This window comes from Periplaneta americana, chromosome 15 (assembly GCF_040183065.1).
Source record: "Periplaneta americana isolate PAMFEO1 chromosome 15, P.americana_PAMFEO1_priV1, whole genome shotgun sequence".
Classification (NCBI taxonomy): domain Eukaryota; kingdom Metazoa; phylum Arthropoda; class Insecta; order Blattodea; family Blattidae; genus Periplaneta; species Periplaneta americana.
Genome location: NC_091131.1, coordinates 2,335,873 through 2,407,961, shown reverse-complemented (window position 1 = coordinate 2,407,961; position 72,089 = coordinate 2,335,873).

Here is a 72,089-nt window from a genome sequence, read left to right as displayed (position 1 = left end):
TCAATTTAACTTCATTCTCTATATTGTACGCTAATGTGTTATAGACAGTATAATATACACTGCATAATGAATACGTCCGCATGGACAGCTCAGTTCGTGAGTAAAAACACTCATTGTTAATACTATACTGTATTTTGATTAAACAAAAACCTAATGAAAATTATCAAACTCAAAAGCGTAATATTTCCTAGTTTACGTAAATGGATGAACTACTTTCCTTCCCTCCTATACCTAGTAAAGTGATTTGTTTGTATTTTACGCCAGTATCATCGAATCCAGTCGTGGAAGGGGGTAGTAAACGGTGTTTCCGGTTCTTAACTGTTGATTGAAAGGTATAGCCAGGTTAATATTATAAATGTTAGTAAATATAAAATGATGTCCCTGTATATACTAATCCATAATCCGGTAGGTGGACTCCGAATCAGGGTTGCCAGGTGACTTGTATTGTAGGCAAGGTTGCCAGACGTCCTGGATTGTTCTCGATTTTAATGGTGTATTTTGTGTTCTGGATTGAGTTTTACAGTATTTGTCGTTGAGTGTCAAAAGATTGAAAAAAACAGAATTCTTTGTTCTTTTCTGTAGAAATTACTTTTAAAATTCCTCATTCATTTTTCAAGACCCTGTCCAACCTATGTTCATTGTCATCATCAAGATCACCTGATGTCTTCTATTGAATTGTATTGAAATAAAAACGATAATATTACAGTGTGTATTGGGTATTCTACAGTATCTATATTCTTCACTCTCTTTGGAAATTCACTTATTGTGGTAGGATTTAAAAAATGTATCATGAATTTTTCTCTATAGATCAGGCTGTAACATGACTTTTTTAAGACTTTACCAATAATTCAAAGGAAATTTCATAATCTAGAAAAAATGTAATAGTGCATTATGCAACGAGCCTATAATGGTAGTAATTAAGTCGCGAGTTTGTTTATGAAACGAGCGCAAGCGAGTTTCATAATTTTCATACGAGCGTCTTAATTACCATTATAGTCAAGTTTCATACGACTTTTTATGCTCGACCATACTTCTAACTTGAAATTATTCAGAAGTATTCATTTTATTATTACGTGACTGAAGAGCGGAAGTGACCTTGTGCATAGCTCGTAAATTGTGAGATGTGCGCAGACGCGAAAGTATTGATTTTTTCCGAGGAACAGATGTCCGCATTGACCTTGATATAATCTAGAGAGTAAACTAAATATTAACATTGATATAACATTGAAATTAAATTAGACGTTGAAAAACGAGATGACAAATTGAATTTATTTGATATTATTTACAATTAACGCTAATTATTATAGTAAGAGAACATATCCGAGAATAATCGATACTTGCGGTTTTATAATGGTACAATCAGTACAATGGAGATTTCTTATTGGCTGAACAACTGAATTATAATGAATAGGTGTACTTTAATGAGGTGCATTAAAGGGCTACTACCAGGTGTATAATTACTATATTTCGGCATGGTCGAGCATAAAAAATTAAAAGTTTTGACCCTATATAATTACTTGAAATACATAAAACAAATGAAATCAGTCATATTGAAACTTGAATTAATTCAAATGTGTGGCCACGTTAAGGTATGCACTATCATCACTATCCTGGAGTTCTGATGAAACAATCTGGCAACCCTAATTGTACGGGGTGTCCTGTATTTGAGTGAAAAACTTGTCCCGTATTAAACCCAAATGGAACACAAAACTCCGTTATTTACAAATAAGAAAAATATTATGGTTTATTTAACGATGCTCGCAACGTCGCCGGTGTGCCGCAATTTTGTCCCGCAGGAGTTCTTTTACATGCCAGTAAATCTACTGTCATGAGCCTGTCGCATTTGAACATGTCGCATTTGAGCACACTTAAATGCCATCGACCTGTGCCGGGATTGAGGCCGCAACCTCGAGCACAGAAGGCCAGCGCTATACCGACTATTCTACCCAGACTGACTTTAGAATCAAAATGTCGTAGACTGTCAACGGTTTTTTAAATTTTATTTTAATCAATACTTTTATTGTTTGTACGGATGTCATGTGATACAAATAAAATAAACAGTCACGATTTAATCAATATCTATATATGTAGAAACGTCACAACAAAACAAATTTGAACCTCTACTGCTGATACAGCAGTGTTACTTTACTGTGTGACGTAAGTGTTTCAAACCAAATTGAGTATTTCTTGTCCGCATGAAACTAATTAAATATTTCGCGATATATCTACGGGGTTAAATGACGGGCTGTACTTCATGCCAAATTAATAAAATAAAACCCTCCGCGCATATGGATCCCTTTAACTAAGAAACCAACAAGTGACCGGGGGTACAGTTACATATTTAATGTTAATGTTTGTCAGTTGTCAACACGTCAGATCTCAGCATGAGACAATATAGCATAATACCGATAACGGTACAAGAAACATGAGTGCTACGACAAAGTCTACTTGCCACAAGAGCAATGTTTGTACTGTAACGTTCGTTACCAATAAAATTGAAACATATTCTCGACAAAGAACACTAAATGGACAGAGTTTAATAATAATACAGTGAAATTAAGAAACATATGAATGACGGCAAATTAACGACCTTTGTTCAAGTCCGGAAAACACAATCAAAGTGCATGCATGACGACTCACCAACTCGACTGTTGCTCTCCTCCCTGGAAAGGAAAGAAACGGATTCATGAGTGACAACTAACTACAATATAAAACATATATAGGTGCCTATTGTTGCTGGTGATGTAATAATCATGTTATTTCTACTGATATAAGTGCCTATTGTTGCTGGTGATGTTATAATCATATTGTTACTACTGATATAGGTGCCTATTGTTGCTGGTGATGTTATAATCATGTTGTTACTACTGATATAGGTGCCTATTGTTGCTGGTGATGTTATAATCATATTGTTACTACTGATATAGGTGCCTATTGTTGCTGGTGATGCTATAATCATGTTGTTACTACTGATATAGGTGCCTATTGTTGCTGGTGATGTTATAATCATGTTGTTACTACTGATATAGGTGCCTATTGTTGCTGGTGATGTTATAATCATGTTGTTACTACTGATATAGGTGCCTATTGTTGCTGGTGATGTTATAATCATGTTGTTACTACTGATGTAGGTGCCTATTGTTGCTGGTGATGTTATAATCATGTTGTTACTACTGATATAGGTGCCTATTGTTGCTGGTGATGTTATAATCATGTTGTTACTACTGATATAGGTGCCTATTGTTGCTGGTGATGTTATAATCATGTTGTTACTACTGATGTAGGTGCCTATTGTTGCTGGTGATGTTATAATCATGTTGTTACTACTGATGTAGGTGCCTATTGTTGCTGGTGATGTTATAATCATGTTGTTACTACTGATATAGGTGCCTATTGTTGCTGGTGATGTTATAATCATGTTGTTACTACTGATATAGGTGCCTATTGTTGCTGGTGATGTTATAATCATGTTGTTACTACTGATGTAGGTGCCTATTGTTGCTGGTGATGTTATAATCATGTTATTACTACTGATATAGGTGCCTATTGTTGCTGGTGATGTTATAATCATGTTGTTACTACTGATATAGGTGCCTATTGTTGCTGGTGATGTTATAATCATGTTGTTACTACTGATGTAGGTGCCTATTGTTGCTGGTGATGTTATAATCATGTTGTTACTACTGATGTAGGTGCCTATTGTTGCTGGTGATGTTATAATCATGTTGTTACTACTGATATAGGTGCCTATTGTTGCTGGTGATGTTATAATCATGTTGTTACTAATGATGTAGGTGCCTATTGTTGCTGGTGATGTTATAATCATGTTGTTACTACTGATGTAGGTGCCTATTGTTGCTGGTGATGTTATAATCATGTTGTTACTACTGATGTAGGTGCCTATTGTTGCTGGTGATGTTATAATCATGTTGTTACTACTGATATAGGTGCCTATTGTTGCTGGTGATGTTATAATCATGTTGTTACTACTGATATAGGTGCCTATTGTTGCTGGTGATGTTATAATCATGTTGTTACTACTGATGTAGGTGCCTATTGTTGCTGGTGATGTTATAATCATGTTGTTACTACTGATGTAGGTGCCTATTGTTGCTGGTGATGTTATAATCATGTTGTTACTACTGATGTAGGTGCCTATTGTTGCTGGTGATGTTATAATCATGTTGTTACTGCTGATATAGGTGTCTATTGTTGCTGGTGATGTTATAATCATGTTGTTACTACTGATGTAGGTGCCTATTGTTGCTGGTGATGTTATAATCATGTTATTACTACTGATATAGGTGCCTATTGTTGCTGGTGATGTTATAATCATGTTGTTACTACTGATGTAGGTGCCTATTGTTGCTGGTGATGTTATAATCATGTTGTTACTACTGATGTAGGTGCCTATTGTTGCTGGTGATGTTATAATCATGTTGTTACTACTGATATAGGTGCCTATTGTTGCTGGTGATGTTATAATCATGTTGTTACTACTGATGTAGGTGCCTATTGTTGCTGGTGATGTTATAATCATGTTGTTACTACTGATGTAGGTGCCTATTGTTGCTGGTGATGTTATAATCATGTTGTTACTACTGATGTAGGTGCCTATTGTTGCTGGTGATGTTATAATCATGTTGTTACTACTGATATAGGTGCCTATCGTTGCTGGTGACGTTATCAGTGATATAGTTGCGTATTGTTGTTTACCATGGTATTGGTCACTGCTCTGTGTTGTGCTTGTGGTAGTGATATTGCTGTGCTGTCTCTGCTGCTGCCGATTTCCCAATACTGAACCCGAGGCGGTACACGAAGTGGAAACTTCAGCCACCAACACCTCAGCGAGTAACTTGCAATAATCCTGATCTGGGTCAATCCAGTTTACATCCCCCTGTCCCTGTGTCCTCCGGGCTTCCTCATGGCGTTAATGTGCGCAGCGTAATGCAGTGCTGCATACTGATAGGGGCGCAGGCCGGGTGTCGAGCTGGTTTGCGATGCTCGCGTGTTTCTCGAGGTGCTCTGGCTTCACTATTGCCTTTGCACTATTTGGTAACAGTTCAAAATAATCCTGGGAATTTATCTCAGAACCTTCATATACTGCGGTTTGATGGTAACTACCTTAAAAGCATTCCTGTTGACAAAGAGAATTCCATATCTATATAAAAGTCAATGTGGCTATGTATGTATGTATGTATGTATGTATGTATGTATGTATGTACTCTATATAAATCTACACGCTTTGGTCGATATTTGTCAAAGTTTGCACATTTAACCTTCATAACCAGGAGAAGAACATAAGCTGCATTAAAATCGGACAAATGGACGTTGAATTAATTAGAAAGTTAAAAAAATAAAAATAAATACGATCAAACATTCATGTATAATATTAAAATGCAATCTTGTGCAGTCAATTGTTCTTTATTATTGTCTGTTGTATTCAACATCGACTTCCATGAGGCCATGAAAAAATAACAAGAAATTAAATAACATTGTTGATACATGATGAAGACCAATATGTAGACAATTTACGCAATAAATATTATCTTTACGCAGTCCAGAACCATATTATGAGTTTCTCAAGACAGTTAGAGGTAGTGAGCAGACTGTGTTTTACCAACAGCATTCTTGAATTCCTCGAAACCGTAAGGACTGCCAACAAATAATTTAATGCTGCCATCATGAACTGCGACCATCTTAGGGAATGTACTGCCCTTCACAGAGTCTGGAACGGGACGAATGGACAAATATATTGGGAGCCTAGGGCCCAATTGTATAAAACTCCCTGACTAAAGATCAACTTTGATTGAAGATCGAAAAGTGAACCGAGTTCACACACTTCTTCTATTGTATAAAACTTTTCTGCGATCAAATTACCTTGGTTCAAATGCAATCTAGTTCACGTGAAAAGGATTTGGCAACATCGCATAAACAGGTGAAATACGTGATGCGCGGACAGGTTTGTTCAGTGTTGCCAATCTAGCGACTTTAACTCTTTTTTCAACAACAATTTCTTTTAACTTTTATATGGCTTAAATAGGGATTTAGTGACCTTTTTAGCACCCCATAGTGACAAAATTTAACCTTTCTTTGTTGATAATGAGAAATCTAACGACTTTACAACTACTTTTTGGCGACTTTCCGTACACACTGTTGGAGACACTGGCTTTTTGTGCAATGTAAATAATGGCGGACAATAAGAAGAAGGTTGACTGTTCTCCGAGTTGTTATCATGTTATGGTGTTTGATACTGCTAAACATAATAAAGCTTTATAAAACGACAATTTTCGTTTAGTAATACAGTTAATTGAAAATTTATTAATGTACCTATCATATCCATTAATAATTAATGGTTGTTATAAACATAATATAATTACTTATAGGTTATGTTATTTGATACTGCTGAACACGATAGAGCCTTATAAAATATAAGATTGTGTATTAAGGCAAAAAATTGAAAGAAATATATATAAATGTACCTATCATATCTATTAATATTAATAATAATGGATTTTTTATTTGCACAATCTGTCACTCGTATATTTCAAACAGAAAAGAAATAACTGAACTTGGATCATCTAACTTAATCGGAGAAATTTCTTCAGTCAAAGTTGACTTTAGTTTGAGACAAATTAATCTCAGATTAGACTTTATACAACACAAAATTCCAAGTTCAGCAGAAACAAGGATCAATTTAACCTCTGATCTAAGATTAAATGGTTTATACAATCGGGCCTAGGGGTACTATGCATAGACATTTCGCTAGCCCGCGCTACGAGCGTGCTAAACTAGCCCCGGCTATCGACTGATTACTTGTACAGGATTCATATCATATCACATCGCTAACACTGGTTTATGAATACGAAAGACGTTAGTTCGCTGATTATCCGCCGGAAGCCCGCGCTAAGAATGTCTATGAATACGGCCCTAGAAGACTAATGGTGAGTTGCAATAGTCTGGAGCATAGGCTTAATAATAATAATAATAATAATAACAATAATAATAATAATAATAATAATAATAATACACCAGAATAAATAAAAACATACGTATATATTAAAAACAATTGAACGTAAGGCACATAATGAAATGTTTTGTTTTCGATACCTGATCTACAGCTGTTTAATTTGAGTTAACCCTGGCAGGCATTTGGCTAAGAGGTTAATTAATTCATGTAATTGACTCTAAGGAAAGATTCATCTTTTAGGGATGAGGAAAGCTTAGTAAAGACAATTAGTTTTGGTTGTCTATAGTTGGATTTCCGAGATTTCTGAAAATTCTAATAACCAGTTTAATTAAAAATAGAAGCAAAAATGAAAACCCGGACAATTCCGGGTGATTTAAGCTAGTATTTATATATTTATGTGTGCCCGGCCCATTTCTACATGGAAAGACTTCAGACTCGCAGCAATTTTGTTGTCTCTGAGCAGCAATGAATTCGTGTCCGGTTGTTAACAGAGAAGTAGTTCGTTTCTTTTCCGGGGATCGAACTGAGCAAGACCCACTGCTGTCAGGAAGGTCCGGTTCCGCCTGATGAATGTTTTATTATATTTCTCCGAGATTGTTACGCAATCGATCAATCAGTGAGTGAGTCAATCAATCAATACCGCAGGTACAGCCGGGAATTGCTCGTATCCAGCTAGAAGACCACCTGGGCCCGATAGGAGGAACAGGGTGTTCCACAAGCTGCAGACCAAGTAGCTTATTCATCTGGGATGTTACGCGGAAGAAGGAGAAATGCGAAGGTGAAAACCAGAGGATTAACAGAAAGAGGAAAAAGAATGAGATGCGAAAGAAAGAGGCCGAGAGCAGAAAGGAGTCAAAACAAACAAGATAAGCAGAGATGAGAAGGAAAGAAAGAGAAGTTTGAGAGAAGAGAGTAGGACAAAGAAGATGGGAAGAAAAGAAAGGAAGATGAGACGGACGTCATGGAAGGGATAACAGTTGAGGAGCACGAGAGATGCAAAGGAAATGAAAGGCGAAAATGAAGTCAGAAGTAGGGGACGAAAAGAAGCAGTTGCCCACTTACACTGACGGCCTGCATAACGTGCGAGTCTGGACAACCCTGGTATAAATTAAAATAATCCCCGGTAAGCTGCAGCATGTTTCATTGTTCCCACACGAGAGAGCGCTAGTGTTCTCCTTGAGAAGATAGCACCGGCAACATCAAAACAACCGAGAGGAATATTCATGAGGACCAGCGGCCCGGGTTCGACAGTGACGTGGCGACAATGCCAGTGACGGATGTCTGACGTCACAACCCGGAAAAGACATTCGGGTGAATGCGGGCTCTGATCGCTTCGTTTCAACTTAATGTTTTACCAGGCAGGTGAATAAAACCTTAGTGACAGCGTACGAGAAGACATTAATGCTAGTGTTGCGACTTCTAGCACCATAATCCGCAATAATGATACAGTGAAACTTCCCTTAACGGACACTTCCCAATAGCGGACTCCTCTCAATAGCGGACATTTTAAAATTCCCCTGCAAAATAACATTGGCCCTTATGATAAAATTCTTCCAAATAGCGGACATTCTCAATAACGGACGCGAACACTGAAATGTATCTCCCAACAACAATTAAAACTTCCAAATAACGGACAGCGTGAAAGAAAAAAAGGAAAAGACGGTTGTAAATTAAACGGAATTCTTTGCAACAATCATTATCGTGCATTTGAACGTTCTTGTACTTTATTGAAGGTAAGCAGCACAGTTGTTAGTTGTGATACTGTACGTGAGCAGTCCGTACTTTCTCAGTTTGTCAAGTTGAGTGTTCGGAAGTACAGTCACATTAAAAATGTCACAAAAATGTAAACGTTTGTCACTAAAAGAGAAAGTGGATATTGTAAAGCATTGTGGGAAGGAGAAATTAAGTATTCGTGAGCTGGCCACACAGTTTAATGTGGGAAGAACTCAGGTTAGTGATGTTTATTTCACTTACAAACATTTACTGGTACGATTTCTCTCTCGATGAATACTGTAAACAATCTCACTGTCTACTGTACTGTACTGTAAAATATAGTGTTGAATATGTATGAGAAATTTTAATGTACTGTATACATACTAACGATTTTCTAAACAGCGGACACTTCTCAATAACGGACATTCAATTTTTCCCCGGCGGTGTCCGCTATTGGGAAGTTTCACTGTATTGATATCGGTGATATATAGATATGTAATATGTAATGCTATGTGTCACAAAGGTTATGGTGAGGTTTCAGAGGATTCTATTTTTTGAATGGATAGAGTTGTAAATATAATATTGGTGCTAGATGAAAATAAAACTCTCTACGTTTTTCATATGTATAGAATTTACAAGTTAATTAAGATTTGTTAATATTTGGAATGAGTTCTTTGTTTTTTTTAGGCTAAATTGTTTTCCACGAATAATTACCACTCTAGTGAAGAGGTCCCTTCCTGTAGCCTTTACACAGGCTTTTCTTCAATAATAATATTGCACTTCCTCCATATTTTAAACATTAAACAATTTTAATATTGCAAATATACAAAATTATAGTCCTGACTTTTCTGAAAGACACTGAGATCGTGCTCAGGGAAGCATTCAGTACATAATACACTTTTACTACGGCAAACTACTTCTGACCAATAAAAGGGTAAGTAACAACGTATTTCAACTAATCACGACTGCTTATCCTACCATTTTTATCACCTCTCTAACATTTGTTGTTTATTATCTCCCTAGCATTTGTTTCTTTGTTCGCCAACATTGTACTTTCAATAATTCTATCTTTTAAAATGATTCATGTTTTTCCGTCATCCTTAATTAAAACTTTTCTATCATTTATCTTGTTTATATTATTTGGGTTATGTTGTAGCTTCTGCTGTATCAGGGACTGTTTAATATATATTGATAATTGAAGTGGAATGCAACTGTTTTAATAAAAATGAAACTGAATCAACAAAGCCTTCTTGACTACCAATCGTCCATAGAGTTCAGTGAAGATTTTGTAGTTGGCACAACTGGTAACAAAACAGCTCTCATAACACGCTACTGCCATCTAGTGGAATATTTGTACTGATGAAATGGTACAAGAATACATTTCTAAGACAGTTTAGTATTTCAGTAAGTCAATTAATATTTTATGCTCGACCATGCCGAAATGTAGTAATTATACACCTGGTAGCAGACCTTTAATGCATGTCATTAAAGTACACCTACTCATTAAAGGTCAGGTCTTTCAGCCAATGACAACTCAGGTTACAACTGTTCAGACAATGAAAGGTCAGCTTTCTACCTTATAAAACTGCAAGTACAGATTATTCTCGGATATGCAATCGAAAGTCACGGAGGCTGGAAATCCAATACTGTCGCAGAAGGTTATGTTCTGTTACTATAATAATTAGCGTTAATTGTAAATAATATTCAAATAAATTCAATTTGTCATCTCGTTTTTCAATGTCTAATTTTATTTCAATGTTATCTCTGTAGGTTCTTATGGCCTAGCAAGGTCAATGTGCACATCTGTTCCTCGGAAAAAATCAATACTTTCGCGTCTGCGCACATCTCACAACATACGGGACATTGCTCCAGGTCAGATACAATAAAATTAATAATATCAAGCTAGAAATATGGTCGAGCATAAAAAGTCGTATGAAACTCGCCTATAATGGTAATTAAGAAGCTCGTATGAAAATTATGAAACTGGCTTGCGCTCGTTTCATAAATATCCATACTCACTTCTTAATTACCTTCATTATAGGCTCGTTGCATAATGTACTATTATTGTATTAGAGTAACTTACTTTATTTCTTCTCATTTTTATATACTTTCTTCTAATCATGTAATAATCAATTAAATCGCACTCGAGTTTTGATTGTCTATAGGTAAATCAAAACATCTAGTGAGACTGCATGGACAAATTGCAAGAAATAACATCTTCAAAATTAAAGTTCACTCATAACACAGTGCTCACAGACATTTTAAAATTAAAACTGTTTCAGTTAACTAGATGAGGATATTTCTTTATTAATTTGTTATAACTTCTATGGCCGGTGTTACTACTTTGATTGTATGCAGTGCTCGTTAAACACTTGGGTTCAAACAAACGTATTGTATCCATGCCTTTGGTTTTGTGTTTGTGAGTATATGATTTGAAGTATGTGTGATTTTTATGTAAAAATAATACATTATGCAACGAGCCTATAATGGTAGTAATTTTCGTACGAGCGTTTTAATTACCATTATAGTCAAGTTTCATACGACTTTTTATGCTCGACCATATTCCTAACTTGAAATTATTCATACCTAAGTATTCATGTTATTCTTATCTGACTGAGGAGCGGAACTGACCTTGTGCAATACCTCGTAAATTGTGAGATGTACGCAGACGCGAAAGTATTGATTTTTTCCGAGAAACAAATGTCGACATTGACCTTGATATAATCTAGAGAGTAAAATAAACATTAATCTTGATATAGCCTTGAAATTAAATTAGACATTGAAAAACGAGATGACAAATTGAATTTATTTGAATATTATTTACAATTAACGCTAATTATTATAGTAACAGAACTGACTTTATTTCAAATATAGGTGATTTATTGTGCAATTGGTGAAATGAATTTGCGGGAATGTGCTTTGTGAAAGGCTGGAAGATGACGGTGAATTCAAGTTAATTTGTGTGTTGTTTTTTTCGATTGAGTTTAATATTGTATTTGAGATTTCAATTTTATTTTGGATCGATTCTTCAACATAACCTTCTCCGACTGTATTGGATTTCCAGCCTCCGAGAATAATCGATACTTGCGCTTTCATATTGCTACAATGGTATTTTTTGATTGGTGGAACACCTGAACTCTAATGAATAGGTGTACTTTAATGAGGTCCATTAAAGGGCTGCTACCAAGTGTATAATTACTACATTTCGGCACAGTCGAGCATAAAAAATAATAATACATTGATATAAATTTGATGTATTTTCAGAATTTTAAATTCAATAAACATTTCATCGGTGGAATAATGAATAGGCCTTTTTAGATATATTCTAATTAATCTTATCTGTAATAAATCTGGTGGAATAAGGTTAGTCTTACAAGCACTACCCCATCCTAATATTCAATACTGAGTTACAGACTGAAATAAGTCTGAATTATTGATTACAGCACATGGATACGGAGGCTAGTGATATCAAAGTAGCTCTATCAGTTGGTCTAGCAGTATTGAGCTGTGTTGCAGCTCGTGTTCCGCTGGTAAATTGACTTTGTGAAAATCAGAACATGACTGCGAGCCCAGGTAATGGCGGGCACTGACAGAAGATTGATGAAATGATCAGCGTCATGGGGCGGGGGATGAAACAACCACCACCCCTCAAAGGAATACATTTTTAATAACTATATCGGACCAGTGACGTGCGTCAAAGGGAATTTCAGCGGCTGTTTTGAAAACATGTGTCGGTAAATGCGACCAAAAAATGTAACGCTGATGTTATCACAAAGTGGGAGTGTATGCCCCGAACTAATTGCTACTCCTGCAATCAAGAATACCATTTTTGGGATCAATTCTTAGCGTATACAAGGAATTCCTAAAATAATCGCAATATCACATATGACAAAGTACTATTGTTTAATAGTCGCCCCCACGGTTAAGGGTATATGTACGTGAACGACTACAAATATTATCAGAAAATATAGGCTCTTTTTTCCAAAATTTTATAAGGAAATGTCCACACCTGTGGAGTAACGGTCAGCGCGTCTGGCCGCGAAACCAGATGGCCCGGGTTCGAATCCCGGTCGGGGCAAGTTATCTGGTTGAGGTTTTTTCCGGGTTTTTCCCTCAACCCAATACGAGCAAATGCTGGGTATCTTTCGGTGCTGGACCCCGGACTCATTTCACCGGCATTATCACCTTCATATCATTCAGACGCTAAATAACCTAGATGTTGATAGAGCGTCGTAAAATAACCAAAGAAAATAAATAAAATATAAGGAAATGACCTCATTATTAGACAAAAATTACGAGGTATCACAACAAGACTTATTAGAACTTAAATATCTGATAAAAGTATAAAAAGTTTACTAATAATATTTTTTTGAATTCACTCTTTACTTTAAATTAAATTTTCTAAAATTTGAAAATTTTCACACATTATTTCATAACTTCACAACCATTAGAGATAGAATTCTGAAATTTTGTACACTGATTTAATATGCATTTATGCAAAAGGTAGACTACAATAATGACCATTTCTTTGAAAATAGAAAAATTAGGTCACAAAACATTATATGGATTGTAATATATTTTATATAGGAAAAATTAAAAATTAATTGTATTAAACTAAACAACTCTACATGTCTGAGAGTAGTATAATTTTCAGAAATAAGTGTTTATTACATGCAAGAAAAATATTAAAGATGTCAGAGAGACCATAACAATGTTATGGTTACAAATGATGTAACTGCAGAATTTTTTGTTTGTTTTTTTTTTTTCATACTGTGATAAAATTGGTGAAAAATATTATTAGTAACCTTTTTATACTCTTATCAGATATTTAAGTTCTAATAAGTCTTGATGCGGTACCTTGTAATTTTTGTCCAATTGTGAGTTCATTTTCTTATAAAATTTTAGAAATTTAGAGCATGCATTTTCTGATAATATTTGTGGTAGTTCACGCACATATACCCTTAAGTGCTCTCCTCTAGATCTAAAGATTGCCGGTTCAAACCCGGCTGGATCGATGGACTTTTCAGGAAGCAAGTCTTCCTGGATAACATATGAACAAAATTTCTCCTCTCTCACATCCTAGTAATACCTTAGTTACGCACTACGTGGCGTTTGAGTGTCCCTCTGCCCCTGTCGGCAAATAAGTGTAACTAAATTCCTTGTAGGTGTTGAAACGTCCGTCAGGGGTATCTATATTCCAACATTGGAACGATCGGTTAAACACCTACATTGTTTAACAGTCTGCTACGTACTAGGGGGAAGTACTGAAATTTGATTTTTCCGCTAATTGATGTACAATTTTTATTTTCTGTATGTAGAAATACCAAAGCTGCAACAACTTAAATTCGAGATTACTTAAAAAACTTTTAGGTCAAACTTAAAAAATGTACTAGGATACAGTAATTCACTAAAATTGACACATCTAAGATATTTTAAAAGATAAAGTGAAGATTTCTATGAAGTTTTACTCCTAAAAGCAAGTTATTTAAAATGTTTATGCTCGACCAAGCCGAAATGTAGTAATTATACACCTGGTAGCAGCCCTTTAATGGACCTCATTAAAGTACACCTATTCATTAAAGTTCAGGTGTTCCACCAATCAGAAAATACCATTGTAGCAATATGAAAGCGCAAGTGTCGATTATTCTCGGATATGCAATCGAAAGACAACTGTTTTCGCGACAATTTTAGTAGACGCTGGCGGCGACATCACAACATTGAAACGTCACGGAGGCTGGAAATCAAATACTGTCGCAGAAGGTTATGTTGAAGAATCCATCCAAAATAAAATTGAAATCTCAAATACAATATTAAACTCAGTCGAAGAAAACAACACACAAATTAACATCAATTCACAGTCATCTTCCATCCTTTCACAACGCACATTCCCGCAAATTCATTTCACCAATTGCACAATAAATAACCTATATTTGAAATAAAGTCAGTTCTGTTACTATAATAATTAGCGTTAATTGTAAATAATATTCAAATAAATTCAATTTGTCATCTTGTTTTTCAATGTCTAACTCAATTTCAAGGTTATATCAAGATTAATGTTTATTTTACTCTCTAGATTATATCAAGGTCAATGTCGACATTTGTTTCTCGGAAAAAAATAATACTTTCGCGTCTGCGCACATCTCACAATTTACGAGATATTGCACAAGGTCACTTCCGATCTTCAGTCAGATAAGAACAACATGAATACTTATGAATAATTTCAAGTTAGAAATATGGTCGAGCATAAAAAGTCGTATGAAACTTGACTATAATGGTAATTAAGACGCTCGTATGAAAATTATGAAACTCACTTGCGCTCGTTTCATAAACATACTCGCGTCTTAATTACTACCATTATACGCTCGTTGCATAATGTACTAGTATGCATAGTTTTAATATTGACTTTCAAAATTTTAAGATACACAATTATATTTTTCAGAAGGAAATTTAGAAATACTTTTATAGAAATGTCAATTTTTTTTTTCAAATGTAACGAAATAGCATTATCTCCTGGCTTAGTTGTCTCATGAATGATGCCTTAATATCTCCGAACAGTTGGCTAAACAACAACAACAATTAGTGTAATGAGAACGCGATGATTTCCTTGTCTCTCCACATTCCGCGTTGAACCCGAAGGAGCAACTCATATGGTTCCCCAGTTCACATCTTGTGTTCTAGGAAATGCATACAATTGAGGGTGACGTCACGCAGGCCAGGAATAAGCGTCTTGTGCACAGTTAAGCTGCACATATTGCTGTTCCGGCTGCATATTAAAAAGTAGAGCAGTTCGATTCTATACACAATATTGTGGAATTAATGCTGACCATATCAAAGCCGTGCACGTCATCAGCGAAGGGGAGAATTTATACATTGATATTTGCAACCCTTTCCGGCAATATTGGTGGCTCCATCCCATGGCAGGGGAAGAGCTGCGTATGTCCTTGTTAATCATTACCAGCTCATAATTTTATGATCAAGGTATTGTTGTTACTCATAAAGTAATTTTGGACTATTTCGAAGAGAGTTGCTTGAAATTCGTCCATTATTGATGAATATACAGGGACATCATTTTATTTTCACTAACATTTTTAATATTAACCTGGCTATACCGTTAGAGAACCGGAAATACAGTTTGCTATCCCCTTCCACGACTGAAGTTCGATGATACTGGCGTAATATACAAACAAATCACTTTACTAGGTATAGGAGGGAAGAAAAGTAGTTCATCCATTTACGTAAACTAGGAAATATCGCGATTTTGAGTTCGATAATTTTCAATAGGTTTTTGTTTAATCAAAATACAGTACAGTATTAACAATGAGTGTTTTTACTCACGAACTGAGCTTTCCATGCGGACGTATTCATTATGCGGTGTATATTATAATGTCTACAGCACATTAGCGTACACTATAGAGAATTAAGTTAAATTAAAAAATAATCGTAATATGGATATTTCTCAAACACCCTTAACCTATGTTCCTCTCTCAGAGTGAGAGTCCAAGTTTCACAACCATACACAACAACCGGTAATATAACTGTTTTATAAATTCTAACTTTCAGATTTTTGGACAGCAGACTGGATGATAAGAGCTTCTCAACCGAATAATAACACGCATTTCCCATATTTATTCTGCGTTTAATTTCCTCCCGAGTGTCATTTATATTTGTTACTGTTGCTCCAAGGTATTTGAATTTTTCCACCTCTTCGAAGGATAAATCTCCAATTTTTATATTTCCATTTCGTACAATATTCTGGTCACGAGACATAATCATATACTTCGTCTTTTCGGGATTTACTTCCAAACCGATCGCTTTACTCGCTTCAAGTAAAATTTCCGTGTTTTCCCTAATCGTTTGATAAATCGTTTAATATGTTACTTAATTGAAATTGTATTTAAATAATTAAATTGCGATCATTTTGGTCCAGAGACCACTCATTTGTGCAATGTATTCCTTTAACATGTTTCTTAATTGTCATTACATGCAACTATAGTTTAATGATGATTGACATATCATTTAGTTTTATTGTGTATACTTTATATTACTTGCTATATGGTTCCATTGAATTATGATAATAACTTAATTTTAACCCTTGTGTTCTACGTCTTCAGTAAATGGCGCTTGGCCCACTATGGTTCTGAAACCGTCAAATAACTTAAATAGTGATACAGCATAAACAGTGATATGTAATTATATTTCTTTCTTTCGAAAATGTAAGAATTCCAATGTACCATTGCCATGGAATGAATAAATGTGTTTCTTCTTCCTACTCAAAAATTTTATATTTTGCACATGGGAATTACGGCAGGAACAACAACGCTACAATCTGGGGCGGCGGTGAAAACGTATTGTATTATTATTTTAAAAGTCTATCAGACCTATCGGAAATCATTTTTAAAGAAACTTTTGATAGGTAACATTTTTCACAAAAAAAAACAACAATAATAAGCGAGATATTTCGATTTAATTCAGGCCCCGTTAAATGAAGTATTTTGAATGCCATATAGCCTAAAATCTAAATTACAACGAACTTAATTTACATTTGAATTTTCATCGAAATCCGTTTAGCCATTATCGCGTGAAAAGGTAACAAACATCCAGACAGACAGACATACAAACAAAAATTTCAAAAAAGCGATTTTCGGTCTCAGGATGAATAATTATACATGTTAACACCAATTATTTTTGGAAAAGGGAAAATTACCAGAAAATTTTCGGCTACATATTTATTATTATATTATATTATATAAAAAGTGCGTTGATAACGGACGTACTCAGATAAGAAAGTTTTTAATTTGTTGTGGGGGCTCTTGAATCTCAGAAGCAACAACTTTTACAACAGCGCAACATAATCTGCTTGGCTCATTACCCAATTTTTTTTTTGCATTGCATTTATTGCATATATAGTCTATTTTATATATTTTAACACGATTCAATTGAGCATAGTTAAAATTTGAATTATAAAATAATGGATTGCTAAGCTAACGTACTATTACTGCGTACTAAATCAATACACTCTCGTTGTTCGTTAATTCTCTGAGATTAAAATGAGTGTGTACATAAATATTATTTTAAGAAATACAGAAAACGAATGTACAAAAAAGCCTATCAAATTTTCTGTGCATAGGAATAGTTTAATAGCTATCGATTGTTGCTGTCCAAGGCCCCTTTTTCGATTGTTGTTGCCCAAGGCCCCTTATAGACGAAGTCATTTGTTATTTCATTGCACCGTCTTAGATGGCGTTATTTTAATTTTAAAACTCATTTATCTCATTAAATATCAGTCCTATCAAAATTTTGTAAGGGATAAAACTTATTTATATACTGATTTATGTATTTACTTACTTGTTTATTTATATACTTTTTATATATTAATTCACTGATTTATTTATTTACTTACTGATTTAATTATTCATTTATATAGTATTTTATATATTCATTTACTGATTTATTTATTTACTGATTTACTTATTCATTTATACACTTTTTATATATCCATTTACTGATTTATTTATTTAAATATATACATATTTATAATTATTTATATACTGATTTATTTATTTATTTATTCATTTATGTACTTTTTATAAAGTCATTTACTGATTTATTTATTTATTTACTGATTTACTTATTCATTTATATATTTTTTATATATGCATTTACTGATTGATTTATTTAATTAAATACATATTTATTTATTTACTTATTTATTTATATAATTATTTATATGTTCATTTACTGATTTATTTATTTATTCATTTACTTATGTATTTACTTAAATATTTATTCATTTACTTATCTACTTATTTATTCATTTAATTATTGGTCTGTTGGAAAGATAAAATTAACTCTTATTGTGTTGTATTAACTTATATGTATTTCGTTTACAGCTATGTATTAATTTTCTATTGAATGGAAGGGAAGTCGAATGGCTGTAACTCTGCCAGTCAAAATAGAGCATTAAATTAAAACAGAAAAACGACATGGTCGGTTTTACCACAAATCAGAAAACAAAAGTTCATCAAAAGTTTTATCGTCAATAGATTGAATAAATTGAAGCTTAGAGTGATATTTTTCATACAATATCAAAACCGCTTTCACTTTAAAGTGGAAGTAAACAAAATCACGTGATAGCTAGTGCATTTCTCCGCAACGTGCCGCTTTCTATTGGCCTTCACATCTTCAAGCAGGCTTAAATTGTCCCGCCTATTTTCAAATATGACATAAAGTTGAATCGCTGTTATAATGACAGCAACTTGTTCCGCATTGTTAGATGGACTTGCATAAGAAACCGTTTCTATGCACATCTTCCCTAGTAACGAACTGTGTGCATCACATTAATTAATACTAAACAGTTGAATCGCTGTTATAATGACAGCAACTTGTTCCGCATTGTTAGATGGACTTGCATAAGAAACCGTTTCTATGCACATCTTCCCTAGTAACGAACTGTGTGCATCACATTAATTAATACTAAACAGTTGAATCGCTGTTATAATGACAGCAACTTGTTCCGCATTGTTAGATGGACTTGCATAAGAAACCGTTTCTATGCACATCTTCCCTAGTAACGAACTGTGTGCATCACATTAATTAATACTAAACAGTTGAATCGCTGTTATAACGACAGCAACTTGTTCCGCATTGTTAGAAGGACTTGCATAAGAATCCGTTGCTATGCACATCTTCCCTAGTAACGAACTGTGTGCATCACATTAATTAATACTAAACAGTTGAATCGCTGTTATAACGACAGCAACTTGTTCCGCATTGTTAGATGGACTTGCATAAGAATCCGTTGCTATGCACATCTTCCCTAGTAACGAACTGTGTGCATCACATTAATTAATACTAAACAGTTGAATCGCTGTTATAACGACAGCAACTTGTTCCGCATTGTTAGATGGACTTGCATAAGAATCCGTTGCTATGCACATCTCCCCTAGTAACGAACTGTGTGCATCACATTAATTAATACTAAACAGTTGAATCGCTGTTATAACGACAGCAACTTGTTCCGCATTGTTAGATGGACTTGCATAAGAATCCGTTGCTATGCACATCTTCTCTAGTAACGAACTGTGTGCATCACATTAATTAATACTAAACAGTTGAATCGCTGTTGTGATAAAAACTCGTTCTTGAATATATCATGTGGTAGCTGTTCGGAAGGAAGTTTTGGTGTCATCATTTTCTTTTCCAACGAAACAACCTGTCTCATTTTGAATTTATATTTACGTTTATGTTTATTTATGACACAACATTAAAAAGGTAAGTACTGTTTTACAGTGAAAACTCCAAGTCATAAAATTCTGTCACCGTTTTGAAATCGGTCGTCATCATAATCAATATATTTCTAAACGGTCATCACAATGCTTTAAGAGCAGGCAGGCCTCCTGGGCACGGCGATCAGTCTTGTTATCGATATGGCCGTCATTCCAATAGTCTGCACAAATAATTGTTCAGCGGTCGACATACATCATGCTGCAGTGACGATAAACACAACATATAGCGGGGCAGTCTGTTGCTTAGGTCCTTTTTGCGCAAAGTGGCAATAGTAACGAGTTCAAACACTGAGGGCGCAGCTGAACGCGTGATTAATAGATCAGCGTGGCAACTGGTTCGGTCATTTATCGTTATTTGGCGAAAATATGAGGAGGGGGGAACATGCAAGGAGAGGAAATGCGACCGGGAGCGAAGCTATAGTGCGCGTTAACAGGGCTGACTCTAAGGTTCAATTGTAATTAATAATGCACATAAAATGAACTTAACAGCGATTTCCTTATGTCAGTTTTAGTATTATCATGATTCCGTATCCTAGGAACCACATATAGTTAACATAGATTGTGCTAACGCCACATAACAAGACTGACTCTAAGGTTCAGTTGTAATTAATAATGCACATAAAATGAACTTAACAGCGATTTCCTGATGTTAGTTTTAGTATTATCACGATTTCGTATCCTAGCAACCACATATAGTTAACATAGATTGTGTTAACGCCACATAACAAGACTGACTCTAAGGTTCAATTGTAATTAATAATGCACATAAAATGAACTTAACAGCGATTTGCTTATGTCAGTTTTAGTATTATCACGATTTCGTATCCTAGCAACCACATATAGTTAACATAGATTGAGTTAACGCCACATAACTAGACTGACTCTAAGGTTCAGTTGTAATTAATAATGCACATAAAATGAACTTAACAGCGATTTCCTTATGTCAGTTTTAGTATTATCACGATTTCGTATCCTAGCAACCACATATAGTTAACATAGATTGTGTTAACGCCACATAACAAGACTGACTCTAAGGTTCAGTTGTAATTAATAATGCACATAAAATGAACTTAACAGCGATTTCCTTATGTCAGTTTCAGTATTATCATGATTTCGTATCCTAGCAACCACATATAGTTAACATAGCATTATAGCAACACTTCTTGTATTCATCTTCCTTAGGGGTGAGTAATGTGACATTGGCCTTAGACGTTAACATGAAAGTTTGCAAACTTCAAACTTTCAGACTTTCTTGCTTATGCTTACGTGATTTGCAAACAGTACACAATCGTGGAGCGCTGAAGTATACGACAGAATATGAGGAAATGACGTCGTTATGTTTCCATGGTTACCAAGTATCTTTGCTCTTATGTTTATGTTCCCATCGTGAATGTTCTTGATTTTACGGTAACGTTTACATTTTTAAGTTAACGCTTACGTTATGTTCAATTTTCATTGTGAATGGGCCTTAAGCTAGTAGTATGAGATGGAGTGGTGCCTGCTATGTGTTATTTGTAACTTAGGAGGCAAAAATCTTATTTATGCTCTATTTGCAGCGATTCTTGACGATATGTCTCAGGAGGAAGAACAGTAATTGTTGTATACATGTCAAGTCTGATTAGTGAAATACGTTACCAGTCTGGGACGTTTGCAATGGAGGGAAAAAGAAACTGACCACATTACCACATTATCTTCTGGCTTAGCTGCCTCATGAGTAATGCGTTATTGGTGTGACGAGGTTCTTCGAGTTGTTCACTGAAGATACATGCAGTGATGTAATAATAAATGTGCTATATGCAACGCTCTAATGTGGACAAGAGCAGGACCCACTCAAAGTTATGTTTATTGTTGTTTATGATTCTGTAGGCGAATTCATCACTCATTCTGTTTCAATGTATATTTTCGGAACACTTTTGACGACCAGCAATGCGTCGGAAGCGCCGAAATCTCTTTGAGACCCATATCATCATTATGCTTCACGATGTCACGTGGCTGCCAAGTGGTAGAAATGGAAAATTCTAGACCAGCGTTTCTCAAACTATGGTCCGCGGACCACCTGTGGTCCTCGAGTTCTGTCCTCGTGGTCCTTAAAAAAAATAGAAGAAAAAATAAAATTCAAACGAATTGCGTACCACACTATAGCTGAAAATCTCAGAGTTTGGAAATGACACATGGCAATCGCCTTTCACTTTTTCTCCCGGTACTGATATTTTATGAAATTTCTTACCCTATCCGTCTACCTACTTCCCACTCAACTCTCAACAACAAAAGAGAGATTTAAAGCACTATGAACGTGGTGTTTCTCGCCATCTTTTCTCTGCATATCTGGTGCCGAGTCTATAAACCAGCCACGGACCACCCGAATTTATAACAGAGGACCAAAGTACCAACATTTTCATGTATTGATGACTTTCTTAATAGTTTTTCCGACACCCAGTGTGCACATTGAAATGTGCATGTACTGTACATCGTACACCAATAATAGACGTGCCAAATTGCATCTTTACTTGTTGAAAATCGGGGCTGTTTCCGTATTAATTTTTTCATTTGTTTTTCCAGATGACGATATAAGAAATTTTAGACACCGCCTATTTTAAAATCTGACAGGTTTACTTTTTACACTTGCGTGTTTCGTCTCTGAGTGCCGTTTCAATTTCGCGGGTTTCATACACTCGTTTGAAAGCACTTCGTAACAAACAACGCACCGAGGGTTTGTTTCACTGTCATTGCGACACCAAGTAAATCCAAGTTCCAAATAACTCTTGTCATATCTACGAAAGTATTTTTTCTTTGAATAGCTACCACTAGGACTAGATATTTCTTTAATGGCACTATAATTAATATATTTCTTCACACACAGCATCTGAACTATTAGCACTACTTAAATGAGGCGTATCATCATGTTCCTTTCTTTTCAAAGATCCGGATCGAAGCCAGTCTTCCATTATTTATAATGGACACTATTTAACAGAGACATGGACAACTACTAGCGTGTACCACATAAGAAGGATTTCAAACAACTAACTGCTAACAGGCAAGCGATGAATCAACAATGCATATAATTTGTTATGAGTTACTTGTGACTGGCTGCAAGAAATATAATTACCAAAATATTATAATTAATTAATTCTATTTAAAAAAAAAATGTTAAATTTTCTTTCGAAGGGAACAAGAGTAAGGTGGTCCGCGGAACAGTTCTGACTTGAAAAAATGGCCCCCACTTGCAAAAAGTTTGAGAAACGCTGTTCTAGACCATCCTCCGTATTCTCCGGACATAGGTTCCTTTTCCCTAAGAAGAAAGAACCACTGAGAGGGGTACGCTTCATAAATATACAGGTCATCATAACAGCTGCATAGCAGTCAATTAGAAGCTTAGAGCAAAGTGACGCTGTGGACGACATCCGTCGCCTTCCAGACGGCTACGTGATACTGTAGAAGGTTACTTTAAGAACTGTACGTGTGTCAGTTGTGAACAAATAAATGTTTGATCTTAGTCAAAGTGTTGCCACTGAATTTCAAACGATCCATGCATTACGTGAGTTTATCTAGAACTTAACTAAAATAAATTATTTACACGACAGACATATTAGAACATTCTGGAAAGTTTTAGTACTGAGAGGAATACATTTTTTTTTACAATAAATGTGCTAGTCATAAACAATCGACGGACTAGAGGAGAACTACGTTGGCTGTTGCTCGTCCATTACAGCACTGATGGGTGATAGGTAAACAGAACATTAATCCTACAAGAGGAGATAAAAAGCAGGGTTTGCAGAGATAATGAACACGCTATTTAGTCTTTCATTATTAAAGGATTGCACCATGTTTTAACACATCTTATCACCACGGAAAAAATATGTAGCGTCAGAGTTTTCAAGGATGGACATGAAACAGAAACGACAACACTATAAATAAGAATATATAACTGCTGCGAAGTGGAGAAATACTGCAGAAGGAATATATTCTGTACCTACTATATTCTTTATTATTATTATTATTATTATTATTATTATTATTATTATTATTATTATTATTATTATTATTATTACTAGTGGCTTGTGCAGCAAATGCTACAAACTAAGTTCATTACAGTTCAAATTAAAATTTTTCAAATTTATTTCCAATGAAGAATACCAGACATTTTTGCAGTACCTATCCTAAGCAAGTTTAATCCAGTCTCTACCATCACATCCCACCTCTTACTTACTTACTACCTTTTAAGGAACCCGGAGGTTCATTGCAGCCCTCACATAAGCCCGCCATTGGTCCCTATTCTGAGCAAGATTAATCCAGTCTCTATCATCATATCTCACCTCCCTCAAATCCATTTTAATATTATCTTCCCATGTACGTCTCGGCCTCCCTAAAGGTCTTTTTCCCTCCGGCCTCCCAACTAACACTCTATATGCATTTCTGGATTCGCCCATGCGTGCTACATGCCCTGCCCATCTCAAACGTCTAGATTTAATGTTCCTAATTATCCCACCTCTCTCAAATCGATTTTAATATTATTCTCCCATATATGTCTACCTCCCTCAAGGTCTTTTCCCTTCAGATCTTCCAATTAACACTCTATACCATTTCTGGATTCGCCCATACGTGCTAAAGCGCTGCCATCTCAAATGTCTGGATTTAATGTTCCTAATTATGTCAGGTGAAGAATACAATGCGTGCAGTTCTGCGTTGTGTAACTTTCTCAATTATCCTAAGACTTCATCCCTCTTAGTCCCAAATAGAGAGTGTAACAAAAGTTTCTGGTACAGTGAAAATTTTAGTTTTTTTTTCTTTCTAATATTTGATGGTAAATATCACATTTTCAGCCAAATTAATAATAAAGGATTGCATCACACCACAATCAAACAGTACCAACTCCTACATCATAAAATTTGGCCATGGTTCCTGAGAAAATGGAAATTAACAAGAGAATAATTTTAACATACTCTTACAGAAGCTTTTGTTACACTCTGTATTTTCCTAAGCATCTTATTTTCGAACGCCCTTAATCTCTGTTCCTCTCTCAAATGTGAAAATCCAAGTTTCACAACCATAAAGAACAACCGGTAGCATAACTGTTTTATAAATTCTAACTTTCAGCTTTAAATATCTAAACCATACCGCCATTAAATATATGGAGAAGACCCATACTACTTGACTACTAAGTATAAAAATATTTCACCTTATTAACAATATTGTTATCTTATGTAAGTTTTGTATAGACTACTATATAGCCGTCACTCAGGAAATGTTATAGAAATGAAGATCTAACTTCAGATATTCTCTATGCCTTATATAACCCCAAAAGGTTTCACTTTCATATCATCAATAAAGCATTAATCTGTATAATTGGTGACAAATACATCATGGCATTCACTATAATAATATTTCATTTTTAATGGTAATAATGTCATCAAACATTCTTAAGTTTTGTAGTTTTTAATATCCAATACACAGACAACTGTACTCAGAAAATTACACACCAGAGAATCTTCTTTTTAGTAAATCTTGAAGTTTTTAATAACCAATATTACAGAAACGTTCAGGAAAAGTTACACAAATGAAGATCGACATATTGGCATTATGTCAGCCATCTGAACTCTAAAATGTCAGCAATCCTGCAGGTCGTAGCCTTCGTGTGATATTGTTTATTGTAGTGTGTTTGTGTTTTGTTTTATTCTGAAAAGGTCATCATCTATTTCTCAAAACTGATGACAGATGGATTTTGAAAAATAGGAAAATTATGTAGGAAAATTGACATTTCACTGAAAACTACTATTTTTCCGAAAAATTTTGGGTTCCAAGCTTCAAAATGAGGGACCATTTATTAAAATCCGTTCAGCCGTTTTCCCGTAATTTCCATTACCAATTCAAATTATATAGATTATTATTATTATTATTATTATTATTATTATTATTATTACCACAACCATCACTACACAATGGATCTAGTTTCATTTTTCAGTGATGCCTTTGATATTATTTCGCATAAAATTATACACACTTAGCAAACTGCAAAACATCCGTCAGCCCGCAAGCTGTGTAAAGTGGTCAGGTAATCCCATCGTAATGCAGTTTTAAATCCCTTCCCTGTAAACTGTGAAGTGCCAGAGGGCTAAACTTCAAAGCCTCTCACATATTCATATGGCATTTATTCAGAATCAGAATCAGACCATGTGCTACTCACTCCATCATGCTTCAATTGTTATATCCCTTCGTGCACCACAAGACTGCAAAGTTGCCTACTATTCGGACAGTCCAAAGCTGACGACACTGACCTTATTAATTTTCAGTGAAGCTTTGTTTACATTTACTTGTTGCTACAGAGAAGAAAGAAATAGATTTTACCGGAGATTGCCATCCATTCGTTCAGTTTTTGCCTTCGCGACGAGCGCCAGCTATGTTTCGTAACCAAAAGTTCAGTTTCTATTTGAAACGAATGCAGAGTTGGTGTCTCTCAGGGTTCGGTGCTAGGGCTTTTATTATTTACGATTTATGTAAGTGGCATATCTAATTGTACGAATTATTGCAATTGCCATTTTTTACGGACTATATAGCCTACAGATATACTAGCATACAAAAAAAGGAAACATTAAAAGAAGGAGTTACAAAAATTAACGATAACATTAACTCAGTACTGATATCGACGCGAAATTATGGACTCGGAATCAATTCTGAAAAGACGCAAGGATACATTATGCGACATAATTATTTGTTGAACTCTGTATATATGAACACAATACCCCTGCAGTACGTGGCTGATTTCAAAATGCCTGCAGTAAAGCAATTAACAATTTAGGAATATATATATATATATATATATATATATATATATATAGAGAGAGAGAGAGAGAGAGAGAGAGAGAGAGAAAAGTCTTACTTGAATACACAAAACTACGCAAGAAAATGTTTTCACTCATTCATGTATTAAATGGGCTAAAACTTTCTGACTGTCAACACCAAAAAAAACCATTACTGCAAACACTCTTAATGCCTTATTTTTATTATTGAAATCTATTTATTGACTTTAATGTTAAATTCACTCACAGACTACTAGTTCATGCTAGCATCAGGGACTGTCGAAATAAAATTCAATTCAAACGCAAACTTACTGGGCACTTGGTCAGTAATTGAGACTCGTTCAGACATGGTTTCTTGTAAATAGTTCTTTTAATCTACCACAAAATATCTCAATATCCGGTAATTTCATCACTATAGAATTTTGTTATTGTAAGTTTAATTTGTAATTTTGTAAATACAAAAATATTCTTTGTTCTTAACTTCTATGATAAAATGTCTAGCTTTCATTAATCAGGTATTCTTGTCGTACTTTAATTTTTATTGTAATTGTAATTGTAATTGTAAATTTAATATTAATTGTAATCTTATTGTTCATGTTATAGTTGTAATCCCCTGGTAGAGGGGCAGAGAAGGCCTGACGGCCTTATCTCTACCAGGTTAAATAAATAAATCTAATCTAAAATCTAATCTAACATATGTGTATATGTATGTCAATTTTCAATAAGATCGGAGCAAAACTGAAGCGCTTGGAATATGTTGCACTTCAAAAAGGTTATTTTGACCAGTGGCGGCTGATTGACTGAGGCAAGTGAGGCAGGGCCTCAGTCACTTGGCTTAACAGAAATCAAATTTTGTGTTTTTATATAATGTATTAGTTATTTGAATGAAGCATTTGAAAACTTTGTGATGTATATAGACCTGTTTTGCAGTAAAATTTACTCCTGAGGCCAGAATCGCTCGTGCCGGGTCTGGTTGTGATGTATATAGACCTGTTTTGCAGTAAAATTTGTTTCCGAGGCCAGAATCGTTCGTGCCGGGTCTGTCTTCTGAATTTCCTGTATTTTCGCGGGGTTTGATGCGCTTAAAACGTTGCAGCTGAGGCACAATTCGTCCGGCCTGGTCAGGTTTCACTCCTCCCATCCATGGGCCGGCCTCAAGGGTAGAGTGGGGCGGGAATAGCAATGGTGACTTGTCTTCCTAAATAGGTCATAAATAACACAAATTCCAGCTCTTTGGCAGGCAGAGACCCACACTATTCCCTCCCCTTATGTCTCAGTTTATGACTTAAGCGAGGGTGTTCTACTATTGTACTTCGTAGTACAGTAGTGAATCTGGGCCAATGTTGTTAAGTGTTTCGGGAAAATATAAACAGAAACAAATGCGAGAAATAATGCTGGTGCAGTTAATTCATTGTTAAAGTGTCCTTTTTTCAAGAAGAAATAATATTGAAAGAAAGGAAGTTTTAAATAAAGAGAGAGAGACTACCGAGATACCTATGACAATTTTTCTGACAGATAATCTTAAAACGCGAGTTTCTATTGCATCCTGGTATGGGCAACATAAATGGTTATGTGGTAATGTGGTACAAAATAAACTTCCCTGTTGGCCTTGTTCGTTGCTGTCAAGGGAAAAAATAAAAAGAACAGAAAGGAGGGGATTTTCAACACATAATATGGGTTGCTTCATCACACTGAAACAATCACTGAAACTCAGAGCATAACAGCTTATTTGGTCAGTGACATTTTTCATCAATAGTAGGTAATAATAATAGACTAATAATAATAATACTAATAATAATAATAATAATACAGTATTCATGATATTAATAATATAAGAATAATAATTAATATCATAAACAAACATTTCCTATCGGAGGCACTTAAACTAGTTGCATCTGGCCTCACCGAGGATTTCGATCACCGGCCGCTACTGATTTTGACAAAAGGCCACTTAACTTCAACCACCAACCTGAAGGGTGCCGTACATGTCATTTAAATGCCGTTATAATTCCTTTAAAATGTCCGTGCGCAAAAAGTAAACATATTCGCAAGAGATTTTATGCTAAAACCAAAATTTTTGTGTCGGTACCTTATTGCACCTAAAAACTGGGCAGGGTCATGTCTTAAGCCTAGTAGTTACACACAAATAATACAATTAATGGATATAAAAAAGTATCCTATGTTACATTTAATGATAGTCAGGTGTTTGAATTCTTAATAGATGAAATTTAAATTTTTGTTTGAATTTTTACACTCCCCAGTAATCTCTGATAGAGAGGGGAGGAAAGTCCAAGCTTTAGCAAGTGACACTATGAAAGACAAAGAGTATTGTGCATAATTGTGTGAAGGAATTGTTAGGACAGGGCATTGTTGGGACCAGATGTGAAAGTTATGAAAATCAGAAAGCGAACTGAAACGAGTTGATAAATATCTTGGTGAGGATGTATTCAATATATTAAACAGGAGGGACAAAGAATGGAAGATTATTCGCTCCTCTGTCGAAACCATGATAACATTTTTAGACACGGTGTTACATGATTAGATCGACGAATGTTGCACATGAAACCTGCACACACATTATTGCGGATATAAAAATGTATACGTTACTTACAACAATATATCGTGTGAAAGTTTGAAAAAGCGGAAAAAATAAAAAAATATATATAAAAGTTCATACCGCATATAATTCGACCTATATTTTGTCTACATTAAAACTGCACAAAATAAACCCACAGTACACATTCTTTATATATTTTTTACGTGTACCCTAAAAGAATTTTGAAGAGACAACTAAAAAATTAGGATGCCTGGGACTTTTCACAATTATTCAATTTTTTTAAATTACAATAAATCAAACTATGTATTCCAAAATAACTTCAAATTTTATAGATGTATTTCTTATAGGCTAACCTTATTAATTAACACTAAAAATGGTGAAAACTCGTAAAAAAATAAAGAAAATTTAACACTTGTCCCACTTAATATAGATATTAAATGCTCTAATTTATTTCTTAGTGTACTTATATTTTAGTTTAAACCCATTATTTGTACCTTTACATTACTATGCTATTACTATCATGTAACCTCATTTTATTGTGTCTGTTTTAGTTCAATATATCATATATTATATTGCTTCTAGTAGTTAGTTCTGGTTGAGTCGAAGAGAAGGCTTTCAGGCCGTAACTCTACGGACGAATAATTAAATAAGTAAAGAAAGAAAAACAAATAAATAAATAAAATAAAACGAAATAAATAAATTAGTTCAATAATTAAATAAGTAAATAAAGAAGATTGGAGAAAGTTACACAACGCAGAGCTGCACGCATTGTATTCTTCACCTGACATAATTAGGAACATTAAATCCAGACGTTTGAGATGGGCAGGGCATGTAGCACGTATGGGAGAATGCAGAAATACGTATACAGTGTTAGTTGGGAGGCAGGAGGGAAAAAGACCTTTGGGGAGGCCGAGACGTAGATGGGAAGATAATATTAAAATGGATTTGAAGGAGGTGGGATATGATGATAGAGACTGGACTAATCTTGCACAGGATAGGGACCAATGGTGGGCTTATGTGAGGGCGGCAATGAACCTGCGGGTTCCTTAAAAGCCAGTAAGTAAAAAAGATAAATGTAGATAAAGCAATGTGAAAAACAAGAGAGCAGGAAGGGATTGAAGACAAAGGAACAGAATGTGTGCAATAAGGAAAACCGGAAGAAATGAGGAAAAAGAAAGAAGCAAGATGAACATAAATAAACAGAAGCGCATGCTACATCATTCACACGGGTCAGGGCTGCATCTGAGTTCTTGATACAGTGCTCTGTTCGAATGTTTCGTTACATTATTACTATTATTATTATTATTATTATTATTATTATTATTACTTACTGGCTTTTAAGGAACCAGGAGGTTCATTGCCGCCCTCACATAAGCCCGCCATTGATCTTTATCCTGAGCAAGATTAATCCAGTCTGTATCATCATATCCCACCTCCCTCAAATCCATTTTAATATTATCTTCCCATCTACGTCTCGGCCTCCCTAAAGGTCTTTTTCCCTCCGGCCTCCCAACTAACACTCTATATGCATTTCTGGATTCGCCCATACGTGCTATATGCCCTGCCCATCTCAAACGTCTGGATTTAATGTTCCTAATTATGTCAGGTGACGAATACAATGCGTGCAGTTCTGTGTTGTGTAACTTTCTCCATTCTCCTGTAACTTCATACCTCTTAGCCCCAAATATTTTCCTAAGCACCTTATTCTCAAACACCCTTAACCTCTGTCTCAAAGTGAGAGTTCAAGTTTCACAACCATAAATAACAACCGGTAATATAACTGTTTTATAAATTCTAACTTTCTAATTTCTTGACAGCAGGCTGGATGATTAAAGCTTCTCAACCGAATAATAACAGGAATTGCCTATATTTATTTTGTGTTTAATTTCCTCCCGAGTATCATTTATATTTGTTACTGTTGCTCCAAGATATTTGAACTTCCCCACCTCTTCACAAGATAAATTTCCAATTATTATATTTCCATTTCGTACAATATTCTCGTCACGAGACATAATCATATACTTTGTCTTTTCGGGATTTACTTCCAAACCTATTTCTTTACTTGCTTCCAGTAAAATTCCCGTGTTTTCCCTAATCGTTTGTGGATTTTCTCCTAACATATTCACGTCATCCGCATAGACAAGCAGCTGATGTAATCCGTTCAATTATTACTATTATTATTATTATTATTATTACTACTAACAACGCTGAGCTTTAATAAGTTGGAAAAGTGACATGCTTGGAGCCCTTCGTCCACGAAGACAATTCTGTATGTGCATGAATCTCAAATGAGGCCTGCACAGTCTTATTCCCTTCTGAAAGGAATCATCATAGGGATTTTTTTTTGTTTGCATTAAGACGCTCTTTGCTTTCTGCCGGTACTAAACTCTCAAACTTAAAAATCAGCGAGCGGTTCACAAGATGCATTGTCTACAATTTGCAATTGAATTCTCTATTATTACATTTCGGAGTCTTGTGAACTAGGCTCTAAAATCCTCTCAACTGAAAACGTATCCACTCAACTAAATTCACAGTAATTCTTAAATTTTAGTCCATATGAATCCTGACTCTACATCGTATATACAACTGTTTGCATTAGTGCCTACGCCATATGAATTGCAGTAATACCAATTTGTGTCAACAGACTGCGCTAAGAACAATCTTCTCTTCTTCCACCTCTACAGCACTTAACCTAAAAAGTTCATTACACTCAAATTGTTTTAAATTGAAATTTACTCTTTCTTTACAAAATCTACGATTTTGATCCCCATCACTTTCACTGCTACTAGACCACATATTTCATAAACTGCATGTTGTTATAACACAGTTGATTGCAATTAACTTATCCCCATTACTTTCACTGCTAATAGATCACATATTTCATAAACTTCATGTTGTTATAACACAGTTGATTGCAATTAACTTATCCCCATCACTTTCACTGCTAATAGATCACATATTTCATAAACTGCATGTTGATATAACACAGTTGATTGCAATTAACTTATCCCCATCACTTTCACTGCTACTAGATCACATATTTCATAAACTGCATGTTGTTATAACACAGTTGATTGCAATTAACTTATCCCCATCACTTTCACTGCTAATAGATCACATATTTCATAAACTGCATGTTGATATAACACAGTTGATTGCAATTAACTTATCCCCATCACTTTCACTGCTACTAGATCACATATTTCATAAACTGCATGTTGTTATAACACAGTTGATTGCAATTAACTTATCCCCATCACTTTCACTGCTAATAGATCACATATTTCATAAACTGCATGTTGATATAACACAGTTGATTGCAATTAACTTATCTCCATCACTTTCACTGCTACTAGATCACATATTTCATAAACTGCATGTTGTTATAACACAGTTGATTGCAATTAACTTATCCCCATCACTTTCACTGCTACTAGATCACATATTTCATAAACTGCATGTTGATATGACACAGTTGATTGCAATTAACTTATCCCCATCACTTTCACTGCTAATAGATCACATATTTCATAAACTGCATTTTGTTATAACACAGTTGATTGCAATTAACTTATCCCCATCACTTTCACTGCTAATAGATCACATATTTCATAAACTGCATGTTGTTATAACACAGTTGATTGCAATTAACTTATCCCCATCACTTTCACTGCCACTAGATCACATATTTCATAAACTGCATGTTGTTATAACACAGTTGATTGCAATTAACTTATCCCCATCACTTTCACTGTTAATAGATCACATATTTCATAAACTACATGTTGATATAACACAGTTGATTGCAATAAACTTATCCCCATCACTTTCACTGCTAATAGATCACATATTTCATAAACTACATGTTGGTATAACATAGTGGATTGCAATAAACTTATCTCCATGACTTTCACTGCTAATAGATCACATATTTCATAAACTATATGTTGGTATAACATAGTGGATTGCAATAAACTTATCCCCATCACTTTCACTGCTAATAGATCACATATTTCATAAACTACATGTTGGTATAACATAGTGGATTGCAATAAACTTATCCCCATCACTTTCACTGCTAATAGATCACATATTTCATAAACTACATGTTGATATAACACAGGTGATTGCAATAAACTTATCCCCATCACTTTCACTGCTAATAGATCACATATTTCATAAACTACATGTTGATATAACACAGTTGATTGCAATAAACTTATCCCCATCACTTTCACTGCTAATAGATCACATATTTCATAAACTACATGTTGATATAACACAGTTGATTGCAATAAACTTATCCCCATCACTTTCACTGCTAATAGATCACATATTTCATAAACTGCAGGTTGATATAACACAGTTGATTGCAATAAACTTATCCCCATCACTTTCGCTGCTAATAGATCACATATTTCATAAACTGCATGTTGATATAACACAGTTGATTGCAATAAACTTATCCCCATCACTTTCACTGCTAATAGATCACATATTTCATAAACTACATGTTGGTATAACACAGTTGATTGCAATAAACTTATCCCCATCACTTTCACTGCTAATAGATCACATATTTCATAAACTACATGTTGGTATAACACAGTTGATTGCAATTAACTTATCCCCATCACTTTCACTGCTAATAGATCACATATTTCATAAACTACATGTTGATATAACACAGTTGATTGCAATAAACTTATCCCCATCACTTTCACTGTTAATAGATCACATATTTCATAAACTACATGTTGGTATAACATAGTGGATTGCAATAAACTTATCCCCATCACTTTTATCAAGAGCACTTTTGTGAAAAAGGGCCTAGCTGCGAGAAAATTTGCCCCTCTCTGCAGAAATCTCACATTGCTACGTGAGGATACGAACTGTGGCGTCCTACGAGTGGAACAGTTCAGTTTATTCACTCGTTACCTCGAGTGTACCGTCTGGGAGAGGAAATGCAACCTCAGTGCTGTGAATGTAAGACGCCGTGTCAAACACGAAACACCAAGTAGTTAACATTCAGCACGCAATACACAACTGCGTAAATACAAGCCAGCAGTGATACAGACATTTTTATTCTGTTTGTGCGGCTGCTCTATTATGCTAATGCTACCCTCTTTACCGTCCCTTAATATACATTTCAATGCTACGAGACAAGAAGTGGGTATGGAACGTACGGAATAAAATCAGGAAAACCATGCAAACCATGCACCCACATCTTATCAATGTGAAATATTATCAGACATTGAAATTTAAAGCAACATATAAAATAAAAGGCATGTTTCGACGTGAAAAACATGTTTCAATCCATAGATCAGTATTTTCGCGCACCCCTTCAAAGTAATCAGTGAAATGATGGGCACATCAGATTTTGTGGTTAATATTAAGTGATATTTTTGTTATAGTTTCCAAAATTGAGTCAATATTAAATACACATTTGAATTAAACTTACTTACTTATTGGCTTTTAACGAATCCGAAGGTTCATTGCCGCCCTCACATAAGCCCGCCATTGGTCCCTATCTTGAGCAAGATTAATCCAATCTCTATCATAACATCCCACCTCCCTCAAATCCATTTTAATATTATCTTCCCATCTACGTCTCGATCTGCCCAAAGGTCTTTTTCCCTCCGGCCTCCCAACTAACACTCTATATTAATTTCTGGTTTCCTAATTATGTCAGGTGAAGAATACAATGCGTGCAGTTCTGCGTTGTGTAACTTTCTCCTGTAACTTCATCCCTCTTAGCCCCAAATATTTTCCTAAGCACCTTATTCTTAAACACCGTTAACCTATGTTCCCCTCTGAAAGTGGGAGTCCAAGTTTCACAACTATACAGAACAACAAGTAATATAACTGTTTTATCGATTCTAAATTTAAGATTTTTGGATGATGAAAGCTTCTCAACCGAATAATAACAGGCATTTCCCATATTTATTCTGCGTTTAATTACTTTTGCTCCAAGGTACCTGAATTATTCCACCTCTTCAAAGCATAAATTTCCAATTTTTATTTTTCCATTTCATGGTCACGAGACATAATCATATACTTTGTTTCTTCCGGATTTACCATAATATGTATAAATCATAAAAATGGCCAAATGGACTGAGCGAGTTTTTAGAATGCTCGTTTTTACAACGATTTCACGGTAAATGTACCGAAAAGTCAATCGTAGTATTTTTTTCGGTACGTGTAGAGGAAAGTCGAAATTTCAAAACCAAGAATAGTTGTTATTGAAAGTGTAGCTGTGCTGAAATGAATTTCACGGCGATTCTCTCATGTTACTCTGAGTGCGAGCAGACGCGGTATCCTAGCAACCAGAGCGCATTTATAAATAGTAGAAGTATATAATGCGAAACAAAAGCCTTCATTGCAGCTGAAGGAGTTGGAAAGTGTATGCATGTTGCAACTGCCACTCCAGGCCACTCCGCCCTCGAGTGGGCCGCAGCCACTCGGCCTGGACGGGGCGGTGCGCCGTCAAACCGCGTCCGCAATTTGTGTGCGTGTGGGGAGGGTGCGAAATCACGCAGCTTGTCACGGGCAGGCCTGAGGTATGGCGACTGCAACTGATTTTGATAGCCGTGTTCGGAGACATCTTAGTCCGATTTTAATAACCTAACATTTTGTTCCCTGGGGCAACATCAAATTTGTGTATAAAGCTAATCCAGCATTAAAACAGGCACTTTCACTTCCGAGTTTTATGAGGCACTACGATTTTCCTAAGAAATAGTCTACAGAATGTCCTGAGTTGTGCACGTTTTCAACATCCTTTTAAATGAAGAAATAGTAATATGCGTTACAAGAGCGGTATGTTGAAGTTTTCATGTTCGAGGAAAAGTTTGAAAAAGCGAAACGTAGTTGAGCTTCTTTAATTTCCGAGAATTGAAAGAAAACATACCGCTCGTGTATCGTACATTATTTTGTGCGAAGATCGTTTATTACATACCTGAAAGAGGAATTCCTAATTAGTTACAATGAAATCTCAATCTTGGTTTCTGTTCAATGACGGCAAATTTGCAAAACAAAAATATCTATCTTCAACATTGTTGCTTTAAAATCTTTTCTGTGTTTACTATACTCCAGCACGCCGTGATATACGTCTGTCTTTTTCCCCCCCAGTCTATGATGAGTCTGGAATCTTGTTGACTTTTTCACGGCTTCCTTAATGTTACTTGCATCATGAATCTAGTAACTTTAGTGGAGTTGTAGAGTTTACTTAATTTTTGCAAATATTTAAAAACAATAATTAACAGTGCAATTTGGGTGAAATTGCAGTGGTAAGTTCCCAATTTATAATTATTACTATATTGAACGTCTCTAAAATTAATATGTTAAAAGCCTAAAGCAGTAAAATCAATATGTCACTTAAGCGGTAAGAAGAGGGAAATTGTTATGTGTGTTAGGTTGGGAGTACTGAATGTGGAATTTTAGACTTTCCGTGGATTGGTTTTGTGCGGAAACCAAGCAAATACGCACGATCTCGCACAAAATAGTTTTTGTTATCAATATCCTAGCCCAGATTTTATATAATATCAATATAAGAAATATATAGGTAGCTAAAATTGGCAAAATATGTAAACAAATATGTAATAAATAAAAAATGTGTAACTTAAAATCAAACCTTTACTAGATGTATTTTTGCACACTGATAGAAAATTACAGGTGCAACACGTGATTCAACGTCATTTAATTATTGTTTGGAGGTGTAATTAATAATTAAATATTTTTCCATATTTTCTGCGGTCATAGACTGTCTCGTCAACGGCAACCCATACGTATGAATCGCCAAGTTAAGCTCTATGTAATCGTTTTCATTGTGTCAGTGTGGCGGGAGTTCAAATAATTTTTTCCGTACTGTTGATTCATCCGGAATACCGAAGTTGAAGTATCTGCGTAGGAATGCTTGAAACTTTGGCACACGAAGTTTATGCCGGCATGTTTGCAGCAATCACTGCCACGCACAAATCTTTATTAAATTCACTGGCACAAGACGAAGACAATTCCTGCATCATTTGTATGAGAACTTTTTTTTTTCGACGGAGCACGTTTTGTGACATGAACTTCAGTTTTTAAATACATTTGTCAAGTGCTTTGCACAGCACGATTTTGCCGTCACTAGTAAAAGCATCGTGAACTGAAATCCAATCTTTTAGCTTGACTGCGACTGGCGCTATAGCAGAGACTAGCCTGATGACAGAATTAACTTTCAGAGCAACTGATTGGGGTATTTGTGTCAAACGGTCATATCCACAGCGTAATTTTCATTCATTCATTCATTCATTCATTCATTCATTCATTCATTCCTTCTTTCATTCATTCATTCATTCTTTCATTCATTCATTCCTTCTTTCATTCATTCATTCATCCATTCTTTCATTCATTCATTCCTTCTTTCATTCATTCATTCCTTCTTTCATTCATTCATTCATTCATTCATTCATTCATTCATTCATTCCTTCTTTCATTCATTCATTCCTTCATTCATTCATTCCTTCTTTCATTCATTCATTCCTTCTTTCATTCATTCATTCATTCATTCATTCTTTCATTCATTCCTTCTTTCATTCATTCCTTCTTTCATTCATTCATTCATTCATTCATTCTTTCATTCATTCATTCATTCATTCCTTCTTTCATTCATTCCTTCTTTCATTCTTTCATTCATTCATTCTTTCATTCATTCATTCTTTCATTCATTCTTTCATTCATTCATTCATTCATTCATTCCTTCTTTCATTCATTCCTTCTTTCATTCATTCATTCATTCATTCATTCATTCATTCATTCCTTCTTTCATTCATTCATTCATTCTTTCATTCATTCATTCATTCTTTCATTCATTCATTCCTTCTTTCATTCATTCATTCCTTCTTTCATTCATTCATTCATTCATTCATTCATTCATTCATTCCTTCTTTCATTCATTCTTTCATTCATTCATTCTTTCATTCATTCCTTCATTCATTCATTCCTTCTTTCATTCATTCATTCATTCATTCATTCATTCATTCATTCATTCATGTATTATATTCCATACATCTTACATGAGCAATGAAGCTTTAAGATGTGGAACAAGTCAAAATATTACAATTACAATTTTTACAAATCTTTACAATATTTTACAATTTTTACAGTTTTACAATGTAGTAATTTTCTACAATGATGAGGTGAGGTCCGAGGATTCGCCAAAAGATTACCCGGCATTTGCCTATCCTTCCTTCCTTCGCCGCGGCAGCAGTACAATGGCACATCCTTCGCGTTGGTATTTCGTTCCTACTTCATCGTTACAAAATGTTAGCATGGCAAAGGGATGCCTATTTTTTGGACAGAATAGGCCTACGTTATTATTTTCAATTTTTAAATTATTGTTATGCATTACAGACGAAGTGACAAGCTTTGCAAACAATTTTCGAAGTGTAACTTATGAGTCAAGTCGAGGGAAATTGGTGGAAAATGTGTATTCTTTCAAAATATGTAAAATATATAATTTATGCCAAAATAATTATTATGCACCAAAATAGGTATGTAGAAATATGTAACTTAAAACTTCGGAATAAATTATCCCTTTTGGAGTGATTCGCCGACATTTTGGCTTTTCTTCTAGCTGCATGTATAAAAACAGAATATGTAGTTATATAAAATCCGGACTAATCATGACTAGAACTGCGACTTGCCCTTTTTGCCTATTTTATTTCTTTAGACAAAGTTGCAGGCTCTAATTAATTAATACCATTATATAGCGTTAGGATTAAGGTACAGAAGTTCCATAGCGCCTAAAATTGTCTTTTTTGGTGATATGTGCCTACTTCTGGAATCGAAACCTATAAATGCCTATTTCAGTCTTTAACTTTTCAAGGTTTAAAATAGCTCCTTTTCTTTATTCCCGTGTCGAAGAAGGAACTGAACATAAAACTATTGTGGGTAAATATTGTGGCGGATGTTTAGCTCGTATCTATGGCAACAAAAATCATGTTGTTTTAACTGTACACCAGATTTCGCCATAGTCTATAATCGTACCTATCATTAAGAAGGGGGACAAGACTAACTGTAGTAACTTCCGAGGAATATCACTTTTGTTGACGTACAACATTTTGTCCAATATTCTTTTGAGAAGATTAACTCCATAATATATGTAGATGAAATTATTGGGAATCATCAGTGTGGTTTCAGGCGTAATAGATCAACTATTGATCAGATATTTTGTATTCGAAAGACAATGGAAAAATTGGGTGTATAAAGGTACAGTACTGTGATGTAGTTTATGCTGTGGGCAATTTTATGGTTTATGGTGGCTGTATTGTTTACTTTATTTTTCTGAACGTACCCTGATCTTCTCCTCCGCTGATTGGAGGAACGACACGCACCGCCGGCCTGGGCTTGGAGACCGAGCGAATGTTCAGTTGGTGAGAGAATTCGACGCAGTTACGACATCAAGAGAGAAACGGGTAGTCTCCCGTCTCTGCTGAGATAGTCAACTCATCGTATTACGTGGTTCCGGTGGTCAAGGTGACCCTGCTGATTTGGATAGCTGCGACTATCGTCTGTGTGGTATAATTCATCGGTGGAACATCGTTTGGATATCATCGCTTTACAGACTAAGGGATGGTCTGTTCCATTCTCAGCATTCCTGATTTTCATATTGTATACTACGAGGGATCATCGACGTCCATAAGCCTATAGGGAAGTTCTCTGGGGCCGTTACGTCATTAACGTATATAACGGCTTACGGTTACCGTGTGCTTTCCATGGATTTGAACTTTGATTCAGCTAAAGGTTGGAGACTACAACTTTATATGTCTTATTTGAGCCGAGTCTATTCAGACTGTATTTTCAATGAGTGTTCAGTTTACTCTGTTATACATCGCTTTTCTTACATTCATTTTGATGGCAGACATTAATTTTCTCTCTTTCATTATCTCACTATTTTATATTGTTATTAGATCTATAATTCTTTGCTTTGGTATTTTTACTTTAATTTATCTCTCTCAGTTTGTTAATATTAAATTGTTATAATTATTATGGTACTTATATTATTTGTGAAGGCAACCAAAAATACCTAAAGTTACGATCCTTTCCTCTTTCCTGGGTTTTACTCAGGCACGCTGATACAACAGTACATCAGTTATTCATAGATTTAAAAAAAGCATAGGACTCGGTTAAGAGAGAAGTTTTACATGATATTCTTATTGAATTTGGTATTCCCAAGAAACTAGTTCGATTAATTAAAATGTATCTCAATGAAACGTACAGTACAATCCGTATAGACCAGTTTTTGTCTGATGCTTTTCCAATTCACTGTGGACTAAAGCAAGGAGATGCACTATCACCTTTACTTTTTAATTTTGCTCTAGAGTATGCCATTAGGAAAGTCTAGGATAACAGAGAGGGTTTGGAATTGAACGGGTTACATCAGCTGTTTGTCTATGCGTATTACTTGAATATGTTAGGAGAAAATCTACAAACGATTAGGAAAACACGGGAATTACTTAAAGCAAGTAAGAAAATAGGTTTTGAAGTAAACCCCGAAAAAGAAAGTAAAATATATTATGATTGCGTCTCGTGACCAGAACATAGTACGAAATGGAGATATAAAGATTGGAAATTTATCCTTTGAAGAGGTGAAAAAGTTCAAGTACTTTGGAGGACAAGTCATTTCAATTTATTTAATGTTCTGTCTAAGGGCAGGTCTTTCACTGCAAACGCAGCTTTCTCCAGTCTTTCCTATTTTCTGTCTTCATCTTTGTTTCCTTATATGATCCAGATATCTTAATGGCATCTATCATCGGACATCATCTACTCCGAAATCTTCTCCCATTCACCATTTCTTCCAGTGCATCCTTCAGTAGGCAGTTTCTTCTCAGCCAGTGACTCAATCGATAACAAATATAAATGACACTGGAGAGGAAATTAAACACAGAATAAATACGGGAAATGCCTGTTATTATTCGGCTGAGGGATGTTCGAGAAATATTTGTGGCTAAGATAATGAAGTTACATGAGAATAGAGAAAGTTATACAACCCAGAACTGCATACATTGTATCTTCACCTGATAGCTTATAATTAGGAACATTAAATCCAGATGTTTGAGATGGGCAGGGCATGTAACACATATGAGTGAATCCAGAAATGCATATAGAGTGTTAGTTAGGAGGCCGGATGAAAAATGACCTTTTGGGAGGCCGAGACGTAGGTGGGAGGATAATATAAAAATGTGTTTGAGACAGGTGAAATATGATGGTAGAGACTGGACTAATCTTGCTCAGGATAGGGACCGATGGCGGGCTTATGTGAGGGCGGCAATGAACCTCCGGGTTCCTTAAAGCCATAAGTAAATAAGAACCTCGTACCATCACAGATTTCACCCGGTTAAATCAGCTGTCAGCTAACCATGTGTATGTAATCGCTGATTATAAATGGTGCACCGAAAGCACTTTTTAACTCTGATTTCGTAACCCATGGTTACTACATTTTTTACAGAGGTTGTTGCACATCGCCATTATTCCGAGTGTTTTCTGCTTACGGCATTAGGAATTAGCCCGTGTGGACTGGCAACAGGGCGCTGCAAGCATTTGATATGAAATTTAATTGGCGGAAAATTTATAAATAGAGAAAAATTAATGCTTTAAAAATATTAAATTGGATTAAAAGTGGATATTCCATACCAGAGCCTGCACGGCGGTACAGTCTGCTGCCATTCGCTTGGTTACCAAGGCAACGGCGGATCTGTAATGTTGATGTCATTATGCAGGGACGAGCAGTTTAAAGGGGTTTCACGCAGCAGATGCGTGAGTTTGCAACCTTTTCCTGTCATTTTGTGGACTTTTCAGGCCAAAAGCTCAAGTTCGACACTTTCCTCAGGCAACCAAGTCATGATCTCTTCCAGATCTACGTCGGTCGGGTTCGATTTCGTGTGCCAGCAAAAGAATGACGCAAGCAGCATGAGAGAAGAGACGGACTTTGTCATCACACATAGTTGATGGTGCAGGAGGCCTATAGTCTGGGATCTGCGGGGTTTACACTCAGGACTCGCCTAGAACTAGGCAGGTACTTCTGCACAATATTATGACCGTCTAGCCACACTGAAATTCCGTCTTTTGGACTTCAAGAAGGACTTAAAATGAAGAGTTAATTGACATACCCAACTACAGTTCATGAGTAAACAAAATTTGGTATCAGTTGTATGTTTTAGAGGACAAGGGCAAAACTGTCGTCCCAGGATTAGCTCAGTATGTTAAATGCAAGCATGTAAGATCAGCATTCTGATCAATGCTGTACTGTCAGATATTCTTTGCAATTTGTAAACAATGATGGCAAACAATGTTAGTGAAAGAGTAGCAATTTTCAACACGATGGGCAATAAAGTGCAAAATTTTGCGAAATTAGTTTCTTTTTTCAAGCTTTACCAAATTCAAATGCGTATATAGGAAGATGTTTTACAGTGTTGCCACATTCTATAAACGTAGCTACCGTTGTTGTGCTTTTGATGGAATACGTTTAAGGTAGCTATTAGGACTATTATAGTCATTAATAATGTATTTCATAGTTGTACGTTTGATGGTCACTGTCATAATATTTGAACCAAGATTCATTTACTTCATTATTCTCCTTGTACGATGTTTCAGCAGCTTGCAGGAAATAAGCCATTAATGTAAAACTCTGGATTACAGAACAGACTCACATGATCCCGCATGTGCTCAGGTGCCCCTGTTTGGCTGCAACACTGCATAGCTAGTAAGGAACGTTGGATCCAGTGATTAAACTTCCTCTCGGATCTTGAGATATTGCCGGGGCCATATTTTAACTGTCTTCATATTCCGCAACCAACTTAAATTGGAGGAGTGCGAACTTCGACTGAGAAAGACAAGCGACTCACTGCTCGAAGAGGTCATGTATTCGAATCCTGAACTGCACAGTAATTGAAGGACTTTGATCTATATAATTGTCAAAGAAATATCCTTCTCTGAAGTAGGCTTCATTCTTGAATTTTAATATTGCTTGCTTTGAAGAAAACAGTTTACATAATTTAACTGCTTGAAATTGCAGAAGCAATGAGAAACTGTAATAATAATAATAATAATAATAATAATAATAATAATAATAATAATAATAATAATAATAATTCTTTATTTATACTGGCAGAGTTAAGGCCATAGGGCCTTCTCTTACACTCTACCAGGTCACAAAGTATACAAGCAGTTAAAATTTAACAAAAAGTTAAAGAACAGAATACTAACATATTACAAAAAAAAATAATAACTTAATAATAGCATAATAAAATCGACACTAAACAACATGAAAATAATACCATAATAGAAAAAAAAGAAAGTAAAATACATTGGAATATAGTGAAAGCAACTCATTTAGTAAAAATGCTTAATATGGAAAAAGTAAGGGAGAATATATCAAAATGGAATGTAATAAAATAATAATAAAAAAGAAAAGAAATACGAAAATGAAATAAAATTCAAGATAAAAAGGCTATGATAATAAATTCATCGGCTGATAAAGAGAACAAAAAATGGGAAAGGAAGGAAAAAGAAATATATATAGCCTATATTTTTTACAAAACTATGGCAGAGAAAAGGGCTTATAACTGAAAGGAATCTAATTCAAAAAGTGCAATTTTAATTTATTTTTGAAACTAGACAATGTCCGACAGTCTCTGATATGTTGTGGTAGAGAGTTCTAGAGATGAGCTGCAGAGACGGTGAAAGATGAAGAGTAGAAGGATGTTCTGTGTTTAGGAATGGAGAGTGTGATATGGTGTTGTGAGCGAGTATCTATTTCGTGATATGAGGACAAATGTTGAAAATGAGAAGCTAAGTAAGTTTTGAAGAATACTGAAGAGTAAAGTCAGAGAGTGAATAGTTCTTTGCTCTTTGAGACAGCATATTTAGTGTGGTGTGATACGGTCAGATCTACGGACGTTGCAAATAAATCGAACACATGCATTATGAACACGCTGTAGTCTGTCAGTCTCATGTCAAGGTCAGCGTAGAGAGTGTCACAGTAATCAAAATGAGGCATCAAGAGCGACTGCACTAAATTCTTTTTGGGAACCAACGGAACGAAATTTCGAATTCTTTTTAGTGCGTGAATTTTCATAAAAATTATTTTACATGTGTGTGTGATTCGAGTATTCCAACTTAAGTTTTTAGTGATGGAAAGAAAATCCAAGCACATAAACGTGACAAATAGTCCAGGTATGGACTTAATGGATTACAGTAGACATTTCTGTCTTCTATTCGAGTAGTTAAGGAAAATACGTCTTGACATAGCACTGCAAAAGTAACGACAGGTTCTTGTACGACAATTTATTTATTTATTTTCTTATCTATTTATTTATTGTAGGAAAGTACACATGCTGAATTATCATCAAAACACTTCCTTCACAGAAATACGAGTATAAATGAACAATTTAACTTATAATTAGATGACATACTAATACTATACAAAGGAAACAAAAGACAGATCCAAAACCTTCATCAACAAATAAAGAAAATACACCCAAAGCTACACTACACATTAGAAATTGAAAACAACAAATCCATAAATTTTCTAGACATCACAATAACAAAAGTAGACAACAAACACACATTCAAAGTATACAGAAAACCCACAACAACAACAACACACATACACAACACATCCAACCACCCCACACAACACAAACAAGCTGCATTCCGATCACTGGTACACAGACTACTCAACATACCAATGAACCAACAGGATTACAACGAAGAACTAAACACAATCAAATACATAGCACAAGAAAACAGATACAACCCCAACATAATAGACAACATAATACGTAAGACAAGACAAAACCACAAAAAAACAGAAGAATACAACACAAACACAAGAACACAAAAAATACATCACACTAACATACGAAAACAAAAACACACATAAAATTGCAACCTCATTCAAGAACTTAAACTACAACATCGCATATACAGTAGAACAAACAACACTCTACAAAAACATCTCAAAACGCAAACAAACAAATACAACCACACAGGCGTATACAAACTCAAATGTAACACCTGCAACAACTTCTACATAGGACAGACAGGCAGATCATTTCAAACACGTTACAAAGAACACATCACAGCCATAACAAAATTACACACATCACAAATGCTAACCACACCTACAGAGACATCAACACAGATATGGAAATACTGCACATCCAACCAAAAAGCCAGAAACTCAACACACTAGAACAATATGAAATATACAGACACACGAAAACACACCCCAACGATATTCTCAACACACAACTCAATGTTAAACCACACTCTTTGACTCTACGCTACGAACGCACCCACACAGGAAACAAGAGGCGCCAAGACCAACAACGACCAGTTCCGAAGATGACCGAAAATAGGTCGAAACATGTTAACAAGGTACGTTAATAATATTTAACACAAGAAAGTTCTTATCATACATATTCCGAAGTGATACAGTGTTAAAAGTTGTGTAATCAAGATGTATAATTATTTATTGATAATGATTTACATGAGCAACAATTATAAAGTAAGACTATGCAGCTGAGTAACAATACAAATACAAGAAAATGAAAACATAAGAGAGAGACGTGGCTTATAATGAATCAGTATTGACAAAACATCACAAATGTGATAAATCGATACCAATAATGAAATGTGAGAGATCTTATTTTAGCAGTTTCGAGCAAGGTCGCAAATAGCCATAGCTACTGACATGTCTTCCTAAAATCTACTTGCTACTAGCTTATTCTAACAGGACCAAATCAAGGAAAAAAATTGAGTTATTCCAGGAAAAATTGCACCTAGATATACTACTATGACATGAAAAACATAGATCATTTTTTATGAATTTGGTTTCTGAAAAAACTTTTCTGTAGCGGAAAATGTAAAAGTTTCTTAATTTAATGAATTGCAGATGCTTAACATTTCAATTAGAGGTATTGGTGAGTTCATATGAACGTGGTTAATATGGCTACTTCATCTACGACTAAACTTCAAAATCGGCTGTACAAAAATGTTTTATACTTTATTAATAATACCAATGTTGTAACCAGGCTCCGAGACTTCGGACCCAATAGAGCAGTTCAGTGGGAAATCCGCATAACGGCGTGCTGAGTATAGTGGTAAAGCGTACAGTGGGTGGGGTACTGTAGAATGAATGCCAACAAATACGCAAAGGAAAACGCTCTGGATTTGAAGGTTCTGACGAATAATTTGGTTTTCATACAAACTGTGTCTGAAACTGTTATACGGTTAGGAAAGTCAGAGCAAGAGATGCCGGAAGCCCTCAAATTAATTTAGAAAATGATGCAGAGAATTAATGAGACATCAAGTACACCGGTTACTGAACGTGTAAAACTGAAGTGGAAATGAATTTTATGTAAAAATAACGGATATGGAACATTGTGTAACATAAACAGCAAATTAGTGGACATAGAGTCACCCGAGAATAAAGGACTGTCTCTTAGAGACTGCAATGATGTTAGGTTTTTTCGTTTTGCTCCTATCACGTCATGCGACGTAGAGCGCAGCTTTCTACAGTACAAACTTTGGCAGATAACCGAAAAAGATTTACGTTTGAGACACTGAAAATGTATCTTGTAGTACATTGCTATTCGGTACTGTAACTGCACTTCCTAAAGACGACCAATAGGATAAATGAAAAAATTAAGATTGCTACATGCTTATTTCCACCATTAACACTGTGTATAATTAAACACAAATGCTTATAAAAGACAGAAGAATAAATGCTTTTCACATTCTTTTGGCATTGTCATTGTGTAATGTACGAGTATATTTACTTCCAGAATGTACATATGTGTGTGTTCCCCCATACTACCGTACTCTACTCTAAATAGCAACGTTGTTACCTCAACACATCTCTATCTACCTGCAGCGAGTCAGCAATCTATAGTGCATGCACAGTAAACTTATTGTATCGGGTCCAAAGTCTAGAAGCCTGGTTATAACACTGGCAAATCCTGTAAATAATTGGCATTCATAACAGCTGCTTAAAATTGTCAGATTGGCAACACTTACACCAGTTTTTCCTATAATTCCCATCGGAACAAACTAGCAACGCTCCATCCCCAGTGCGGCAGACTGACTAACTTCCATGATGATACACCTCACATGATGAGAACTGAATTCCCTGGTTCATACTGATGGTCAATTTCCTTCGTCTTCGATGGTAATGTGATCCATTGCAATCAAATTTCTTTACTTCCATTTACTGCCTTTCCCGACAGAGACCGTTGAGGCAGGCGAGACACTGATTCCACAGAAATCAAGGAAACACGGCGAGGGGACAACAACTGCTCTTAGTTCGCTTGTCATAAACCTAAACATGGCACTTCCGTCCCGAAGGAAGACATCTACAATTTTAACAATAAATCCGAAAGAATCTGAACCTGCGATATTTTGGGCCAGAGTAAACACAGAAACTTCTTGATGACAAGGACAATGGAGCAATGGTGGAAAGACAAAGAATGCCCTACTGTCTTTTCTTTATCTGCTCGGTCTATTTGCTTAGGAGACGCCAGGAAATCGGGTTTACAGAGTTCCCCCTCCACCAGCGCAGGCACATCCCCACCCCAAGTGGGCCTCATTGTCTAAGCAGACAAAGCGCGGGAGAGATAAAGGCCATGTGAAGAGCAGAACCCCGGGCTTCCTTTTTGTGTGACGAGTGGCTATCCAATGACTGCCGCTCCTCCACAAGAATCTAGAAAACTTCCTGCAGTGTTGCCAATCCCTCACACAATCCCCGCGCTCCACGGCAGCCCACGGGAGAGGTCAGGAGTTCGAACACACATGTCCTTGCGGGTGAATTACCAGACTGTCAGCAGCCCAGGTCAACTACCAGCAGATTCATATTAAATATGAATTACGAAAAGATGTCTAGGCTCAATGCAGAAGTATCAATTCTACGCACTTAACATCCCAGAAGACGATTTCATCATCTATAGAGCGCAAGACTTCTACGATTGACGTGTGGGCCAATGCACAGCGTTACTTTGAAATGTTTCAAGATTACGAGATTCCGGAATTATAGAAACTGTGATACCGGATGTGTTACTTAACATGTTGCAAGATTATGTAATACCGGAATTATAGAAACTGTGATACCGGATGTGTTACTTAACATGTTGCAAGATTATGTAATACCGGAATTATAGAAACTGTGATACCGGATGTGTTACTTAACATGTTGCAAGATTATGTAATACCGGAATTATAGAAACTGTGATACCGGATGTGTTACTTAACATGTTGCAAGATTATGTAATACCGGAATTATAGAAACTGTGATACCGGATGTGTTACTTAACATGTTGCAAGATTATGTAATACCGGAATTATAGAAACTGTGATACCGGATGTGTTACTTAACATGTTGCAAGATTATGTAATACCGGAATTATAGAAACTGTGATACCGGATGTGTTACTTAAAATGTTGCAAGATTATGTAATACCGGAATTAGAGAAACTGTGATACCGGATGTGTTACTTAAAATGTTGCAAGATTATGTGATACCGGAATTATAGAAACTGTGATACCGGATGTGTTACGTAACATGTTGCAAGATTATGTAATACCGGAATTATAGAAACTGTGATACCGGATGTGTTACTTAACATGTTGCAAGATTATGTAATACCGGAATTATAGAAACTGTGATACCGGATGTGTTACTTAAAATGTTGCAAGATTATGTGATACCGGAATTATAGAAACTGTGATACCGGATGTGTTACTTAACATGTTGCAAGATTATGTGATACCGGAATTATAAAAACTGTGATACCGGATGTGTTACTTAACATGTTGCAAGATAATGTGATACCGGAATTATAGAAACTGTGATACCGGATGTGTTACTTAACATGTTGCAAGATTATGTGATACCGGAATTATAGAAACTGTGATACCGGATGTGTTACTTAACATGTTGCAAGATTATGTGATACCGGAATTATAGAAACTGTGATACCGGATGTGTTACTTAACATGTTGCAAGATTATGTGATACCGGAATTATAGAAACTGTGATACCGGATGTGTTACTTAACATGTTGCAAGATTATGTGATACCGGAATTATAGAAACTGTGATACCGGATGTGTTACTTAACATGTTGCAAGATTATGTAATACCGGAATAATAGAAACTGTGATATCGGATAGCGTTATTTTGGAATGTTACAAGACTACGTGACACCGGAATTATAGAAACTGTGATACCGGATAGCGTTACTTTGGAATGTTACAAGACTACGTGACACCAGAATTATAGAAACTGTGATACCGGATAGCGTTACTTTGGAATGTTACAAGACTACGTGGCACCAGAATTATAGAAACTATGATACTGGATAGCGTTACTTTGGAATGTTACAAGACTACGTGACACCAGAATTATAGAAACTGTGATACCGGATAGCGTTACTTTGGAATGTTACAAGACTACGTGACACGAGAATTATAGAAACTGTGATACTGGATAGCGTTACTTTGGAATGTTACAAGACTACGTGACACCAGAATTATAGAAACTGTGATACCGGATAGCGTTACTTTGGAATGTTACAAGACTACGTGACACGAGAATTATAGAAACTGTGATAGCGGATAGCGTTTCTTTGGAATGTTACAAGACTACGTGACACCGGAATTATAGAAACTGTGATACCGGATAGCGTTACTTTGGAATGTTACAAGACTACGTGACACGAGAATTATAGAAACTGTGATAGCGGATAGCGTTTCTTTGGAATGTTACAAGACTACGTGACACCGGAATTATAGAAACTGTGATACCGGATAGCGTTACTTTGGAATGTTACAAGACTACGTGACACGAGAATTATAGAAACTGTGATAGCGGATAGCGTTTCTTTGGAATGTTACAAGACTACATGACACCGGAATTACAGAAACTGTGATACCGGATAGCGTTACTTTGGAATGTTACAAGACTACGTGACACGAGAATTATAGAAACTGTGATACCGGATAGCGTTTCTTTGGAATGTTACAAGACTACGTGACACCAGAATTATAGAAACTGTGATACCGGATAGCGTTTCTTTGGAATGTTACAAGACTACGTGACACCAGAATTATAGAAACTATGATACTGGATAGCGTTACTTTGGAATGTTACAAGACTACGTGACACCAGGATTATAGAAACTGTGATACTGGATAGCGTTACTTTGGAATGTTACAAGACTACGTGACACCGGAATTACAGAAACTGTGATACCGGATAGCGTTACTTTGGAATGTTACAAGACTACATGACACCAGAATTATAGAAACTGTGATACCGGATAGCGTTACTTTGGAATGTTACAAGACTACATGACACCAGAATTATAGAAACTGTGACACCGGATAGCGTTACTTCGGAATGTTACAAGACTACGTGACACCGGAATTATAGAAACTGTGATACCGGATAGCGTTACTTCGGAATGTTACAAGACTAGGTGACACCAGAATTATAGAAACTGTGATACCGGATAGCGTTACTTCGGAATGTTACAAGACTACGTGACACCAGAATTACAGAAACTGTGATACGGGATAGCGTTTCTGTAGAATGTTTCAAGATTATGTAATACTGGAGTTACAGACTCATGACATTTACTCGTAAACACTTAACTTATCAAAAGATTTACAGTGACAATTATGTATACGGACATTATTGTATTTGTCTAAATCGTTCACAGAACCCATCACACCCATACAGGGCTACTTACCAGGAGAGGACTTTATCCGAAAATTAAGAAGAAATTCTTTACTCTAGTGGACTATTCGACAAGCAACCTCACTGAGGACAATTATTATTCAGAACTTTTATCGAATCACGGAGATCTTTAATAATACAAGACTGACATGCAAATAAGGACACTGGAAGATAAGAGTTCGTCACGATGTTTATTTAATTTCCACTTTGTTGGCAATGTTTGTTTTCAACTGTAACAAATAAAATAGGAGGAAGATAATCTTCTGTAGATTATTGAGTTTTCCTTTCCACAAACTAATTTCTCGACATTACAGAATTCTCCTTCAGACTCGAATCGTTCTCATTCACAGTTATTATGGATGCAAGACAGTCTTCCCCAACGCTCTGAGAATATTCAGAACACTAAGTGGATTGACGGGTCGGCCTGTAATCTGTCTCTACTCCGGAAGATCGTGGGAACATCTGAAGAGACTGGTTCCGTGGCAGATAAAAGCGCTCCAGCAGACCGAAATTTGTGGAACAACATATAAGCAAATGCTGCGTCGCTTTGACAGGAAATTAATCGGAGTTACAAATTATGGAACACGCAGTGCGAAAAAAGCAGCGAGACCCTGCAGATGAGTTGCTATGCGAATTATCAGAAGACAGATCGAACTGTGTGCTTATTTACAAACGCCATTTGGATTTACTGAAGGCAACTAAGCGATTTGCATCAACTTCGTTTCATTAATGAACAGCTTTACTTTGGAATGTCGAAGATTATGTGATACTGGAATTATAGAAAATGTCACACCGAACAACGATACTTTAAAATGTGGAAGATTGTGTGATACCGGAATTATAGAAAATGTCACACCGAGCAACGATACTTTAAAATGTGGAAGATTGTGTGATACCGGAATTATAGAAAATGTCACACCGAACAACGATACTTTAAAATGTTGAAGATTGTATGATACCGGAATTATAGAAAATGTCACACCGAACAACGATACTTTAAAATGTTGAAGATTGTGTGATACCGGAATTATAGAAAATGTCACACCGAACAACGATACTTTAAAATGTTGAAGATTGTATGATACCGGAATTATAGAAAATGTCACACCGAACAACGATACTTTAAAATGTTGAAGATTGTGTGATACCGGAATTATAGAAAATGTCACACCGAACAACGATACTTTAAAATGTTGAAATTGTGTGATACCGGAATTATAGACAATGTCACACCGAACAACGATACTTTAAAATGTTGAAGATTGTGTGATACCGGAATTATAGAAAATGTCACACAGGACAACGATACTTTAAAATGTTGAAATTGTGTGATACCGGAATTATAGACAATGTCACACCGAACAACGATACTTTAAAATGTTGGAGATTGTGTGATACCGGTATTATAGAAAATGTCACACCGAACAACGATACTTTAAAATGTTGAAGATTGTGTGATACCGGAATTATAGAAAATGTCACACCGAACAACGATACTTTAAAATGTTGAAATTGTGTGATACCGGAATTATAGACAATGTCACACCGAACAACGATACTTTAAAATGTTGAAATTGTGTGATACCGGTATTATAGACAATGTCACACCGAACAACGATACTTTAAAATGTTGAAGATTGTGTGATACCGGAATTATAGAAAATGTCACATCGAACAACGATACTTTAAAATGTGGAAGAATGTGTGATACCGGGATTATAGAAAATGTCACACCGAACAACGATACTTTAAAATATTGAAGAATGTGTGATACCGGGATTATAGAAACTGTGACGGGATTATTCAAATGCCGATGAAGGCGTGACACGTTTTATGCTATTTGTGATGTTATTGAGAGCCTAGTCGGCATTGTAAGGATGTTTGGATTCTGAAAATAAAAGTTTTCTTTTACCTTCATACTCCCCGCATTTAAATTTAACAAACCGGAGTCTTCTCACGTGCGTCATAATCGCTTCCGCGTACCACGAGGCCTAGTCTCAGGACAACAATGCAAACTGGTGGTGGAAACAATTCACACATCAATATGACGGCAATCAATGAGTTTCTTGAAATTGTAACAAATAATGTAATTACAGAGAATTTGAATCATTTGGAAATTACTAACGAAAAAGAAGTAGATGATGACTATAATCAAGCAGCGGATTTTTAGGCACTAAAAACAGTTGAAATAGGCAGGCAAAATAGGCATTCAAAATTTTAAAATAGGCATTTAAAAAGGCACTAACAAATTTCTAATTCTCAACGGCTAACACGACCATAGAGTAGCATTATACACTACTTTCTATAGGAACGTCATTATGGCAGTGAATAATTAAATATTCGTCCAAATGTTGTATTGAGAACTGATGTCTATTGTCTGTAAGAATGTTCTTAAATTGGGAGAAACTCCCTTCCACTTCACATGAAGTGATGGGGCAATACTTCAGGGATCCAGTCTCAGCTGGGGACCAAACCAGTGGGAACGCAGTAATGTCAATGTATTTTCCAATCAATGCTTCTGATGACTTTTGCTTTGGCATATCTCCACGGTATACTTCATGTATTACAGCAGAAAACTCAACTCCATATTCAATTCACAAACTCACAAAACGGATACGCAGTTTAAAACTACTACCCTAGTCAACTACCACAATGATTCATGCGGCTTTCGAAATACATTTTTCTTCTTATTGGTTGATTTTAAATTATTCGATTTATCCGCGCTCTGCTGGCAGTAGAATGTAACATACAGAATTATCGATAGTTCTATATTACCCTCTGCTAGATAAAAAAGAAACAAATTACAGATTCAAAAAAATTTCGATAGAATGGTCAGCAAATTCAAGTATAATATATAATACGGATATTTAGGCAACGTTTAGGCATTTATAAGCAAATAGGCATTTACTAGTGAAATAGAATATTATAGGCATACAGAATTCGCATATAATACTCACAATGTCTCAAAATGGATATGTAACCTAAAATCTTCCGCTCTTCAGGTTAAGGATTAAAATAGGCTTATAGGTATAAATCCGCTGCTTAATGATAATAATAACAATAATAGCAATAGGTAATAGTGTCTTACATTGTCAACTTTGGAACAAGAGTAGAAGATCATAGGTTACTGGTATAACACGTGAGGGGATGAAAAAGAAAGAATATGTTATTTGACCTGATCTGCAAGTTGAACCGGTTTTGCAAACGATTGAATTTCGGTTGTCCAGTGGTCGTAGCTAGTCGTAATTCATAAAAGAAAATGATCCTGATTTAATTAATTAAAAGAAGAAGGGGTTAGGCAAAATCACGCCAATTAGAAGGTAGGGCACAAATCACTGCAGAAGTAATATCAGCCGCAAGATTTTATCGTTAAATTCTCATTTCCAGGCAACTTTGCCACCTATTATGAAAGTAAAACCACCAAAAATCTTTCAACGCCTCTGAAACCTGTCACAATAAGTTTTCTGACGCAAGTCAATCTATCAACCCGGGAACAAGTTGCTGTCGTTGTAACAGCGATTCAACTGTTTAGTATTAATTAATGTGATGCACACAGTTCGTTACTAGGGAAGATATGCATAGCAACGGATTCTTATGCAAGTCCATCTAACAATGCGGAACAAGTTGCTGTCGTTATAACAGCGATTCAACTGTTTAGTATTAATTAATGTGATGCACACAGTTCGTTACTAGGAAAGATATGCATAGCAACGGATTCTTTTGCAAGTCCATCTAACAATGCGGAACAAGTTGCTGTCGTTATAACAGCGATTCAACTGTTTAGCATTAATTAATGTGATGCACACAGTTCGTTACTAGGGAAGATGTGCATAGCAACGGATTCTTATGCAAGCCCATCTAACAATGCGGAACAAGTTGCTGTCGTTATAACAGCGATTCAACTGTTTAGTATTAATTAATGTGATGCACACAGTTCGTTACTAGGGAAGATGTGCATAGCAACGGATTCTTATGCAAGTCCATCTAACAATGCGGAACAAGTTGCTGTCGTTATAACAGCGATTCAACTGTTTAGTATTAATTAATGTGATGCACACAGTTCGTTACTAGGGAAGATATGCATAGCAACGGATTCTTATGCAAGTCCATCTAACAATGCGGAACAAGTTGCTGTCGTTATAACAGCGATTCAACTGTTTAGTATTAATTAATGTGATGCACACAGTTCGTTACTAGAAAAGATGTGTATAGCAACGGATTCTTATGCAAGTCCATCTAACAATGCGGAACAAGTTGCTGTCGTTATAACAGCGATTCAACTGTTTAGTATTAATTAATGTGATGCACACAGTTCGTTACTAGAAAAGATGTGTATAGCAACGGATTCTTATGCAAGTCCATCTAACAATGCGGAACAAGTTGCTGTCGTTATAACAGCGATTCAACTGTTTAGTATTAATTAATGTGATGCACACATTTCGTTACTAGGGAAGATGTGCATAGCAACGGATTCTTATGCAAGTCCATCTAGCAATGTGGAACAAGTTGTTGTCGTTATAACAGCGATTCAACTGTTTAGTATTAATTAATGTGATGCACACAGTTCGTTACTAGAAAAGATGTGTATAGCAACGGATTCTTATGCAAGTCCATCTAACAATGCGGAACAAGTTGCTGTCGTTATAACAGCGATTCAACTGTTTAGTATTAATTAATGTGATGCACACATTTCGTTACTAGGGAGGATGTGCATAGCAACGGATTCTTATGCAAGTCCATCTAACAATGCGGAACAAGTTGCTGTCGTTATAACAGCGATTCAACTGTTTAGTATTAATTAATGTGATGCACACATTTCGTTACTAGGGAAGATGTGCATAGCAACGGATTCTTATGTAATTCGTCTAGCAATGCGGAACAAGTAGATTTAATTCAACTATTGAGGCACTGGTATAAGCCTCGCTTCGGTATAACGATCTCTCTCATGATCTCAGAACGAGCTAGGTCCTGGTTTCGAATCTCATTTGAGGTGATTACCTGGTTTAGGACATGGTGAATCCCCTCACCAAAATGTCATCTTTATTTGCACTGACACTAGGCAACGTCGCAATTAATAATCAGCGATAAATAACTGTTTAGAAATTCAGTTATTTGTTATTAATAAGTTGATTGTTGTGAGAGGTATATAGCACAAATTCATAGAAAATTGAATTAACAATGTTAATGGCCGAGTCGTGGTTGGACGTGTCTGAATTACTGTAGTGTTAGTTTTCGCGTCAAGGCATTACACAATTTTACGCCTTCGACTTGACTTAATTTTCTGTAATTTGCAGACTCTTTGTGAGATTTTGCTCCAGGTAGGGTTCACAATGTGTGAAATCGTTCAGAGTTTTCATTGTGCGAACTTTCAATGAAGCCGTAGCAAGGCTGTGAAGCCGTCGACTGCCTCATGCTAACAGTTATGTTTTCTAACCAATTACATCAGTTTGTTTCATTTGATTAAACAGCTTTTTAAAATGTGAAAGCCTGTTTGTCACGTCGCTCGGTTCCACCTCAACAACAATTAGTCTCGCACTCGTGTTTTTTGTTTACCCTGGAAACTGGAAGTTGCTGGTTGTAAATCTGCGCTCATTAGCGAACACAAACTCTGCAAGGCGATCACACTTCCGAGTAAGCTTTTTAAATTAATACCGTATTAAGTTCTAGCAAGAACAAATAATAAACAGTGCAGTGTGCACTGCTCACAGTTCCTTGGCTTATCACGCTGTGGTTACTAAACACTGTGAGCTGGTTCAACTTACCGTAATGAAGACATCTTGATGACTATCAAATACTTTCCTATAGTCAAACATCTTACGTTCGTCTTTTAGCGATCATGATACATAGGGTTCGGCAGCTGTTCTCACGAATTTCAGCATGCTGTTCTAAAGGGACTACAAGGCTTAGAAATATCAAAATAACGCAGGATAATAGGCTAATATGGCTTGAACAATGGAATTTATTGGCATGTTATTGTTTCTTGAAAATGACTCATTTCAAGCGATGCCCTCGGTATCTTATGGTTTGCTGCAACTTCACCCTGAAATTGTTCCTGACACGCTCGGTATCTTATGGTTTGTTACAACTTCACCCTGAAATTGTTCATGCACGTTCGGTATCTTATGGTTTGCTGCAACTTCACCCTGAAATTGTTCCTGACACGCTCGGTATCTTATGGTTTGTTGCAACTTCACCCTGAAATTGTTCATGCACGCTCGGTATCTTATGGTTTGTTGCAATCTCACCCTGAAATTCTTCATGGCATGTTCGGTATCTTATGGTTTGTTGCAAACTCACCCTGAAATTGTTCCTGACACGGTCGGTATCTTATGGTTTGTTGCAAACTCACCCTGAAATTGTTCATGACACGCTCGGTATCTTATGGTTTGTTGCAATCTCACCCTGAAATTGTTCACGACAAGCTCGGTATTTTATGGTTTGTTGCAATCTCACCCTGAAATTGTTCATGACACGCTCGGTATCTTATGGTTTGTTGCAATCTCACCCTGAAATTGTTCATGACACGCTCGGTATCTTATGGTTTGTTGCAATCTCACCCTGAAATTGTTCACGACACGTTCGGTATTTTATGGTTTGTTGCAATCTCACCCTGAAATTGTTCATGACACGCTCGGTATCTTATGGTTTGTTGCAATATCATCCTGAAATTGTTCATGACACGCTCGGTATCTTATGGTTTGTTGCAATCTCACCCTGAAATTTTTCATGACACGCTTGGTATCTTATGATTTTTGGAACCTCACCCTGAAATTGTTCATGACACGCTCGGTATCTTATGGTTTGTTGCAATATGATCCTGAAATTGTTCATGACACGCTCGGTATCTTATGGTTTGTTGCAATATCATCCTGAAATTGTTCATGACACGCTCGGCATCTTATGGGTTGTTGCAATATCATCCTGAAATTGTTCATGACACGCTCGGTATCTTATGGTTTGTTGCAATATCATCCTGAAATTCTTCATGACACGCTCGGTATCTTATGGTTTGTTGCAATATCATCCTGAAATTGTTCATGAAACGCTCGGTATCTTATGGTTTGTTGCAACCTCACCCTGAAATTGTTCATGACACGCTCGGTATCTTATGGTTTGTTGCAATATCGTCCTGAAATTGTTCATGACACGCTCGGTATCTTATGGTTTGTTGCAACCTCACCCTGAAATTGTTCATGACACGCTCGGTATTTATGATTTGTTGCAACCTCACCCTGAAATTGTTCATGACACGCTCGGTATCTTATGGTTTGTTGCAACCTCACCCTGAAATTGTTCATGACACGCTCGGTATCTTATGGTTTGTTGCAATCTCACCCTGAAATTGATCATGACAAGCTCTGTATATTTTGGTTTCTTGCAATCTCACCCTGAAATTGTTCATGACAATCTCGGTATCTTATGGTTTGTTGCAATATCATCCTGAAATTGTTCATGACAAGCTCGGTATCTTATGGTTTGTTGCAATCTCACACAGAAATTGTTCATGACAAGCTCGGTATCTTATGATTTGCTGCAATCTCACCCTGAAATTGTTCATGACACGCTCGGTATCTTATGATTTGTTGCAATCTCACTCTGAAATTGTTCATGACACGCTCGGTATCGCATGATTTGTTGCAATCTCACCCTGAAATTGTTCATGGCAATAAATCTGACACTTTTCCCTGTATATCCAGTTCTCAGATCCTGGAAACCAACCGATGTCGTGTACAGATGTTGTTATAGGAAGAACTCACACGTACAGAAGTTATTACTTTCATGTAACGCTGCTTATGTGTTCGTAACCAATACTACGAAACTGAAAACAACCACAGAGCTGAGTTGTTGTGTAGGAATTGTTGAATAGTTGAACGCTGAAGTACTACATTCTTATAGTGCAAGCTCAAAACTTAATATTGCTAGTCCAGTCTTCACTATGGAGATGATTTTGGTATTATTGAACGCGCAATTACTCAAACAGCATGATTGAAACTTCAAACAGTCGCAACAGAGTTGTTGCAAGGGAGATGAGTTCGACACATTCGCGCTGAATTGTTATGCCGCTCTTCCACGTAATAAGATGTTTTTAGTAGCGGCTGAAATGTATCAGTCCGGGACGGATTGGCTGCAATAAATCCAGACGCTTGGAATTAATCCAACAGACGCGCACTTTATCACCTGCGACTAATGAGTATGCAGTTCATATCCCGAACCTCGCGATCTTACACGCACAGTCAGACATAACCCCATTCGAATCAACGGGGCAAACATCAGACCGCAATGCAAAATAAATATTAACTCCTAGGCTTCTTCTTTTTTACAACACTGCTCAGTTTTATTCATTATTCCTTATGTATTATACTTAAAAAAGTTGGAGAGAAAAATAACTGATATTAAAAAGTGGATTATATATTGTAGGTACTAGTTATTCTAGACAGTAATACTGACAGTAGTAGTGGTAGTAGCAGCAGTAACGGTAGCATTGGTAGCAGGAGTAGCAGCACTTGTACTAGTAATAGTATGTATGTATTTATTCACACTGCAATGGGTATATACCCTGTGGCAGTGGTAACTAATTACACTCAATAATGACGATAATAAACTTGTTAATTAAAAATACACTTAATAATAATACCAATAATTAATACAAATAATTAATACTAACAATAATTTATAATAATAATAATAATAATAATAATAATAATAATAATGATAATAATAATATTAATAATAATAATAATAATAATAATAATAATAATAATAATAATAATAATAATAATAATAAGGAATATCCTAAATTAAATGAAGCACGATCATATCTGCACAAATATCTTTCCACATTACACTCATTTCGCTGTCAACTCACTCACTGCACTGGAACTACGACACATTTCACTGATTCTATACTGATTTCACTAACACTTCTAAAACATTTCACTGTTCAAATACTTTGCACTGCCATTATAAACTATAAAGCTTCCCTGACAGGAACACGTTTCACTGACACAACACACTTCACCGACACAACACACTTCACTGACACAACATAATTCTTCACTGATACAACACTTCAATAACAAACTATCATTTACATCCTTTATATACTGTGTATAATTACCGTCTATTAGTAAAGTCCTTAAGCCTATTTTTAAATACGCTTTTGGTTGTTGGTAAAGCCTTTAGTAAGTCTGCAGGTAAAGCATTCCAGTCCCTGATAGTACGATTGAGAAAAGAAAACTTTCCAGTGCCCGTCCTCTGTCTTCTTTCCCTCAATTTATATGAGTGGTCGTTCCTTGAAGAGTAATTTGGCGGTTGCAACCTATTCTTTATTTCTCTCCAGGCACGCTGACCTCTGTATGTTTTGAACAGTGCGCATAATCGAATTCGCGTTCTCCTGTCCTTGAGTGTGTCCCATTTTAATGGTGAATTTTTCCGACAACACTTAAGAGCAGTGTCTTAATATGTTCTAATCTATAAGGATCCCAACATGCAGCACCATATTCCATTACTGGACGTACTAGTGACTTATATGCAATCTCTTTGGATTTATCAGAGCCTTTTCTTAGTGCCCTCATCACAAAGTGTAACGCTCTCCATGCTTTTCCCGCTGTATCCGTAACGTGTTCCCCCCAGCCGAGATCGCTGCTAAATGTTAATCCGAGGTATTTACATGTGTTAACTTCCGGAATGGTTTCACCCCCTAACGTATACAATGGGACTATTTTATTTCTTTTTCTTGTAAAGCTGATGGCTTTGCTCTTTAGAGAATTTATTTTCATTTTGTTGGCTATTGCCCAATCGTTTATTCTGTTTAGGTTAGTCTGAAGAAGAGTAGTATCTTCATAACTTTTTATTTCCCTGTATACCATACAATCATCCGCGAATAAGAGAATCCTAGACAAGATATTAACTGGCAGATCATTTACAAAAGCCAGGAATAGAAGAGGCCCCAAGACACTCCCCTGTGGGACTCCGGAAGTAATTTCAATTGGGTTCGATAATTCCTCCCCTACCCGTACTCTCTGAGTGCGACAAGTTAAAAACTCCTTGATCCACTGGAGTACTCTGAAGTCAATCCCCGTTGATTGTAGTTTAACCAACAATATATCGTGTGGGACTACATCGAATGCGCGTAGCAGTTTCAGTAACAGTAGTATCAATAGCAGAAGTAACAGCAGTAACAAACACAGTAATAGTTGTAGTAGCAGAAGTGGCAGCAGTAACAGCCATAGTAATAGTTGTAGTAGCAGAAGTGGCAGCAGTAACAGCCATAGTAATAGTTGTAGTAGCAGAAGTAACAGCAGTAACAGCCACAGTAATAGTTTCAGTAGCAGAAGTAACAGCAGTAACAGCCACAGTAATAGTTGTAGTAGCAGAAGTGGCAGCAGTAACAGCCATAGTAATAGTTGTAGTAGCAGAAGTGGCAGCAGTAACAGCCATAGTAATAGTTGTAGTAGCAGAAGTAACAGCAGTAACAGCCACAGTAATAGTTTCAGTAGCAGAAGTAACAGCAGTAACAGCCACAGTAATAGTTGTAGTAGCAGAAGTGGCAGCAGTAACAGCCACAGTAATAGTTTCAGTAGCAGAAGTGGCAGCAGTAACAGCCACAGTAATAGTTGTAGTAGCAGAAGTGGCAGCAGTAACAGCCACAGTAATAGTTTCAGTAGCAGAAGTGGCAGCAGTAACAGCCACAGTAACAGTTTCAGTAGCAGAAGTGGCAGCAGTAACAGCCACAATAATAGTTGTAGCAGAAGTGGCAGCAGTAACAGCCACAGTAACAGTTTCAGTAGCAGAAGTGGCAGCAGTAACAGCCACAGTAATAGTTGCAGTAGCAGCAGTAGCAGTGGCAGTAACAGCCACAGTAACAGTTTCAGTAGCAGAAGTGGCAGCAGTAACAGCCACAGTAATAGTTGTAGTAGCAGAAGTGGCAGCAGTAACAGCCACAGTAATAGTTGTAGTAGCAGAAGTGGCAGCAGTAACAGCCACAGTAACAGTTTCAGTAGCAGAAGTGGCAGCAGTAACAGCCACAGTAATAGTTTCAGTAGCAGAAGTGGCAGCAGTAACAGCCACAGTAATAGTTTCAGTAGCAGAAGTGGCAGCAGTAACAGCCACAGTAATAGTTGTAGTAGCAGAAGTGGCAGCAGGAACAGCCACAGTAATAGTTGTAGTAGCAGAAGTGGCAGCAGTAACAGCCACAGTAATAGTTGTAGTAGCAGAAGTGGCAGCAGTAACAGCCACAGTAATAGTTGTAGTAGCAGAAGTGGCAGCAGTAACAGCCACAGTAATAGTTGTAGTAGCAGAAGTGGCAGCAGTAACAGCCACAGTAATAGTTGTAGTAGCAGAAGTGGCAGCAGTAACAGCCACAGTAATAGTTGTAGTAGCAGAAGTGGCAGCAGTAACAGCCACAGTAACAGTTTCAGTAGCAGAAGTGGCAGCAGTAACAGCCACAGTAATAGTTTCAGTAGCAGAAGTGGCAGCAGTAACAGCCACAGTAATAGTTTCAGTAGCAGAAGTGGCAGCAGTAACAGCCACAGTAATAGTTGTAGTAGCAGAAGTGGCAGCAGGAACAGCCACAGTAATAGTTGTAGTAGCAGAAGTGGCAGCAGTAACAGCCACAGTAATAGTTGTAGTAGCAGAAGTGGCAGCAGTAACAGCCACAGTAATAGTTGTAGTAGCAGAAGTGGCAGCAGTAACAGCCACAGTAATAGTTTCAGTAGCAGAAGTGGCAGCAGTAACAGCCACAGTAATAGTTGTAGTAGCAGAAGTGGCAGCAGTAACAGCCACAGTAATAGTTTCAGTAGCAGAAGTGGCAGCAGTAACAGCCACAGTAACAGTTTCAGTAGCAGAAGTGGCAGCAGTAACAGCCACAATAATAGTTGTAGCAGAAGTGGCAGCAGTAACAGCCACAGTAACAGTTTCAGTAGCAGAAGTGGCAGCAGTAACAGCCACAGTAATAGTTTCAGTAGCAGAAGTGGCAGCAGTAACAGCCACAGTAATAGTTTGAGTAGCAGAAGTGGCAGCAGTAACAGCCACAGTAATAGTTGTAGTAGCAGAAGTGGCAGCAGGAACAGCCACAGTAATAGTTGTAGTAGCAGAAGTGGCAGCAGTAACAGCCACAGTAATAGTTGTAGTAGCAGAAGTGGCAGCAGTAACAGCCACAGTAATAGTTGTAGTAGCAGAAGTGGCAGCAGTAACAGCCACAGTAATAGTTGTAGTAGCAGAAGTGGCAGCAGTAACAGCCACAGTAATAGTTTGAGTAGCAGAAGTCGGAGCAGTAACAGCCACAGTAATAGTTGTAGTAGCAGAAGTGACAGCAGTAACAGCCACAGTAATAGTTGTAGTAGCAGAAGTCGCAGCAGTAACAGCCACAGTAATAGTTTCAGTAGCAGCAGTAGCAGTGGCAGTAATAGCCACAGTAATAGTTACAATAGCAGTAGCAGTTTATTGATGGACGCTTTCAACTCCAGAAGTTATTCAGCTTGACACTGAACGCGGAACAGAAGCGCCCATGCTGCAGCCCGCTCTGTATGCCCCTGTTTGGATCTCCCCGGTGGTCAATAAGCGGCGGTGGTAAATGTTGCTATGCTGCTACCGCGTCGTCATGAATTTTAATTCTCGTTTCAAATGAGGGACGTAATACTCAAATCTATTTCACGACCCCACACCTCCCATCAGTCAATGCGAATGGACGAAGCACTGTAGATATTTTACACCGCACGCAGTTAACTGGCGTTGCTAGGCAACAGGCGGCCCCCATTGTTGTAGATGCCAACTAGAAGTAATTTCCAAGAAACGGGTCGCACCACAGTTTGCTTAATTAGCACAGGTGGGAAGTGCACGCAATTCATGTTTCGCTTTTCACTCAATTCCGCTTGGCTTCAACAATGTTCACTTCACAGAATAAAATATCAATCCCCGATATTAACAAACTCAAACTGCATGAAGCCATGATTCAGTTAAGCTCTACTGTAAAGAATGTAGACTATATTTTGAATCTAATCTTTACTTGGGACACACATATCAATGGGATTCGGTCGCGAAACATGAAAGTCCAACAAATTTTAACGTAGGCCTACGAAAATTCTGAAAATTATACGAGACAATTGTAGGGCCTAATGATATGGATATATTAATAAGAAATATTAAATTTCAGTTTTATGTCATTTATTATTATCCATGTTATACAGATTTTTGTATTTATTAACAGTAGTGGATTAACAATGCTTCAACTGTCAGAAATTTTGGTTTTGAACATTCAAATTATTACATAAGCCACGTTGCTAATGTGTGTACAGAACTTACTAATTGCATTATTTTCATGCAGAACATCTCAGGCAATATATATATATATATACTTCCTTACTGCCTTTTAAGGAACCCGGAGGTTCATTGCCGCTCTCACATAAGCCCGCCATTGGTCCCTATCCTGAGCAAGATCAATCCAGTCTCTATCATCATATCTCACCTCCCTCAAATCCATTTTAATATTATCCTCCCATCTACGTCTCGGCCTCCCCAAAGCTCTTTATCCCTCCGGCCTCCCAACTAACACCCTATATGCATTTCTAGATTCGCCCATACGTGCTACATGCCCTGCCCATCTCAAACGTCTGGATTTAATGTTTCTAATTATGTCAGGTGAAGAATACAATGCATGCAGTTCTGCGTTGTGTAACTTTCTCAATTCTCCTGTAACTTCATCCCTCTTACTTACTTACAAATGGCTTTTAAGGAACCCGAAGGTTCATTGCCGCCCTCACATAAGCCCGCCAGCGGTCCCTATGCTGTGCAAGATTAATCCAGTCTCTATCATCATACCCCACCTCCCTCAAATCCATTTTAATATTATCCTCCCATCTACGTCTCGGCCTCCCTAAAGGTCTTTTTCCCTCCGGTCTCCCAACTAACACTCTATATGCATTTCTGGATTCGCCCATACGTGCTACATGCCCTGCCCATCTCAAACGTCTGGATTTAATGTTCCTAATTATGTCAGGTGAAGAATACAATGCGTGCAGTTCTGTGTTGTGGAACTTTCTCAATTCTCCTGTAACTTCATCCCGCTTAGCCCCAAATATTTTCCTTAGCACCTTATTCTCAAACACCAACTTCATCCCTCTTAGCCCCAAATATTTTCCTAAGCACCTTATTCTCAAACACCCTTAACCTATGTTCCTCCTGATTTGAAGGATTCGTAACAAGCTGTTTTTTACGGTGATGGGTTGTTAGCCCTTCGCCCAACCCCCAAGCTGGAGGACCACCCCTCATCGGCTGTCCGCGACTGCTTATTCAATATATTCACAGCTACCCTCCATATCAGGAGGCCGTCTCCTCGATCCGCAACCTGAGGACGCGCCATGCCTCTGCCAGATTAAAAACCTTTATTATTATTATTATTATTATTATTATTATTATTATTATTATTATTATTATTATTCTTTCTTCCCTTGTAGGGACTATAGCCACCTACGCAAGGCATGCTCATTTATGATGGTGTTGGTGGCGATGATTTGGTGCAATTATGTTATTGTACGATTAAAACATGATCCACACTGTCTGGCCAATTCATTTTGTAGTTAACATGTAGGATTTCGAATCCCAGACTCCAGCCTAGCCTTGTGTCTATTCGTATGTTACATTTCACGAACTTTGCTTAAAAGACTGTCGCGAACCAAGATGCTAGACACTCAATTTCCAGGGGAAGGTAATCTACTCATAACACCAAAGTGTAGCTTATTCAAGTAGACAAGGCGCCGTTAAGGGTCTGAGTCCACATTACCTGCAGCTTCAACTACTGGAGGAATTAGTGAAGGCAGTAACATCCGAACTCTGCACCCTGGCTTTATGGCCGCATTAACATCTACACAATGCGCAAGGGATAACACAACATGCCGTCCTCGGCTACAGTTTGGAGTCCTGCACAGGTCTGGGTCCTCGTCATCAGCCTTATCGGCTATCCAGAGTCACTCACAGAGGCCTGCCTCATTCCAGGCTCTTTCATGCGTGGAACACATTGCACCTGGGTATAAGTTTCCAGTGTAATTGATTTCTGTGCTTTGGTGGTAATTTTATTAATATTACTATTTATTTTTATCCATTATCACCATTATAAATTATCGCTTATGGAACTATTTACCTCGTCTTGTCAGGGATTGCCGAACGGTTAATCAATAATTTAAATTAAAAATTAAGAATTACATACTTTTACACGAAATTCATTTGTGAGTGTTAACTGATTTTTATAGCTTATCCTGTGTGTTTGTATAAATTGTCATTTAGGCCTATGTACCATAAAGTATAATTACGATATGAATTGTAAATAACTTAATTATGTATCATGTTTAGTTAATATTTCATTATATGCAAACTCGTTAATGTGCATGAAAATGATTTTTATATTTAAGTGTGACTATTAATATTACTATTTTTGTCATTGTTTCAATGTGTTAATCAACAAACCATTTTATGAAATTAATGAGTATTTTAATGTCAACGTTGTTGAGAGTTTTTTAATTGATTTTATTGTTTTGTTGTTTACTTTTTATTACTGATTTTGTCAATTGCACTATGTTGTGTGCTCTGACTGTACAACATTGAATACACTGAATATACTTCTGGTAGTGTGGAAAAGAAGGCCTCAATGGCCTTAACTATACCAGAATGAATGAATAAATAAATAAGTAAATAAATAAGTAAATAAATACATAAATAAATGCATAAATAAATAATTAATTAATAAATACCTAAATAAATAAATACATAAATAAATAAGTAAATAAATAAATAAGTAAATAGGTAAATAAATAAAATAAATAAATAAATAAAATAAATAAATAAATAAATAGTTAAATAAGTAAATAAGCAAATAAATAAGTAAATAAATAATTAAATAAATAAATAAGTAAATAAATAAATAAGGAACTAAATAAATAAATAACCAGATAAGTAAGTAAATAAATAAATAAATAAATAAATAAGCAAATAAGTTAATAAATAAATAAATTATCATCAATATTATTACTATTACAAAAACTGTTCCTATTCCAACCCATAAGAGGCCCAGACTATAGTAGGAGTTAAAGTTCCATTTCTGCAGACGAACGCATTAATATCAGTACAGCCCCGACCAAAACTTTGAGGTCACCCCTCCATAAGTGATGTTTCACTCCTGTCCTTATATTTATGTGAAACTAGATGTTTATACAAGGATCAAATGCCAGTGAAAAGTGAAGTTTTTATGCAAAGCCAGTCAGTCTGTCTTCAAAACTGTGGATTATATAACATTTTTTTCTGTTACGAATCTTGTTGAAAAATTACATATTTTGTAGGGAAAAAATCATTATTCCAGAATGGGTTGACTTAGATGTCTGAATTTTTGGACAGAGTCAGACATGTCTGAAAGACTTCTGGTGCAAATATTTCTTTTTGTTTAAAAAAATTGTGAATAAGAAAAGAAATTTTACCTTTTTGTTTTAAAAAAATATGAATAACAAAAGAAATTTTACTTTGATTTAAAAATAAACCACTACGACTTCTGAAGCAAAAACTAGGATATCTTCCACCTTTTTAAATACACTGTCAATCTTGTTATCATACATTATGGTGTCCGTGTTTATATTACTTGGTAAGTCATTAGTAGCAATCAAAAACAATAACTGGTATCAAAATTGAACCCATCCACCCATGGTGTTAACAAACACTAAAATTGTAGTATTTTTTATTGTATAGATCTTTTGTTTTGAATATTCAGAAAATAAAATTTGCTCTATAAATACGCTGTAATATTTGTTTATTTTTTTCAAAATCCAAAACGTTTCATTTTATAAAAACTCAATAGTATCTCTTTTAATTTCCCTCAAGAAAATACAGGCTTTTCTTACAATCCACTACTTACTGCTACAACGAATTTGAGGATGGAGTAAAAATGGGTTCTTATGGAAAGTTATTTTTAATATGGCACTGCATCACATTGGCTTTACTTTCAAGAACTCAAGGAATAGTAATCTGAGACAAGTAACAAAGCAGTGACTTTCATTCAGCCCTTATCCACAATACTGGACAACAGGCTTCCATTACTGTGATCCAGAACATGCCAAGGCATGCACAACACAGGATATGAACCAATTATATGTTAAACAGTTACAAACAGTGTTGGGGAGAGTGCTACTGAACTGAACTGTTGATATTGTGTCACGTCTTTGCTAAAGGGTATATGTACGTGAACGACCACAAATATTATCAGGAAATGTAGGCTCTAATTTTCTAAAATTTTATAGGGAAATGAACATACAACTGGACAAAAATTACAAGGTACCACAACAAGACTTATTAGAACTTCAATATCTGATAAAAGTCCAAAATAGTTACTAATAATATTTTTTACTTTAAATTAAATTTGCAAAATTGGAAAATTTTCACACATACTATTTCATAACTCACAACTATTAGAGATAGAATTATGAAATTTTGTACACTGATTTAACATGCATTTATGCAAAAGGTAGACTACAATAATGTCCATTTCTTTAAAAATAGAAAAATTAGGTCACAAAACATTATGTAAATTTTAATATAGGCCTACTTTATGCTCGACCATGCCGAAATGTAGTAATTATACACCTGGTAGCAGCCCTTTAATGGACCTCATTAAAGTACACCTATTCAATAAAGTTCAGGTGTTCCACCAATCAGAAAACACCATTGTAGCAATATGAAAGCGCAAGTATCGATTATTCTCGGATATGCAATCGAAAGACAACTAGCGAAACGTCACGGAGGCTGGAAATCCAATACTGTCGCAGAAGGTTATGTTCTGTTACTATAATAATTAGAGTTAATTGTAAATAATATTCAAATAAATTCAATTTATCTCGTTTTTCAATTCTAAATCAATTTCCAGGTTATATCAAAATTAGTTCATGTTATTCTCTAGATTACATCAAGGTCAATGACATTATTGTTCCTCGAAAAAAAATCAATACTTTCGCGTCTGCGCACATCTCACAACTTACGAGCTATGCACAAGGTCACTTCCGATCTTCAGTCAGATACGAATAAAATGAATACTTCTGAATAATTTCAAGTTAGAAATATGGTCGAGCATAAAAAGTCGTATGAAACTTGCCTATAATGGTAATTAAGACGCTCGTACGAAAATTATAAAACTCGCTGCGCTCGTTTCATAAACAAACATACTCGCGTCTTAATTACTATCATTATAGGCTCGTTGCATAATATACTATTATATAGGACAAATAAAAAATTAACTGTATTGAAATAAACAACTCTACATGTCTGAGAGTAGTCTACTTTTCAGAAATAAGTGTTTATTACATGCAGGAAAAATATTAAAGATCTCAGAGAGACCATAACAATGTTATGGTTACCAAATGATGTAACTGCAGAATTTTTTGTTGTTTTTTTTTTGTTTTTTTTTTTTCCCCATACTTTGATAAAACCGGTTTGAAAAATATTATTAATAACCTGTTTATACTTTTATCAGATATTTAAGTTCTAATAAGTCTTGCTGTGCTACCTTGTAATTTTTTGTCCAATTGTGAGTTTATTTTCTTATAAAATTTTAGAAATTTAGAACCTGCATTTTCTAATAATATTTGTGGTCGTTCACATACATATACCCTTAAGAAGTGATTTGTAACATTACCAACTTATAAATTTCAGTTCCTAACTACACAGATCTATAGTACATTACTTTGTGTCCTCTTCTTTAAGAGTAATGACAACAGAAGTAGAAAAGAAAAGGAAAAAGAATAAACAATCTGTTATGTTAAGTGCTGCAATCCATTCAAAGTGGAGGTGATCCAAACAATTAAAAAACCTATTACAGAAAACAGAGGTGAAGCTGATGACATTGCAGCAAGAACAAGGATGATGACATGATGATGATTATGAATAATTTATTGATGCTAATTCACCTGTAAAGTACTTGAAGATTGCTGATGATATGGCGTTGTTAGCAGAAGAGGAGACGATACTAAGGGATATGCTACTGGAGCTAAATGACAGCTGTGAGGAGTATGGGATGAAGATGAATGCAATAAGACGAAGACCATGGTCATAGGAAGAAAACTAAAAAAGGTAAACGTGGGAATTCTAAATTAGGTAGTAGAGCAAGTGATAGTTTCAAATACTTGGGGTGTACTATAAGCAGTAACATGAGCTGCTGCCAGGAAGTCAAAAGGAGGATAATGTTACAAGAAGTCAATACAAGTGACTACCTCGTCCGATCCACCGTTCGGGGAATGTGAGATTTAGATGATATTTTGATATTTATGTTATCCGACAGTAAAATTTACAAGGTTCCGTCATGCTGAAAGAACGTACATTTATAAAGAGTTAATACTTACTTACTGGCTTTTAAGGAACCCGGAGGTTCATTGCCGCCCTCACATAAGCCCGTCATTGGTCCCTATCCTGAGCAAGATTAATCCAGTCCCTATCATCATATCCCACCTCCCTCAAATCCATTTTAATATCTTCCCATCTACGTCTCGGCCTCCCCAAAGGTGTTTTCCCTCCGGCCTCCCAACTAACACTCTATATGCATTTCTGGATTCGCCCATACGTGCTACATGCCCTGCCCATCTCAAACGTCTGGATTTAATGTTCCTAATTATGTCAGGTGAGCACCTTATTCTCAAACAACCTTAACCTATGTTCCTCTCTGAAAGTGAGAGTCCAAGTTTCACAACCATACAGAACAATCGGTATATATAATTTATTTCAAGAAATAGTCTGCCCAGGCATCCTGGGTTGCCAAAAACACAGAATAACACACATATAAGAATAGTAATGATTACAGTAAGATAGATGAGCCAAATTTAAATGTGAACTAGGAGCTTAAGTTTAAGAAATAATAAATTTGTACATATATTTGTAACAATCACACACTAACGAATAGAAAAGGGGGGGGGGTATTATGATATTCCGTATAAATGATTTTTCAGAATTGCCACAGACCCTTTAATGGTTGAAGTAATTATTTTTGGAATGATGTCATGGATTCCAAATGTTTTGATAGTGTTTACAGTTGATCGTGGGATGGTGCCCCTCGCTCCGATCATTAAACCATGTACTTCCCAGGTGCCTTCCATCTGATATTTTTCTCGAAAATACGGAATAGTAGGCTCATAAATTTGTTGTTTTTCTTTGTTGACCTCGGATGGTTGGATCTGGCTCATCTCAAATCTAACAGTTGGGTCCAGTATATAGCCTTTACTATTAGTCTTGTCTAGAGCCACGATGTCCGCTCTTCTAATTCCGCCGCCTTCAGACGCAACGCAGTGCACCTCTTCATGGACCTCGAAGGATTTGTTTCTAAGGGCTTGTGCTATTAGTTTTCGGATGTTATGATGGCGTGAATTTCTCAGGAGTTCTCCATGCTGACAGGATCCTAGGACGTGTGCTAAGGTTTCAATCTCGTTGCAGTATCTGCAACGGAAACCGTCCAAGGATCTCCCATGAAGACTTCTCACTGGTGCTACGTTAGCATTCATCTTAATTGCGTCCCGCCATTCAGAGGAAGATAGACCCTCCTTAGAAAAAATCCATTTATTTCCGGGAGTATATTCTTGAAATAAAATAACACCTTTTCCTTTATGTGGAAGCGCACACCATTTGTCGTACTCTTGTTTCCTAAGATTTTGTCGTAGTTTATGGACATTGATGTTACTTATATCCAGATCTTCAGGTGGAATTTTTAACTTCCTGGAACATACTTTCTTTTCTGCTGCTATGTTCCTTGTAGAAACGACAAGAGGATTCGAGGTTCTCAATAATGTGTTGCAAATATTGAGATGCTGTAAATATGCTTCCCATTGAGCTTTGAAAAGGCTGAGACCCTTATATTTACGTTCGGTGTACAACATCGCGTCGGGCGTGTCTCCTGGCAAACATAAAATTTCCTTCACCGAACTTTTAATTAACTTATCCACATCTTCGAGAAACCGGTCAGAAAGCTGGTGAAGGGGAGCATT